The following is a 72,089-nucleotide window of genomic DNA, read 5'->3' on the forward strand; positions in this document are numbered from 1 at the left end:
TAGGCCCTATCAGAGATGTCAAAGTTACTAAGGACCAGGCATATAGTTGAGGCCAACACAAAAAGTGGTGAAGACTTACCTCCAGCTGCCATTGATGCTGCGGAGGAGCCAGGCAGTTAGGTGGACACACTGGGGTGATGGGTCTGGCAGCATGCAGGGTAGGGAGGTGTAGGCCCAGGGGTGCCTTAGAAGGTGTCACATGCAAGGGGACCAGCCTCTTTTGATGAACTGCCACCAGAATAGCTTCCTACCTACCCAGTTATGTTGGCTAATGTTGTTTATGCTTAAATGGCCACTGTCAAATGTTTTTGAATTGCATTTCATCACAGCTGGTAGTTAGACATGGGATGGAACCTGCTTGGAGGGAATTTGGTCTGCAGATCATACTTCCCAGGCTGACCTGGCTGGGGAGGCATGGATCTTGCAGTGCCAGGTAGCCTGGGCTGAGACCAAGAGAGCTGGATGTCTCTCCTTGGCACTCTAGGGTTTACAGTGTTGGTTGGTCTGGGGTGGGTCCAAGGGAAGTCTGTGCTTCCTCTTGGCACCCTGAATGGGACACTTCCCTACAGTGGGAATTTAGTGGCAAGGGGACCCATGTTTCCAGTGGGGGAACTGGGTGGGCCCCAGGGTGCCACTGGACACTTCCTTTGGGTGGCAAGGGGATATGTGTCACTGGCTGGAAACCCAGGTGGGCCCCAGGGTGCCACCGGGGTCTGCGTTCTTGTGGGCAGTCGACTGCAAGTCAAGCTCTCTCTCCCACACTGCACCAACACTCCTGTGGAGTTAATAAAGCTTTGGCCTTGTTTAAGCCAATGGTGGAGGAGACCAAGTTGCCCTCCTGCAAGTCATTGCACACTATAACACCAAAACCTCCCTCCCACCTCTCTACCTCCCCACCTCCACCACTGGAGTCTGGTTATTCAGATCTAAAACTCAATTTGAACATGAAGTTTTAGTATGATCACGAAGCATCTATATTTTATACAGAAATTGGTTTTATCTATTTATTGTTTTAAATTATGGATGGATGGATGTTTACACATTGTCAGCCACCCTGAGACTGTTGTAAGAGTGGGGTGGCCTACAAATCCAATAAATAAATTCATTAATAGTAATTTGTTGCATTCAAAGATGCTATTCTATGAGTGCGAGAGCACTAACATAAATTTGATGGCACTTTCTCTTCTGGAAGAGGTAGACAATTTTTCCCCATTTTCCAATCCTCTGCTGTTATAGTCCTCTGTTTTGCTTCCCATGCTGTTATTGAGGATTCCAAGCCCCCCCCCCCAGCAGGGGGCTTAGCAGGAAGTGGCAACTGATTAAATTCCATTGTTACAGGCTTGTCTCTGATTTGGAAGTCCCCAGTGTTATCAACATATTGCCTCTGGTTGGTTTTTTTCATGTGTTTGTTTTTACCAGTTACAATGATGGTCCCTATTGCATAAGGCTCCTGAGTTATGCTTAAGCATAGCTACTGCAGAGAAGTATTTACCTGTAGTTTGGAACATAGTATTATATGAACCTTCCCTATGGCCCATTGACTTTAGATTACAGCTGGCTGCATCTGACTGATCTGTTTTGCAGCCAGATCTATTTTCATTCCAGTGCCTACAATAATTCAGCATTATAGTTACGTGGATTTATTTCCTGACTAGGGGCCAAGCTCATTGCATTCAGGAAAACAACAGGCGCTAGATTGGGGGTGGGATGGAAGAACTTTGCGGATGGCCTCCCCCACACACACACGTCCCGCCAGACCTGGAAAGGCTGCAGGCAGCTGTTAGGGCACTCACCAGCAGGGGCAGCTCTCACACAGCAGGGATCTACAGGCCCTGAGCCTTGGAGGGAAGTAAAAGGTGGAGGGGGTGGTCAGGGCTGGGGATCGAAGGCGATTGGCTGGCTGCTGGACAGACAGGCAAGCCTGTTGGAGGAGGAGGCACTGGGGGCAGGATAGCCGCCCTGAGTGGGTGTTAAGCGCTGAGTGGCACTTAAGCCATGAGACACGCTCCTCCTCCAAGGCCTTACCAGAAATATTAAGTGAAACAGATTTGAGCCTACCCACAGTTAGTGGCATGGAAATCTCATGAAGCTCAAAGGGACTTATATATACCGACAGTGTGCAGGATTATATGGCATTTATACTTTATCCCTAGCTTTCCAATGAAATGGCTTTCTGGAAGCAAAGCAATGAAAATAGCCAGAAATGAAGATTTCGGATGGATGAACCACCCTTATGATCCACTGTGCTGTCAAACAATGGGATAAGATCAGTCACCATGGCTGCAAACATTAACACCTTTACCTTGGAGTAAGTCCTATTTGACTCAATGAAATTTACTTCTAAGTAAATGGCTAGGATTAAAAGGTGACACTTGCACTTTCCTGGGAGTAAGGCCTTTTCTGTTTCTTTGGGATTTATCTTTGAATACACATGCATAGGATAGCTCCATCAGTATTCTAGCTTGCTGGGCTTGATTGCCTTGCCAAGTACTTTCAGAACCATGCACTGGTGCAGTATTGTTAGTGTTCTGAGTCAGCAGCAAACACAGCAAAAGACCTACTATGGAAAACAAGACAATTTGTGGGCAAGATAACTGCAGGATAATGGGAGAACTGACAGTACAAGCTGCCCCTGTGACTATATCATTGCAAGTCTGCAGGACTTCACTTCTAAATTGGAACAGAATATACAATTGCAAACTTGTGGCTGAGCTTGCATATTTTTGTCTTTCACTCTACCAGACAAAAATTAAGAATCTGCATAAAGAAATGGGTGTGCATTAAAGAAAGGCACTTTCTTGGTCCTCATAGCATAGCTATTTAGAGACTGAAGTTATGGGAAACCAGTCTTTATGAGAAATACATTGAAATCATCTCTTTTCGTCCTTATGGAAGTGACCTCTTGCTCTTCTTTTTGTCTTTGTTGACAACTACATAGAGATAATTTTAACATGTTTTGATGGCCATTTTGTAAAGTATGTAATGAAAGTGCCAAATCTGTAGTCATTTCTCTTTCAGGGGGAGGGGGTTGCTGTTTTAATCTGGCTCACATTTAAGAAGTAGTTTTATAGGAAGATTGTGTTCTATCGTGAAGATCATTCTATTGTATTTTATATTGGGTGTGTGTGCGTGCGTGCTAATGTGTAACACTTCAGGTACTTTTGAAATAGCTGAAATGATCTATAAATAGAATAAGCACACTCATGTGTCGTTTGCAACAACATGCCACAGGACAAAACCCAGGAGAGAGACTCTAGTTTTGAAGGGCAGAAATGTATCTATCAAATGGGTGTGATGAATTTTCCCATCAAGCTGCAAGTTGTTGCTGTTTTGTATTGAGATAATTTATAAAGGGATACTAAATGTTCTGACCAATGTCCCAAATTATTGGTTTGAGAGATTTCTCTATGCATGTTAATGGTTCTGTTTTTCTGGATGCATTAATGCCACTCTACACAAGTTACTGGCATGGAATAAGGCTGCATGAGCATGAACAAAAGCAATGTGAATTTCCTCCTAAGAAGCTGGACCTTTTCAACATTACATATACTGCATGCACTTATTGATGGCTCTTTTCCAGAAGTCCATTAGTTTTCTGGAGAAGAATACCGTGTTAATGCAACTGAACTTTATGATGTGATATTGTAGAGCACGTAAGGATTCAAAGGCTTGGAGAAAACAGGAACCCTCAAGCTATGCTGTTACTGTAATATCCTCCATCCTTTTTTAAATATAATGGAAATGGTTCCATTTCAGAATCAATATGTCCACATAACTTCTAGAAAAATGGGAAGTCTCATTCCCCCTTCTCCTTTAAAAGTATGAAAAAGAAAAAGAAAGAAAAAGAATTGCATTGCACATTTTTATAGTTTATACCTACAAACACCTGTGTCCTTAAAGATCCATATGGGAAACTGCAATTTAAACATTGTGTTAATGTAATGTACCTTTAAAGAAAAACTATGATGAGACCACAAATATATTCTGTGTATTTCCTTTAGAAACCAAGGTCTCATACTCTCATTGAAATGTGCTAAGACTCAGATAGCTTTGTTGATTTGAAGCAGCAGAACAAAATCCAAGTCTAATGGTACCTTTAAGAACAACAAGGTGTATTCATGATATAAGCTTTTGTGTGCATGGACACTTTTTCAGTCACATTGAAATGGAAGTTACCAGTCTCTACATTCAAGGATCAAACTGGAATAACAAGCTTAATTTATATGGTCACCATTTGGGTTTAATTCTATTTTTATTTCATTCCTGGAATAGTAGATTGTAATGTAATGAAGAATAGAATGTAATTTTTAATGGTAGATTGGAATGTAGTTCTCTGGTTTGGGGACAGAGAAGATACATTACACAACCAATCACACCACCTCAAAGAAGAGAACCCTGCACTGTTGCCTCCATACTTGAGAGAAGATGGACAGAAGGTCTTAGTTGACTACTCTCAGCATTCCATGGCTGTGAAGGTTATATCTGCCCATCAATTTCTAGTTCTGGTAATTTATTTCCTTTACTATGCCTCCCCCCCCCCCAGAACTGAACCCAAACAAATGGTATCCATATAAAATAAGTTTGTTATCCAAGATTGGTCCTTGCATCTTTATTATACCTTTATTATATTGTATGCTAATTTGCTGCTCACCCTCTATGTATATGTATGGATCAGTACCTTCCATATCAGTGTATCTAATGAAGTACATGTGTACATGAAAGCTTATACCTTGAATGAAATGTGATAAGTTCATTTTGGATTGCATCATATGTGGCTCAGGAATGCTTTCCATAGCTTCAGTCTGTGATATTGCTGTGAAGTTTAAAGTCATAACCTAGGATGGAATGGCTGATTATGTAGGTCTTTCCAACCCAACTGTCTCATTCTGGCCTAGGCTGTAGTAGGAAAGACTATCCTTATTGTTTATGATATTTATATACCTCCTTTGTGGCTCAGGGCTATGGCTTTGGGGGGGGGGAGAGAATTAGGGTGGTCATCCATCAGGAGGAAGAGCTGTGTGTCACCCCAACCTCTGGACCAGATGAGCAAGGGGCATGCAAAGATGTTAAATATCCATGCAATTAGTGCTGAGCCTTCAAACATTACAGCATGGGATTTGCAGTGGTAATGTATGAAGGAGCACAGTTATGAGCTTACTGGCTACTGTTGTAAAGCATTCTGAAACAATGTGCTAAAAGCTAGTTCTAAAGGTAAAGGTATCCTCTGTACAAGCACTGAGTCATGTCTGACCTTTGAGGTGATGCCCTCTAGCGTTTTCATAGGGTGGTTTGCCAGTGCCTGGCCAGTCATTACCGTTTTACCCCCCAGAAAGCTGGGTACTCATTTTACCAACCTCAGAAGGATGGAAGCTAGTTCTAGATGATAGCAATATAAGCATTTATGTAGAGCTGTGGCTTTCAAACTGTGCTCTGGAGAACAGGGTGTAAACTGCACGGAGCTTTTATTCCAAGCCCGCTACACAGAATGCGATTTCCGTTTTGATTTGGGTTGATTTAAATTTTCTTTCTGCAGCAAGAAGGATTGATCCGGAGTGACCCTACCTTTATTGTGCGATATCTTGGAGTGCTCAATATATTTAAAAATCACATTGTTTTGAATCTGGGCTCTCCTCCGTGGTAGGGAACCCATGATTGGCCACAGGTGGTCATGTGATAAGCCTGCTTTAAAGGAGAAGCCCCTAATATCTCTCAACTTCTGTTGGTCTTGGATTTTTTTTCTGCCTTATCCTTTTACCCCCCCCCCTTCAAGAAAAGAAAGGATTTTTTCCTCCCTCCTCTGACTTCTTGGATCCTCTCCCCCCTTCAAGAAAGCAGAGAGTCTCCATTTCCCTCCCCCCCTCTTCTGAGCCTCCCTAACCATGTGCAGAAGACTTTCCTGTTTCAATAGGGAGGGGGAGGGAGAAGACTCGAGTTCAAAGTGATCTGAATTCAACAGGATTGACAATGGAATAAACAAAGTAAGTGCAGACTCTGCCCTGGTTTCTTCATAATTATGCCATTGAGGAACTAGTCCAGGACCTAGGTAGTATTATGATAAGGGATATTAATATTGGATGTATAGAAACTGTCGATTACTATACTTATTCTAGTGTCTGGTAAGGTTGAATATACTTGGATGACTTGGTGATGAAACCTGTGCTTGCAAAAGCTCACAGAAGGAGTTTTCAGGACGGTTCTTTTTCTCCTCCCTTTGAGTTTGTTGTATATATTAACAGTATTATCAGATGACTTTGTGAGATTGGGTTGTCACAGAGAGACACATATCCAGGGAAGCCAACCTCCAGGTGGGGCCTGAAGATCTTCCAGAAATACTACTGATTTCTAGAGATCAGTTCTCCTGGAGAAAAATGGCTGCTTTGGAAGGTAGACTCTATAGCATTATACTCTTCTCTCCCCAAATCCCACCCTTCCCATGTTTTACCAGCTTGGTGTAGTGGCTACGAGTGCTGACTTGTAATCTGGCAAGGCGGGTTTGTGACCAGCCAACTGGGTGACCTTGGGCTTCCCACAGCACTGATAAATCTGACCAAGAAGTGCTATCTCAGACTCATCTACCTCACAGGGTGTCTGTTGTGGGAAAAGCAAAGGGAAACCACTTTGAAACTCCTTCTGGTAGAGAAAAATGTCATATAAGAACCCACTCTTCTTCCAGATTTATTCTAATGCTAGTATTTATGAGTCAATGTAGTGGATCACAAATTGTGTCTGCATCCATAAGGCCAGTGAATTGGTGTTAAAAGCTGTAAACAATAGAAAGGTAGATGACTTAGTTAGATGTTTCAAAGGGAGGCCAGATTACAACAGAAGTCAGTCAAATGACCCACCAATCCAGGCAGTTTCTGTCTCCACTGAAGTGGAGTACAGAGTTCCCTGAATCAAAATTGTGGCCCAAGTAAATTCATTCTTTGGTCCAGTTTAGTGTTTCCTTATATGAAGCAAGCTGTTCCAAAACAGTCAAAGAAGAGGTTCCCATCGAATTATGTGGATTTTGGATTAGGGAATCAGTATCGTCCCTTCTCTCCTCAACATGGTATGGAAATAATCTTTCTGTTCCCTTCTATTGACTTTGGCAGAAAACAATCACATTATGGCTTCTACTCAAAAAGCAAGCATAAGTCTAGCATAGTCTAAACTGATGAGACATCTCATGGTTTTAATCTTGCTGGATGCTTACTGATTTACAACTATTATTTATAAGGTAATAGCATCTGCCATGTTATTGAATGTAAAAATGGTTTCCAAATCTGCAAGGAGGTTTTCATTTTAACGTTTAGTTTATAGCTCTATTTCTCCAAAGAGGTTGATGATGAATGTAAATTCTTCCATCAGTTGCTTCTTTATAGGAAGATGGAATTCTGGTTCCCTCTGCTCCTTTCCTTCCCCCATCGCCTTCACATTAGTGTGATTGAACGCTTGGCAGAAACAAGGCAACATCCATAAATTTTCACCAATTGCCCAAATCGAAGCTATGCAGATCTGAGGAACATAATGGCAGGCAGTGCATTAGCTGAACTAATATTGGTACAATCTGACAGTCTCGTTGTAGCAATAATTGTCATCAGCATGGCCTGATCTTGGCACAAGACATACAAATGTTTAAAAAGAGTCCTTAATGCATTGTGACTGCCTCACAGGCGCACAGATGCAGCCCTTGTGTTCGCTGGAATGCCGATAGGCCTTTAAGTAATGACAACACTAAATGTGTTTTTTAAAACCAATGCAGAGAGAAAACAGACTTTTCTAAACCAGATTATAGATTGACAATCAGGAACCAGTAAGGACTTCAGGGAGGCATGTCATTTCCCCATCCTTGCTATTTCAACTTCCCTTTCTCTGGAAGCCCTCATAGCCTCTCCTTTTTCTGCTTCTTTCTCTCCTTCCCACCCTACCTTCATCCACCGCCTATCATCAGATTTCTCTGTCTCTCTGCTCCCCCCACCCCCACTAGCCACATATGTCTGCCTTACTGATAGAACCCATCTTGGAATGCTGTGATTACCAAACAGCAGATACTGAGAGAATTGGTTGTTAAAGCTGCAGGTGCTCCTTTTATCATTCCTGGGTTTCTTCTTTATAGGAAGATGGAATTCTGGTTCCCTCTGCTCCTTGTTTTGTAAAACAGATTTCACTGACCTAGAGCTGTTTTCAGGTTTATAGAAAGATGTGTCTTGTCCATTCACCGCTCCAGTCACCCCATTTAAGTATCCTCAGATTTGGCCAACTTCACTGTTTGAATATACAAGGGGGGACTCATAAGAAACTTGCAGAAGTGGCTGTTCCATTCATCCCACTTTTGCTTCCTCCTTCCTCCCCATACTTCTCACAGCCTGTCACTCTCTCCTTCCCTCCACTCTTTCTCTTACACTTGCTCCCTCGGGCCTGTTATACTGTCTCTTTATGCCTTCTCTACCCTATCGCTCTTGATCTCTTTCTGTCCCCCATTGGCTGCTTGGCCCTGGAGCCCCACTTTGCGGCTCCTGATTGGGCCCTCTGAGTTTTTTATCCTGGACAGGGCCCGCCCTAACTCCTCCCCAGGTGGCCTTACCCTTTTATTTAATACTGCAGGAGCGGTTAAAGATATTGTGTAAGGTTTTGAATTGAAAGGTATTCCTTAGGTAGAGGTCTTCAGGCCCTTGCATTAAGCCCTCTCTGCCTGCATCATGTATAGGGGACTTAGTTGACTTAGGTGGGCACCCAGTGCACTCCCTGAAATTCTACTCCTGGAGATCAAGGGACCTTTAGGAGCATGGTGAGGGATAAGTGGGGGTCTGAAGTCAGTGGGAATTGGAAACCAGCAATGATCACCCATGACTATTCTGCCAATGGAACTGCTATTATGCTAGAGGAACTGTATCTCTGGATCCAACCCACTGGTTTTCCCATTTGAACTGCAGAAATGTTTTCCTTTTGTTTTTGGGAGAAAGAAGGTAAGCGGATGAGGGAGAAAATATGTAACGTTCTGGCTAACAACAATCCAGACTCCAAATTTTTTGGTATGTTTAACTTTTTACCGAATTATATTAATTTTGATACATGTCAATTATCATACATTTTTTTAATGCTTATCTGAATTCCGAAGCTTTTCAACATTGTTCCTGTGAACTTTGATTTACTTCACTTCAAATAGTTTATGGGCATTTTATGAAGTAAAGTATAGATTTCTTACCAAAAAGAAAAAAGAAAGAGCAGATGAACAAGAAAGATGAGAAGGAAAGAAGAGGATAGTTTGATAGATGGATAAATAGAGAGAGTTATAGTTATATAGTTATAGTTATATAGTTATATACATATACATATGTTTGCATTAAGAGTACAAGATGGTCCTCAATAACATTTATATTGGGTTTTTTCAATTTCTTTATAACTCTACAATATTTAATGTTTAGATATTTCCTCCTTTGGCATTAATTCTGAAGTGCAGGTACCTGTTTCTGCTTTGGTGTTATCTTTCTAGTATCTTTCCTTGAATTAATAATATAGAGAGTAAAATCAAATAAGTGATGAAATTAATTTCTTGAAAAAAAACAGAAAATCCCGAATAATTTTAGCTAATTCAGAAAAGAAATCTGCTGGTTAACAGAATTACAACTGCTTCCTTCATATTCTTTAGGCTAGCAAGTGGTATGAGAGCACCTTTTAAAACAGTTACAACACTGACAATTCTGTTCTGCTTAATTTGTGCTTCACTTAAGCATTGTTTTCTAAAACTGTAGCAGAATTTTTACCAAGCATAAGTAGTTGTCTGTTCAAGGTGCTGACCTAATACAATTTAGCATAATGACACAGATACCTTTCCACTGCCTGCTTACTACAGCCTTTAGATTTTTTTTTTTTAACTTTAGCAACAAACACTTGCTAAAACCTCGAAAATGAACCCAGTTTGTACAGGGTATCCAAGAAAAACTGTATCAAATGAACCCTGCATGTATAGTTTTCTCTAGCACATTCTTTCATATACTTGTAATATATGTCTGCAGTCATATGCCATGAACCAAGAGGATTACTGTGGCTTTCTCTTTATTTACATTAGAAAGCCACAGGCTCTCTGCTGTTTGTGTAACCAATCAATTAATGTCACAAATGTCAATTTACATCTGAGATTAGACTATCACAGCAGCCTGGATTCACTTAGGCTATTATCAGTCTGTGTTCAGAATTACTTTGCTTCTCAGAATGACACTGACTTATTTTGAATCTGTTCTATCCTTTGCAAAAATACATGTAAAATTCTGAATGCATTAACATAGTTCTCAAGCTACAGTATTATTTCCCATGGTTTTCTGTACTTTAATTTGTTGCCCCATAGTGATATCTTGTGTCACTGTGGTTTACATGTTAAAGCCACAATAATGTTGGTTTGGCATCCCAATGTGATAAAGGGTGCTTATGGGGTGGAAAACAACCATGTAGTCAACATTATTTCTTTAATGAATGACTTTGAATGGCAATCAACCCATTAAGAACCTAATAATAGCTCTGCTGGATCACACCAGTGGTCCATCTAGTATCTTGTCTCAAAAGTGGCCAATCAGTTTCTTTAGAAGGCCAACAACAGGGCATAGAGGCTGAGCCTTTCCCCTGTTGTTGTCTCCAGGCTCTGAGACTCAGTGGTTTAGTGCCTTTGAGTGTGAAGGTTCCCATCAGTCACCATGGCTAGTAGCTATGTTGCTTTATCTAACCCACCTTTAAAGCTGCTTATTCAGGTAGCCATCTGTGATGGTCAGCACTTTGAAAGTCAAGTTCCAAATGATAAAATAGAAGGAGCCAGAGTGACAGGCTGCTCTGAGCACTCTGATTGACCAACAACAACTAAGAGGGAGTTGAGAGCTGTATGCTGGAGGGAATTCATCTTTCAAATTAAGTCAGTATCTGATTCTGACATCCTGCATGTCTGTGCTTAGCTAACCATCTGTTCTGAGGAGAAAGTTTAGTTAGAGAATAGAGTTTTTACTGATGGCTAATCCACATAGTGTCTGGATGAGATTTGGCAGAGAGAATTTGGGCAGTAAGGTTATATTCTCAGTTCAGGCCAAATTGGAAGGGGAATTCTTCTATGGAGAGAAAAAGCATCTCTGCCCAATTAGAAAAGGGGAAATCAGATGAAAAGATTTCCTCAGACTTGCGTATAAGATACTACAGATACTACAGTAGTCACTGGGTTACTGGTACTTCTAGGAAGAGAGAAAGTGCTGGTATCAGCAAAGGGTGCCCACCTTCAAAAATCCAGGGCAGTTCACTGGAATTCACAATGCTTTAAAAAAGGCATGTTTTGGACAAACAAAGTAATGGAACCTCTCAGTTTTAAAATAAAAATCTAAAGCCTATGAGCTGTTTTAAAGTCTGTAACTAAGAACTTCTAACTAAATAATATCTGCCAGTCACAGGGTGGGATAGTGAGCTTCATTTTATAACTAAGAAACCATGCTATAATGGCAGCTCAGTCTGTGAGGCAACATTTTATTTTGGAGGGGAAAAAATTACCTCAGAGTGGGGAAATTATATAGAGGTCTGTTGTACGATTAAGACATCCTCTAGGAGCAAATTTCCAATTTTATTCGCTCTCTGTGTAAAGCTGTATTTCCTTTTGTCCATCTTGAACCTAGTGTCCATCAGCTTTATTGGATCCCCTCAAATTCTAGCATTAGGGGATAGGGAGGGAAAAAATCTTTATCAACTCTTTCCACCTTTACCATGTACCCCCATAGCTTTCTTTTTTTTTAAACTAAAAAAAATCCTAGTATCTTTAGCCTCTCATAGGGAAGGTGCTCCTACCCCCTAATCAACTTGGTTGCTCTTCTCTGTACTTTTTCCAGTTCTTTGATTTCATTTTTTTGAGATATGGTGGCCGGAATTATACACAGTATTCCAAATGATGCCTCACTTTAGATCTATACAAGAGCATTTCAATATTGGCTCTACGCGGGCCTTCCCTTGTCTTTGACTCGGAAGTTACAGCTGGTCCAAAATGCGGCTGCCAGGGTCCTCACTAGAACACCTTTGAGGGCCCACATTCAGCCGGTGCTTCGTCATCTGCACTGGTTACCAGTCTGTTTCCGAATCAGATTCAAGGTATTGGTATTGACCTTTAAGGCTATACGCGGTCTGGGTCCCATCTACCTGCGGGACCGCTTGGTTGCTTATGCCCCCCGCAGGGCACTCCGCTCTGCGGGTATGAATTTACTGGTTGTCCCGGGCCCACGGGATGTGCGCCTGGCCTCGACCCGGGCCAGGGCCTTTTCAGTCCTGGCCCCAACCTGGTGGAACGAGCTCCCAGAAGAGCTAAGGGCCCTGCAGGATCTACCAGCTTTCCGCAGAGCCTGTAAGACGGAGCTCTTCCGCCAGGCATATGGTTGAGGCCAGGGCAGCTCTCCCACTAACCCATCAGAGGATCCCCTCCAATATTGAGATCTCTAACACCGAGATCATGGTTAGATCTATTGTATTGGTGCCACCCTCTTCTGAACATTATTCTCTCCACCAGGCTGAACTAAGATCAGAATTGTGACCACCGCCGCTATATGTTATGTTATATGTAACTTTTAATTGGGGTTTTTATGGGGATTTTATTGTGTTTTAACTATTTATGTTGTAAACTGCCCTGAGACCTATTGGGAGAAGGGCGGTCTAGAAATTAAATAATAATAATAATAATAATAATAATAATAATAATAATAATAATAATAATAATAATGTTTTATTCTCAATCCCTTTCCTAATAATCCCTAACACGGTGTTTGCCTTTTTCATTGCTGTGGCACACTAGGTTGACACTTTCATTGAGCTATCTACTATGACCCCAAGATCTTTTTTCCCCTCTCAATCACAGCAGGTTCAGATCCCATTAGCCTAAACTTGAAGTTGGGATTTTTTGTCCCAAATTGCATCACTTTACATTTATCAACATTGAACTTAATTTGCCACATTGTTGTTCGCTCACCCGGTTTGTGAGGATCCTCCTAGATTTCTTTAGTCAACCTCAGTTTTAAAAATCCTGAATAATTTTGTGTCATGTGCAAACTTGGCCACAACACTACTCACCCCTTGTTCCAGATAATTTATCAATAAATTAAATAGTACTGACCCTAGTACTAATCCTTGTGCGATCCCACTGCTTACTTTCCTCAGTTATCCATTTATTCCTATTATTTGCTTCCTGTCATTTAACCAGTTTTTAATTCATAGGAGAATCCATCTTCTTATTCTCAGGAGTCTTTTGTGAGGTACCTTGTCAAAAGCTTTTTAAAAGTCCAAGTATATAATGTCTACTGGATCTACTGGGTCATCCATATAGGTAATTTAGCAGCCCTGAAGAAACAGCTCCCATGATGAAGCTCAGTACATTTGACCTTTCATATAATCGTTAATACTGTCATTTTTTAATGGAGCAAGGACTCACTGGGCCTCATTTACCAGGATGTATAGGGAAAAGCAATGACATATCATTTGGTACTAATCAGATGGAGACATTTATAAGGTAGTTATGAAATATTTGCTTTCATTTAGAAAAATGGACTAGAATTTCCTTCAAGGCCTATAAAGTTCTTTCTTTCTTTCTTTCTTTCTTTCTTTCTTTCTTTCTTTCTTTCTTTCTTTCTTTCTTTCTTTCTTTCTTTCTTTCTTTCTTTCTTTCTTTCTTTCTTTCTGTCAAAATAAAAACAAGACTGGCTGATAGAAGAGGCTTTGTGGCTTTGGCTCTTGGCATGAGCTAGCAGTCAAAAGTGCATATTTATCACAATGGATAAAAAGCATGTAGTTCCATTTGAAAGATGGTAGAGGAGAAGGTTTCTGCCAAGAAAACATTGATATATGTAGCAGTCCAATGGCACAGATCCCAAGGTCAAGCCACCAGATGTGGGTTATATGATGAAATTAAGAACACCAAGGAAAGATGTCCAACACAATTGCTGCATATCGGGGTGGGGGCAGGCGGATGAGCAAATCATATATTTTATGGAAGTAAGGAGAAAGGATAATTTCAGGAATATAAATTTTACAGCGGAATATTTGCTCTCAGGTGGTCTGAAAGGAATACACTTGAGACAGATTTGTCTATGTCTCTGAAGAATGCTTTACACAGCCCCAGAGCTCTGTGACTATTTGAGTTCTCTGCCTATAGCATCACTTCAGCAGAGTACACTTTGTATCGGTCAACTTAAGAATGATGCCTAAAAGTAAAGGATAAACTCAAACATAGAATACTTTTGTCAACTATACCATTCTTTTTAATCTCAATACTATTATTGAAATATGTCCCTTTCTTATGAATACCAGTAGTTTGTGAGAAAATAAAGATAGATTATGTTAATCTGCCTGTCTCTGTTGCTATAAGATTTCTCTGGAGTTGCATAACATATTTTGGGGAAGGATCACAGATGAAGCATAATGGAACTAAATGTGAACTAATTTCCAGACTAGGAGTGTGCACAATTTTTTTTGTTATTTGAGCTTTCTTGTACAGTCCCTTTAAACTTTAAAGGGACTGGACAAAAAAAACGGAAACAGCTGAGTGGCTGTTTTGGGGGCTTTCTGCAAACTCCATTTAAAGGGACTGTGGTCCCTTTCAACAGGGTTTAATGGTCCACAAACCATGAACTAGTTTTATTCCGCTTTATTCCTAGCCTCGACCAGGGCCAGGGCCTTTTTGGTCCTGGCCCCCACCTGGTGGAATGAGCTCCCGGGAGAGCTGCGGGCCCTGCGAGACCTTTCAATGTTCTGCAGGGCCTGCAAGACGGAGCTCTTCCGCCAGGTCTATGGTTGAGGCTGGGGCTGCTGGGGTACATCGACTGTTCTCCCCCGTGCTTCTTCTTGAACATCGTTGACCTCCTTCTCCTCCACCCCTCCCTTTTTTTAGGAAGGGGGGTAGGAAGGGGATCTTATTATTGTGCCACCATGTTGTGACATTTTAAAGTCTTTTAATGGGAGTTTTAATTGGGTTTTAAGACACTGTAACCCGCCACGAGCCATTTGGGAGTGGCGGGAAATAAATAATAATAATAATAATAATAATAATAATAATAATAATAATAATAATAATAATAATAATAATAATAATAATAATGGTTTAAACCATGAATCAACGCAACTGCATTTTCCCAGTTTGTGCCCATCCCAACTGTGTTCTATTCTCAGCTTTGCCATACCAAAGACTCCTGGAACTGGGATATTACAGTAAATCAATGTCTCCTAACACCACTGCTCTTCTTCCAGTACTACACAATCCCTAGTTATCTGGGGGGGGGGGAGTACCCCAGTGAATTCATTGCCAGAGCTGATCTATAGATGGATCAGTGGTTTTGAGATCTTTCTATTGTAAATCAATTCTGTATAAATGTGACTGTTCTCGGGCTTGAAAGAATATTCTGTGGAAGACTTAGAAGTCTCAAATAGCCTTTGCAGAGCTCACTGCCACTTGATAGCTTCTGAAGCTCTCTAATTAGGTTTATGTATGTGTTCTGGATTCCTGACCTGGATAGCCCAGGATTAGCCTGATCTCATCAGATCTTGGAAGCTAAGTAGGGCTGATCCTGATTTGGATGGGAGGCTACCAAAAATTCCAGAGTCTCTCCACAGAGGCAGGCAATGACAGGGGCAGAAGCAGGCAAATTCGATTTGTCATCGAATCACAGCTAATTTATGGTGACTTATGTGTTTCCAGTTGTGAGAAATTGGGAATTTGCACAGCAGGTCAAAAGATACACAAAGAGGCAATTTAAAGACCTCTGTGAAGAACTAATGAAAATATTAGAACAATTATTAATGATTGAATTATGCAGGTTGACCTATGCAGGGTTTTTAAAAGTTTGCTTAGTACTTGTGGGGTAGATTTTAAACAAACTGTTAATGCCATTTTTTTCTGCACATTTAATGTCACATTGCTGCATATTTTCTAGTGGGAATCCAGTCTAAAAAGGCTTATTTATTGATTTGATATTATCAATGAGCAGAGAGTAGAAGACAATTCCCTGCTGCAAGGAATCTGAATTTTTGTTAACATAATGGAGACAACAAAGGGATAAGGCAGATAAATGGTGGAAATACATTCTAGTTACACCTCCTTGGGGGACGAAAAGGGGTACTGAAAGGTCAACCAAGGGTTTCATTGAAAAGGAGAAGGAATTTTTTAAACATTGGATTTAAAACACTTTTATCTTGCCTTTCTACCCAATTAGGGTTCTCAAGTCAGTGAACATTTAGAAACACACTTTCAAAATGCATGCATACATGTACACATACACACAGAGAGGAAGCCATTAAAACATAAACAGGAAGTGGCAATCAGTAGGGAACACCGAACAAAAGTCTTCTACTGCTGATGGAATGCAATAATAGAGGGGGGCAGACAAATCTTGCTGGGATAAGGATGATGAAGCTGGCAAGGTGAAGATTACAAGTAGAGATCTCTAGGGATACTGCAAAACAGGGGATGAGCCAGGAATATACATGGATTTGAATGTAAGGGTGAGAAGTTTTCCTGAATTGAGGAGTGACCAATTTAGTGATTTAAGGAGTGATATCACTAAAAAATTATCAGAAGTGTCCCCCTCAATTTAGTTTTAACAGATGAGATTTCTTTATAACAGATTTAAGTAGTATCCATCACCCTGTAGAAATTGCTTGTCAAACAGAATGGGCTTCTTGAGCAATAAGGTCTCTGATGAACAGTTTATTCGATCTGGGAAAAAAGCACATCAATCATCCTTTCAGACAGTGAACCAACTGTATAATGTGACTGTCTCCTGTTTTCCACCCAGCAAACTGTTTCTAGCCAGTACTGGAACTACTGTGCTGTGCATATTGAATATGCTTTTCTGGTATTGTGTTATATTGTTTTTGGAAGTGTGAGAGAGAATCCCATGCTTCTTTTTAAATCACATTCATTTTCTTATTCATAAATAAGAAAATAATAGGTTTTCCATTTACAGTTATGGATAATATTCCCCACATTTGCCCTTTCAGAGACAGTTTTCTCCACTACAAATGAAATAAAAATACTACAGATGCATTTTAAATCTTGAAAGTCCCAGCTAACTATGTGTGTTGAAGGCCTTGGCTTGTAGAGTTGCCAGCTAACCAGAAAGAAAGGCCTGATCTGTTTTTCTTTGCTATATCAGTATCTTGAGCTACAAAAAGCAACAAGGAGAAGATTTTGATAGTATGGAGTCAACCATTCACACATGCTAGCAGCTTCAGATCACACCTCTATTTAGGGTTTCTGCCCCTGGACACCTCTAAGAACTGGGGGTAGGGATGCCAGTCCCCATGTGGGACCTGAGGATCTGCCAGTTTTACAGCTCATCCCCAGTCAACAGGGATCAGCTCCCCTGAAGAAAATGGCTGCTTTAGAGGGTGGACTCCAAAGCATTAAACTCCACTGAGCTCCTTCCTCACCCCAAATCCCACCTATTCCCAGCTCCACCCCCAAAATCTCCAGGTATTTCTCAACCCAGAGTTAGTAACCCTAGATGGGGGAGGGATGGCCTTAGAGACCACTTCAGACCTTGGCAGTCCTACAGCCCTGCTCCCTAATCATCAGCATTCTAGCAAAATAACACTGAGGCACAAGGTCTTTGACACACAAACTCTAACTTTCATCTATCTCTTCAGCTTGCTAAAACCATCAGAAGAGAGTCAGGTTTGGATCACAGTTTGCAAAAGCAATTACTAGCTACTATTGCTGCTCTGAAAAGAGGAGATCTTGCTAGTATGGCTAGAAAAAAACTGGATTTATTTAGAAACAAGAAAACTATTCTGAATTTTGAATTCATTAACCTTAATTAAAAGTGCATGAAAGGTATCATGGTATGCTAGAGTGTATAGATGTGCTATGTAAGTATGTGTGGTCTGTGAAGTTGCAAAGACAATTCTGCTGCATATGGCTCAGTTTTCTTGTACTTATGAAATGTGTATAAAGTACAAAAATTACTTGCTTTGGGCATAGCTAATTGCCTCACAGTTGGCTGACCACAGAAGAGCAAGATTTGTTCCCATGCTAGGCCATCCTAATCCTAATCCAATAAATAAAAGGCCAATTTTCATGGCTAAAAAGGTTGTCAGTGTCCTTATTGAGGTGTGACCAATACCCCCCTACAAGGCAATAATATATCTAGGATATATACATCCCTTAGCATGTGTGAACACTTCATGTCATAATATTTTCAACAATCCTGTAAAGCAGTCCAATATTATTATATCTAAGTTATAGACAGTGAGCTGAGAGTGACTCACCTAAGGCCACCTTGTAGGGAATGTGTACGCCTACCCAGGAAGAGAGAGTTTCCATGAAAAGCAAAATTATTGCTAGTGCCATTGACCTCCTCTACCCTGTGGATTGATGGCTGATAGATTTATTGCTAGGTAACTAGAGTTTAACTTCTGTGAAATTCTTTTTCTTCCAACACTTAGTATGAACTTGCTGGCACTTTGGCACACTTTGAGTTCTCATTGATAGCTGCTAAGTCTGTTAAAATTGCCTAAATACGTAAAAGTACATTCATTGCAGAGGTAAACTGTGAACCTCCCAAACTATAGGTCATTCCCTTAGACTCTAGACTGCACTGATTTACCACTACAGTGACAAAATCCTGAACTGCTTCTGTATAGTAGGGAGAATTACATGGCAGAAGACACTACATTAAAGATGTTCCAAGATTGGTGCACTGAACTGTTACCCACGCATGAGCTTAGAGGAAAGAAATTCATGATTAATCACAGCAAACCAGACCCAGTGAATTCGCAATAGCAGCTATAGATATTATGTATGCTATTGTTGCTTGACATGTCATTTTATAGTTCTCCCCGAAGTAGCCAACAATTAAATTTTACTTTTCTTTTTTTACACATATGGTACCCAAGAGACACTGGCTGGCTATTCAAGCTATTACGAGATCTTGTCTTCTTCAAATACTGAACAAGATAAGATACAAACAGTCACATCTCCAAAATGTTCTGTTGAAACTGCAGGAGCAATCCTTCAGCAATGCAGCATCCTTCGGGACTGAAATACAATTGTGTATTCAGAATGTTTTGTCAGTAACATGTACACTCTTTTAACAGACTTTTTAAGTTTACAAACTCCAGTTTTGGAAACTCCTTGAGATTTGGGGTCATTGCCCAGTGAACACAGAGTTGAGGAAGTCAGGGAGCTCAGCAGGAAATTGCCATTTTCTCTAGGGGTATTAATCTCTATGTTATGGAGAGCAGTTGTAATTCAGGGGGGGGGGGAATCCAGGCCCCATCTTGAGGCTGGTAATTTAGGGTTACCAAACTGTCCTGATGTACAGCTGGGAACCAGGTGGGGCAGAGATATAGGGGGCAGCCATCATCAACAATGTAGCATCACTTCCAAGGAAGTCCTGGAATGACATCACACCACTCTAGGGATTCCCATAAACTTCATTTCAAAACCATAGAGTTTTCAGTGATCCCTAAAGAGGACTGATAGGAATTCTGGGTCTTTCCCAGCAGTTATGTTACAACTATCCAGAAATCACTGGAAACTCTGTGGTTTTACCACAGAGTCCTGAATATTTTCTAGAGAGGATTGAAATCAATTTTGGGTGTTTTTTCTCCTGGAAATGATCCCAATGGCAATTTAAAACATGTGCTACTCACTGCTGGAATGGGTAATAGGCACTGGGTGTAGGAGAACTAAGATGGGTGTATGTTAACCATTAGGTACCTACTGATTCCTGCTTATAATTTGAAAATGGTTTGTCAAGCACATGGCAGGTGTTAGTGATGGGGAAGGGTAGAGATCCATGGATTATTTCATTTTTACTAATATGGGTATACTCTAATTGTTAAAGTTTAAGAACCACTGTTCTACAGAATTCAAAATGAGGATCATGAAGTCCAAGCACTGATGTACTAGCTGTATGGTAAGGGTCTTTTATACTTACACTGCAAATTGGCTTTGCTGTGAAAAGGAGGAAGAGAACAAAGACGCCAATAGCCACAAACCATCCCTCTATCCACTTTCCATTGAATGGACAGTGAATCCTTAATTTCCAGTTAATTGTATATTAATTTCACAAGTAAATGCATAGCTGTACATTCCTGTTAACTTTAAATTCATTTAAATATGCCATGGCAATCCTAAAATAACCTTATATTTTAACCAGGTGCTGGGGGCAAAGCACCCCAAACAGCCCCCCCTTTTTTCCTCACTAGATTTACATTTGTATCTTAGAGCTCTCCATAATTTTCACACTATTTTCTGCAATGCTAAGAATGAATTTGCTATGGCTAACACTCTAGGAACTTTACTATAAATCTTGCTAAATGCCTATATTCATATTCATGGTTTATATGCAGTCCCAGCCTAGATGTGGAGACAAAAAATTCCCAAGCTCTCCAGAGCACAAGGTGTGCTCCCCACCAGCTTGCTGTTTCCCACTGATTCAATAATGAGACTCTGGGGCAAATAACTGTTCCCCTTGTTCTCCCTTTGCTACAGCACAGTTCAAACCAGCAGACATATTTACAGAGAACTCACTGTGAGTAAAGGAGGGAAGGAATGTGCACCTGCACAGAATACTACACAATGAGTAATAGATAAATACAGCTTTATTTTAAGAGATTTATTTTAGCTCCCTGTTTCATTCTAAAGTCAAGTTCAAATGTAACCAATTATTCTAAAGTGGTCCTCAATCTCAAATGCCTCATATTTTGTTATCCCTGTTGTATGATTAGGCCCTTACACATTAATCTTTGGATTCCAGCACATCATACTAAATTGTGATACAGCAGATAATCCTGTTCAGATTTTAATTAGGGATGCCAGTCCCACAGATGAGTCCTGGAGATTCCCTGCTTTTACAGCTTATCTCCAGGTGACAAAGACAGTTCCACTGGAGAAAATGGCTGCTTTGGAGGGTAGACTCCATTACATTATATTCCACAGAGGCCCTCCCTACCCAAATCCCATCACTCCCAGCTCCACCTCCAAAGTCTCCAGGTATTTTCCAAACCAGAGCTGACAATACTAGATTTGATAGACATGGTTCCTAGTCACAGATCATCTTGAATCTTTCCAGTCATAGACAGAATTCTCAACATTTGGCCCAATGGCAAAGAGGATAAAAATGCATCTAACAGACTTTGGCCCCTAACAGACTTTGGCCCCAATGCCTACAAAAACAAGGTAAAATAGCAATCCTGCTAAGGGAAAAAAAAAAAAAAGGTTCAGTCTGATCCAAAATATTACTCTTTCACCACTGAAACCCAAAGGTCCTTCATCTGGACCCCTCCTTCCTTCAAAATCCTTTGAATCTAGATCAGACTTTCTGTCCTGCTTTTTTAATCAATAGTAAGAGATGGCCTGTCAGACAAGGTCCAGGAGAAATTCAAAGAAACTGATGATGCTTCTTTAATCAACTTCCCCTTACTTCTGAATTCTACCCTTCTTGCTCACTGAACTTAACTTTTCCCTTCTTATCTTCTATGTGACACTCAGAGAGAAAAACTCCAACCTGTTATATTCTCAGCAGTCACCTTTATGCATTTTCTTTAGAGTTTGATATTTTCCTTCCTGTAGTATTTGTTCTTGGTGAATGTAACAAAACGTACTTGTAATGTAAGGAAGATTCAAGGTTGTAACAAAGAATTGCACGGGCTTACAGGAATGAGAGAAGATCCAATCCAAACCAAAAGTATCTAGAACATTGGAGGTCTTTGGAGAAGAGATTATCCTATTCCAGTTCTTTCCTAGAGCCAGCAGTTTCCTACAAGTGAGACTGAGATGTGCAAGCTGACCCCCATAAGCCTGGCAAAGTGCTACAAGGGCTCTGCCAAAGGGTTCCTGGAATGAACAAAAATAGGCAATGTTACCTGCAAATCACAGAAACAGACTTTTAGCAGTTTCTGGGATGAAAGAAACTTTCAAAGAAAGCAAAATAATGGCAGCATTACCCCACACACATGCCCGAGGATTTGATTTCATGATGGCTGCAGTCCTAAGGGCTAAGCCCAAGCAGACCTGTTTAGGCTTGCCCATTTAGCATAGATAATGCACATTATGCCTTTGACTGCATTTTTGTCTGTGCATAAGCATGGCATTGTGAGAGCAAGCAGAAATTGATGGGAAAAGATACCTGATTTGTAAGCATTATACGGATGTATAAGTACAGTTCAGATAGTATTTATTCATTTGATCCTCTAATTCCCCCGCTCTTCATTGTCCACACTCCTAACCACTACACGAAACTGGTTCCTGGGGGGGGGGGGTTGAGAGCATGCTTTGTGTGCCAACTGGTGGGTGGGAATTTTTTTTGTTCTGCCTCTATGGACCAATATGTATTATTGCTTGCTCCAAAAAGAAAAAGAAAAAGCCCCGTTCCAGGGAGAATGGAAAGGGAGGTGGGCACAAGAGCAGGCACTGGAGAGGTAGATCATGCTACTTCTGGCCACTTTGGTTGCGCACAGCTATTTTGCTAGTGGTTGCTGGTTGCTCTCCTCCTGCTCGTACAATATAGTTAGGGAGATCCACTTTATGTAATTCCCCAACTACCACTTTAAAATGGAGGATGTAGCTTCTGGTTTGCTGCTGGATGCTGACGACATTGTGTAAAATGTCAAAAAAATGTCTGCAAGAGGTAACGGTAATCCCTTCACTACATTTTCTCGGTGCAAAATGGTGCTCAGAAACAGCATCTTTCATGCAAAGAATCTTTTGAGGCAGGCAGGAAAAGCACTGAATTTTATAGGCCATTAAAACTCCCACTTTCAGAGCAAGCAGTGAATGTCTGTCTGTCCAGGAAAGCCAGTGGGTATAAATAGTACACAAGAATAAAACATGTCATTTTGGTATTCCACTTGTTCACACATAAAGTGAAAGGTGCATTGTTTTTAACACAGCAGGGCTTGCAGAGATCAGATCTACAACATACCTTCTGATGCATCTTACCAACTTGTTCTCTGGTGCGTCAAACTTTTTTCTCATAGCCTTGCTAACTTCTAGGGGCTTTTTGCACGGCTTCAAAATAGCACAATGGTTGCTAATTGAAAACGCTACTAATTTGCCTTAACGCACGACGTCGTAGACAATCTGCAACACTCCTGAAACCAATCAGCAAAAAGCGCTTCGTTGTGGCGCTTTTAGGGGAATTCCAAAAAGTGGATTCACCCTCCGGAAAGCGATACACTCCTGCAACCAATCTGCAACAGTAGCGAAAAAGACCTGTGCGTTCCCATTGTTGCGGTTTCTTCAAAGTCCCTCCTCCTGAGCCTGTCCTCCAAACTTCCGGCGAAGCGATCGCCATTTTTTTTTCCCCGAGCGAGTGGAGATCAACGCACCGGCGAGCCTCCGTTTAGCCAGTGAGGCTTCCCAGGCTGCAGTCCCTCCTCAGAGCTGTTTACAGTCACAAGAAGCCCGCAGAAGCCCATTTGCTGATGTATTTTCCCTTTATTTTTCACACTGTTTCGGCTGAAAATCGCGCCCGTGAGGGGGGGGAGGGGGGATTTTTTCCCCCACTCCGAGGCAGCGTGGCCACGATCAAATGACAGCTCAAACAGAGGCTTCCCGGCTTCAGTCCCTCCCCTTCAGTCACTAAGCACACACATTTCACACACACATTTCACACACACATTTCACACACACATTTCACACATTCCATTCAGCCGAAAATCGGGCCCGTGAGAGGGGGGGGGGATTTTTTTTTTTCACTCTGAGGCAGCGTGTTAACGATCAACCGATCAAACGACAGCTCAAACACCCCAGGCAGCTGGATGGGTCTCTCCGTTGCAACGAATCTACCCAGATTCGTTACAATGGGTCTGTTTTTTTTAAAAAAAAAACCTTCCTTAAAGGGAAAGGGGCTGTTTGGGAGCATGCTAACGGCTTGCCCATTGGCTGCTTGACGGCCAGGGGCGGGACGAGCTTGGCAATAGCGCTTCCTTTCTAGCGATTTCTGCCGAGACCGGAAGCCTGTGGGAAACGCTAAAAAACGCAACTGATTCCACTACAAAGGCAGGTATGCATAACGACGAATTCCACTATTTTAAATGGCGATTTTTCATTCCGCAAACAATTTGCAACAAAGATCCCTGTGCAAAAAGGCCCCTAGAATTGGTGCCTGGTCAGAAGAAAACACTTCAAACAGCTAAATAAGGTATGAGTGAGGACAGGACTTATTTTACCTTACCACACACACTAACTAATTGCCCATCCCACTTTATTGATATATGAATGGGAATCTGCAAAGCTTTTTTCCCCCTCCCAAATGGGACTATTAAGTACTCAAGGGGTATTTATATTGAGAAAATGATATGGTTGTATTTACATGAAATTAAAGCTGTTTATAAATATCAGAAAGTTGGTCATCACTAATCTCTCCTATGAAGACAGAAAGAGCTCTCTCCCCTTCATAGATCTCTAGCCTGGCATCTGTTCTGATTTGTCCTGTTTTACTTTTGGAGGAATTTGCTACCGTCTCCCCAGTCTACATCACAGAAATGTGTCCGATTGCTTGCATTCTAGGTTGTAAAACACACTCTCTCTCTCTCTCTCTCTCTCTCTCTCTCTCTCTCTCTCTCTCTCTCTCTCTCTGTGTATCCTCACTAAGTGGAATCTCTCTGTGAAGATATACCCCGGAGGGAGGGATAGTGGCTTTCTGCAAAACTACAGAGCATATGAAACCAAATGTTTGGCTTGCTTCAGGCAGGTGCAGGCTTAGAGCAGAACACCAAATACTAAACAGTGGTAGTGGTAGTACTGTTCACAGAAGCACTTATGAGGACTAGCCTCTTATTCATAAACATCTGCTGAGTTTTTGATTTTAATTATTGTTAGTTAGATTTTCTGGGTTATTATCTCTCCCTCCTGTCATTCTCATATTCTCCAAGCCATTCTCTACTTTCTTCCCCATCTCTCTCCTTCTTTCTGTCCTTTTCTGAGTTATTAATTTCCTTACTTTTACGTGACCATGAAAAGCAGACAGGGAACCACTTTCATTGATCTGTTTTCAATGATTTACAGGCATCATTATTTTCAAGCAATAGGATTCGTTACATTAAAGATATCAAGGAAGGCAGGTGATATTTTATTGGTAAATTTCTGAATGCATGTCGTGTAAACCAAAAGCCTGCATAAATCGCTATTGAGGATTCATCTTGAAGCAAGCAGTCCTCATCTTACTCAAGTCTCTGCATTCTCTTAGACAAGCATAACATAAATTTAACAATGAAGGTTGAATTTGGCAGCAATGACCACGAACATGACATGTCCTTTTCCAGCAATCATGGTCTAGCCATTTTAGTTAGACTAATTCATGACTGCCCAGGCCATATGTAATGTTTGTGCAAAGCAATGCACAAAAGTAGTATCAGGCATAAAATGACTTGGAGTTCATTCTGTCATTGTACAGATAGAGCCAGATGCAACATTTAAATGGATTCTACTGGATAGATCACCTGTTTTTGATGTCAGTGGTCCTATCTGCAAGAACTGATATCAAGGTTATCTAGGTCCATGAGCTACAAAGGATATGAAGACATCTAAGGAGTATAAATGCAAAAATTACAAACAGTTTTTTTAACCTTTTAACAATATGTCTTTTAACAATTGGAAATGGCAATTCCAGATGGCAGGGTGCCATTTGCAAAAAGGCATCTAACTGTACAAGATACAAGCTAAACCAGTGAATTTTTGAACATAATGTAACATGATTTTCTCCTTTAATTTTGGCAGTCAGTCAGTCTCAGAAAACATAGGTCTGAAAGATGTGGCTTCAAAATGTGAAAATAAATGGAAAACAAAATGCAAATGTTCTACAAAATGGCACCATAACAGCAATGCCAGTTTGTAGTTATCAGAGAGGGAAATGTCTTCATTTTTATCATTGAAGGCATTTCTGTGGTTTAGACGATAGGATCTGTTAGAATAAGCCAAGTTGGAGGTTGGGTCAGAGAGAAATGTATATGGGATTGTAATAGTTTGATGAGATGGTAATAAATGCTGCATTGGATTAAAGAAAATAGTTGGGAATGATGGTTAACCATAAATCATCCAAAGTGCATCAGTAGTATTTTTGTCAGCAGGAACTTGGTTGATAAAGTCATATATTTTTCTTTATTGCCAGTACAATGCACAGTCAAATGTTCATAATTGTCTGGTTGAAAATATTTCCTTTACCCTGAGATCTTGCATACTTTTTGAAAGTACTTGTTCAGGGCATTGTGCCTTTATTGTTTAATCACTATAAAAAATAGAAACTTTATTGGAGAACTTTTGTTTTGCTAAATAACCAAGCTTCTCTAATCATTTGTTTATTAATTTGGGCCAGTCAATAATAATTGTAAGCAGAATGAGTACGTTCTTTCTCTGTAGGTATGGGTTTTGAGCTACTCAGCACTTGTAAAGGTAAAGGTAAAGGTATCCCCTGTGCAAGCACCGAGTCATGTCTGACCCTTGGGGTGACACCCTCCAGCGTTTTCATGGCAGACTCAATACGGGATGGTTTGCCAGTGCCTTCCCCAACTACAGGACACTCAGCACTTGTAGGCAGTTATAAAATAGGCATGCATTTGGGTGTATCCAGAAAAAAAAGAATCCGTGGCTTCTTGGAGCTGGCTAGACCGGACACCAGGGTCATTGCAGCTGGAAATCCCCTGAGAGGATCAGGTAACAAGCTATGGGAAGACAGAAGCAAGTGGAAATCTCCTGGTTTCTCTTCCATGTTGGCTGAGGCTTGAGACTGAGTAGGAGGAAGCCAGGAGAAGGTGGTTTACATCAGACCAATGGAGACAGTAGGTGCTAGGGACTTAGGGAGGAAGGAGACAAATGGGAAATTGCAGGGAACAGAAAACAGGAAAGTGAACTCTATAAAAGGGAATTCAGTTCAACAGGCCAGGGAAGAATATGAGCCAACAATCTAGGTTGTGAAGATGAGTTGACTAGCTGAGAGGTGGAGGACTAGGGCATACTAAGCCCCCTCTCCTTTCATTCTGAGAGTAGTCCTAGTCAAAACAGTGGAAGGCAGCATTTTCCCATTGACAACTGTGCAATGTGACAATTCAGTACAAGCAGCAGTAGTTCCAGTGACCTTGCTGTTTTGTTTGATTTGGAGTTGCAGCACCTGGACACAAGGGCAACTGTGGGGGAAAGATGGCAACAAATGCACTGTGAACAAAATGGATACAAGGTCTTGCTGAATGGCAAACCAATATAGAATGCATGGGGAAAGAAGGAAAACATGCTCACACTAGCACCTTACTGTAACATTATTCATCCAGACTACTTTCTTGCTGGGGGAAAGGGTGCTTTACACACCAGTGCACAGTGATATAAGGTGCAGGTGGAAGACAGTATTTAGCCTTTTTATGCTTAAAATAGACACACCCACCCAGCTTTACATTTGAATGTACGGATCCCTATACTATTATGTATCATTTGTGCCATCTGTTTGTTTTTGTTTTTTTGGATTGCCAAGTGTATACCTCTGCAGGTGAGAATTTCAATTGATGTGGATGCTTTCTTCTATTTATTTGAAATTTGGTGAGCAGGAGGACCCCTTAGGTGAAGGTAGTGCACTCCCTTAAACTTTCATCTCAGTTAAATGAAACTAAAAACATTACAGCCAGAAATGTGTTTCTTTTATGGTAATAAATCAGGAATATAATAAAGAAAAATAATGTGTGTAATAACTAGGGATGACTCAATGCTTGTCACTTGTTTGCTTCCTGTTTGTTGATTGTAGATAGAGGGCATTTCTGCACATGGGTAAAAATAGCATCACACCAGCTGAGTGGCGTAATGCTACATATAATCGCACCTCTCGGCCCCTCCTCACCTGTTTTGCTGTCTCACTCTTCTCTGTCGCCATTTTGTACTTCTCCCCCCTCCACAAGTGCTACTGGTAATGGCGAAAGAGAGCAATGTGATTTACACGGGACTCTCTTCCACCTGTCAGTCAAGCCAGGTAGCCAATCCCCTCTTTCCATGCTTTGAAGGGCGTGCAATGCCTGCTATTTTTTTTCTCTTAAATTAGTAGTTCTCCATTGAAATACCTATGCATTTAATCATGGGGAAGATCATAAATGCATAGTGCTTCTTTATTGTCACCACTTATGGAATGACGAGGCTTGCTTCTTTTAAAAATAAATCTCATTCCTGATTTGGAGGGGGAAGCTTAGAGAAGCATGCTTTGTGCTGCAACTTTGGAGTTATTTTTTTTAAAACCTTTGCTTGTACAAAAGAACAAGTATTCGTTACTCCAGGTAGTTCACTTGAAAAAAAAACCCTCCATTCTGCTGCCACTGCCTCTCCCCTTGTGCACGCACTCACACACACACATGCTACTCACTGAGGGCTCACTGCTGCTGCCTCTCCTCCCCTGCCACACACGCTCCATGGAATTCCCTTGCTGCAGGAGGCAGGGGCGCCTGCCTGGGGGCTTTTCTCACTGGCTGGCTTCCTCTTGCCATGGGGTTGCAGCTCATCGACCTGCCTCTCAAAAGAGGGAAGAGAGAGCACCCGGCTCCCCTGTGTGATCTGATGGAGAGGCTTCTTCAAAGGAGATAGATTTAGAAAAAAAATTATTTCTGCCATTGCCTGCACACTTTTCTACCAGAAGAGGGGCACAGGGGCGGAACAAGGCAGGCACCTTGCACATTTGAGCCTCCATACCTTTCTTTGGCTGGTGGGCTGCTGGATGCTCACCATTAGGTAGCACAACATATGTTGGTGAATCCAATGTTTGAAAACACCTGGGCTTCACCTAATTGGCTTGACAATGAGAAAATCTGTGGAAGCAACTTTTGCAACCACTGCTCTGTCCTCCAAATCTCTTGGTAAAACAATATTTTCTGTGCTTTGTTATATAATAATAATAATAACTTTATTTTTAAAGCCTGTCCTTCCTGGTTACTAAAATTGTGTTTATTTGCAGAGAGAAATGTTTCCTGATATCTGCCTCACCTGTGGACCTAGAACTCTGGTTCTCCCAGCTTCTTTGGACAGAATACCTGGCTCTGAGACCTATTGTGGACTGGTTAGCTAATCCTACTTTATTATCATGTTACCTTGTAATTGCCTCTAGGTCTCCTGGAAACTCCTGGGCAGAGTAAAAGAGTGAGGCACTGGTGACAATTTATTATCATTTCCTGTGTGAGTTCTGAAGACTGTGTCAGCAAACACCAGGCATAGTGTTGAACATGACAATTGATTTGATGATTCATTGATCAGTTCATGGAGGTTCAGCGGGTTGTTTTGTGGTATTCCTTACTAACCATGAAGTACAACTCCACTAGCTTTTCACATTCTCATATAGCTCGAATGAGTCCACCACCCACCTCTTCCTTGCTGCATAAGTTCTCTATTCAGCAAGCAATGACTTTAAAAGATCACTAAAAACATCACATGAATCTGTCATAAATAAATGCTGTTTTCAATAAAATCCCATCCTTAGGTATTTGTTTAAGTAGACCTCAGAGACACTAATGGCTGCCAATCAGTTTGAATTGGCTGCATCATTGAGAATGCTTAGTTTTGGGAAAACCTGATTTGGCATTCACTGCTACTCAAGCAGAACCAAACAGATCAGCTGATTGGCTGACATCTGATCGCCACTTTTGAAGGTAAGTTTGACAGTTGAACATGCTTGGAGTGAAATCAGCAGCATCCCTTGTATTAACAGTAAGATTTATCATAATTTCAATATTGTGATTCACAATACAGAGGCTAGATTGTTCTGCCAGGGTAACTAGCTCTCCCCCCCCCCCTAAGATTTTCCTTTAGCTCATGGGAGATAGCCATTCCTTACTTTCTGGGTAGAGTTCCTTTGGCTGGTAGTCTGCTTTTCTACAGCCTCTCTTACCGCAGTGACATAGTTTGGCTTCTCCTTTCTCCTTTTATTTTGAGAAAGCTCATGGATTATTCTCCTCTAGCATTGATATCTTGATAGTCATGACCTAGGCTATTTCCAAAGTCTTGTTCTCTAGATAACCTGGTAGGAGTTCTCTTTCAGGTACCTTCACCTTCAGGTACCTTTTTTATAGCTCTTTCACAATTTGACCTCAGCATTTTTAGGGTATGTTCCTGAATTCATCATTAGGTAAATCTCTGTTGCCCCTTAGCCAGTATGGTTCTGCTTACAACCCAGTGGCACGTGAAGATCCTGGTACTTCCAGGTAAGTCTGGCCATGGCTGAACTGCCAGTTATCCAGAGTCTGAAGTCAGAGGAGTCCAACCTGGGGAGCCATAACATATAACCACATTTATATATACACAGTTCTCTTTCATTATATAGAGGAAAACTGTATCCATTAAAGCATAAGAAAAAACAGTTCTGGTGTTGTTCAACAAGATCTATCTCAAAAGAGAAAATGCTAATCTGCTGCCCCCTCTAAAATAGATGAAAAACAGCATTCTTGGCAACATAAACAATTTCAAAACAATTTCAAAAGCCAGATCCAACCACACATAGATTTTGAATGCAGTATTGTGGGTATTGTTTTCCAGATAGTTCCACTAGCTTATACATCAGAGTTCAGTTTCTTTTTAGCCCATCTTTTGCTGCTGTATACATTGTGCACAATAAGAATATAATATATATGATAAAAGAAATGTAAATGGTAGCAGTACAATAGCACTCTCATGTATGTGTAAGACTGAGATTTATGACTTGCAGTTGTCCAAATACCAGAAAATTCTGTCTCCACTTATGCTTAAACTAGGGCTTCATGGTCCATGGCTATTTATATATATATGTCCACATGTATGGGAATTTATCTCTGAAAGGTTCCCAAAGCATCATTAAAAAGAAGTTGGCTCACATAAGATTTCAGAGCAGTTTTGCTGGGAAAATACTGTATGTCCCCACCTGGAGTAGCAGAAATTACATTTACTTCCTGGACATTCCTGTACTGTTTGTTACCTATAGTTATGCTACTTGCAAAAATTCTTCACATGTAGACTGATTCTGACCATGCATATTATGTTAGAAGCTCCACTGACTGTGATGGGCAAGGTTAGGATTACATCCTTGGTGTCATCTTTTTATAGGTATTCATACACAGTAATATTTATTATTATTACTAGTAAAAAAAGCCCATTTTATCCTTCAATAAAATGGGCGCTAGCGAGCGCTGGGCGGGGAAGCCTTTGGAGGGCGAAGGCTTCCCGGGGCCGGGCTCTGCGCAGGCAAGCGTTGGCGATGTGGGGCATTGTCGTGGCCTCTCTTGGGGGCGGGGAGAAGGCCGCAGGGCAGGCGGGCAGCCACGCGGGATGTCGAGCATCCTCCCGGGGCGTGGAAGAGGCTCGGCGCTGCCGCGGCTCGGGAAGGCTGGTATGGGGGTGGGAGAAGGGCGGCCGGTCATCCTGGCAGATTACCAGAGCTGCAGGCGAGGTGCCCCATGTTGGAGACGCCGCAGCGGGGACGCAGGCCGGCTGGGGCTGGTGGGCGAGGGTCGGAGCGACGGCGAGTGGCAGCAGGCATGCGCGGGAGTCCGCGCATGGGCGTGTCAGTCCATGGTGGAGGTGGCGCAGGGCGCGCTGGGTAGGCGAGGCGCAGCCTAGGCAAGGCGCAGCAAGGCCTAGGCGAGGCGCGTCGCCATGGCAAGGGGAGAAAAGGGCCAGGGAAGCGGAGGACGGCATCACAGTGAGTTGGGTTGCGGGCACGGACCTGGGAAAGGGACGGTGGGGGTGGGGCTGGCGGGCATCGTGGCGGCTGGCGGGCATCGTGATATCGTGGGGGGAGGGGGGTTGCGGGAAGGGGTCGGGCGATCGAGCAGACGGAGGGACAGGGCAGCGCGCGGGAATTTAGGGCACCTTATTCCGGAGGCGTCGCTGTTGTCCGTCTGCATGGCCGTGAGGGCGACGAACTCCAGGCCGTCCTGCACCTCCCCGCCGGCGGCGCCACCGGGCATGGTCGATGGAGAAAGCCGCGAGCGGTCCCCGTGGGTCGCCCCGGCCATGGCGGAACAGAGTCGGCGGCTGGGCGAAGGCGCGCTCACGGCATGGAGCGGGGCCGGCGGCGGAGGCGCTCAGGCCGGCATGTGGGAGGCCCCGCGGCTTTCGAGGCGGACGGTCCGAGGAGCGAGCCTGGCCCTGGCGGAGCGCCTTCAGCCCATGCGGGCGGTCGGAGGGAGGGAGCCTCGGGCCTCTTGCGGCGTCAGGGTGCCAGGCAGGGAGCCCGGAGACTGCCGGGGGCTCTCCCAGACAGCGGCCTGATGCGGCGAGAGGCGCTTCGCGCCTCTCACCACGTCAGGCCGGGAGCAACTGCGAACCGCGCTGCGCGCGGCTCGCAGTTCCTGGGGCTGGGAATCGGAGGGACCAATCGGCAGGCGCTTCGCGCCTGCCGATTGGTCCCTCCGATTGTCTGTCATGAGGAAGGGTCCAATCTGGACCCTTCCTCATCCCGGACTCATCCCGCCCCAGGACCCCTTACTGTTTTATTTAGTCCGTGGCGCCCGCGGCGCCACGGGCGGTTTACAGATAATAATTTAAATGTATATAGCACCCTCCCAATATGGCTCAGGGTGGTGTACCCTTGGCTGGGGTGCAACTTAAGATGGTACACCTTGCCAGGAACTTATTGATCATTCTGGATGTCTCCCTGTCTACAGAGGCCCAGATCGCAGTAGCATGAACGGCATTTTTCCATCTGTGCCAGGAGAAGCCGCTAGCATCCTATCTGTCCTCGGACTGTTTGGCCACAGTCATCCATGCAATGGTCATCTCCAGATTAGATTTCTGTAACACAGTCTGTGTGGGCCTGCCCTTGTCCTTAACACGGAAATTGCAGCTGCTGCAAAATGTGGCTGCTAGGGTCCTCACAGGAACATCTTGGAGGACTCACAACCAGACTGTGTTGAAGCAGATCCATTGGCTACCTGTCACAGCCTGGATCAAGTTCAAGGTCTTGGTATTACCCTTAAAGGTCATCCACAGTCTGGGCCCCTCATATCTGTTGGACTGCCTATCTCCTTATGGCCCCCACAGGGCTTTGCACTCTGTGGGTATGAATCTGTCGGAGGTTCCCAGCCCAAGGGAGGTTCACCAAGCCTCGACCAGGGCCAGGGCCTTTCCAGTCCTTGCCCCCACCCGGTGAAATGAGCTCCCAGGAGAGATGTGGGCCCTGTTGGAACCTTCCGTGCCTGGCCACAACCAAAAATCTGCTGGAAGAGCTCTTATTTTGCAGGCCCTGCAGAACTGTGCCAGCTCCAACAGGGCCTGGATCTCCTCCAGGAGCACATTCCACCAAGTAGTGACCAGTACTGAAAATATCCTGGCTCTGGTTGAGGCCAAACTTATTTCTTTGGAGCCAGGACCACCAGCTGGTTGGAATTTGCATAGCTGAGTGCTCTTCAGGGGTCATTGGCAGAGAGACAGTCCCTCTGGTATGCCAGTCCCAGACCACAGATGGCCTTCAAAGTAAGAACCAATACCTTAAACCTGATCTGAAATTCAATTAGAAGCCAATGCAGCTGCTGAAGTTCAGGCCAAGTGTGGGCCCTCCAAGGGGTTCCTATGAGGACCCAGGCTGCTGCATTCTGGACCAACTGCAATTTCCAGGTCAGGAATAAGGGAAGGCCTGCATAGAGTGAGTTTTTGTGCCTGTTCTAATGGGCACAAAAAGGTCAGTGATATTAGCAGTGTTAGATCCTGAGCCTGCCCAATGCTGGCAGGACTGAATAGGCCCCAGAAGTTGGTTCGGCCAGGTTTTTCCTTCTCATTCCTAGTTCTTATAAAATTAAGCCCCAAGCATTCATGGGTGGCAGCAGTAGTGGGTCCACCAGAAGCCATGAGCCCTTGCAGCTAGCCCACCTAAGATTATTCTGACACCAGCCCAGATGAGCCTAACATCAATTGCATTCACTTATCAGTAGGAAGAAAGAACTGAGTTACCTGTAACAAGTGTGTCCTGCTGAAGGCTAAACCAAAGTGATTTACAGAATACAGTATGATGAGTCAGTTTTTAATCCCTGTAAGGTCATCTGTACATGTCCCATGAACTTTGTTTGGACCATAATGTTACTTTCATGGCAACAATCCAGATGGATCTACTGATGAACAGTATTAACAACTGAACTCTATTGCACAAACACATTTCTGTCTCTGTGAGGTATGAAGTATGGCAGCTGCACAAGCAATAATAAATCCCTTTCTCTGGATGTCAATATTGGCACTCATGTTAGACCTTCACTTAATCCGAGCACTGAATTATAATTTAGAAGAGTGTAGAAGATGACACTTGGCACTGGGTTGCGGCTATTTTCCACAGGTCACTGGAAAAACATATAAAATATCTGTTTGACTTAATATAAAATTACCAAAAACAATAACACACTTGGTTGTCAGGGGCAACATTTTTCATTCATGAGGATGAAAAGCACATGGAACAAAAGATACCCAAATTAGAAATAAGCACTAAAACGGCAAAAGCGGGGTGACCAGCAGTAGTCCATTCAATAAATCAAATGCCTTGCCAGACAGACAAATTTCTCCCTTTCTCAGATTTTGAATGAAACTCAGTTGGTTTTTAAGAGAAAGTCTTTTTATTTCCCATCCAATTGGCAGCAAAGCCAACTGTAAGTGGTATGCAAACAGAAAGCTCAAATGTACCAGTTCCAGCCAGAGGCCACTGCAGCCAATGTTACCATTTTTTTCATTTTACTTGGTGATTGTCTGATATTTCTATGTTTAGAAAGGTACACAACATAACGTTTCTTTTCCATATGTCCAAATATTTGGGAGGCTTTCCCTGGACGTGTCTCTGCCTAACAATTGAGGCATGATCCAACCAAAGCGGAGCGCTTTCTACTTCCATTGACCTTAATAGAAGAGATGTGCTTAAATCATTAAATGTGCTTAACTCATTAAAAGAAATGAGATTCAGACATTCTTAACTTCAGCAGCATCATGTGCTGTGTTTTCAGTGTGCGGCTGCATTATGCAATGTGTTTATTCATGAGGGGGACCATCCTGGGATTTTTGTTTGTTTTCCTGTTCTGCTAAGACTAAGGAAGTGCCTAGGCTTTTCTCCACAGTAGTAAGCCATCTTGTAATGAAATCTCAAACAATCATACTAAAAAAGGAAGCTTTTTTGTGTCTCTCTGCATTGAGTACAAAACAATTCATTTTCCTGCCATGGTACTCCCCCCTTCCAACTTTTCAAGACAAGTTTCATGGCTATTACCATTACTATTCTGAACTGATAAACAACAATAAATTTTATCTGGCTAGTATTCTGGTGCCTGTAAGTAGCAGAAATGGGAAAGGGTATGGGGAGAAACCCAAAAGCTATACAATAAAAATAACTTGGTTCAAACATATTGTGAATTAATGATCTAATTAATTAATTGGTTAACTAACATAACACATCTTAATGATGTATGTAGTTTTGTGTTACATATAAATGGGTTCACCTTTCCAGCAGAGTTACAGAAGTATCTGGTACAAAGCCTGAAAATTAAACCTTTCTCATCTTTCACTGCTTCCAGATAGCCTTATACCTGACCATCCCTTCAGTTTTTAGCCTACAGGCAAAAGTTGTGCCACAAGCAACAAAAGATTCCAAAGGAAGATTTTTGCCCTTGCGTAACTGGGGTAAGACCTGGGTGTATTATGCATGCCAGGAAACCTCTTAAAAAGTCTGCCCATAAAGATGTTGTTGTTTTTATTTCTGTACATAACATTGTTTTTGCTGTGCAAAACGCACCATAGTGTTGACTGCATTTTTTTCAGTGTGATATCTACAACTAGCTTTGCAATGACTTTTCTTTTATGACGGTGCTGAGAATGGCACTTTATTCATGCATAAATGTTAGCATATTTTTGGTCTCCTCCCCTGAGCCCCTGTAACAGCCTTTTTCTGCTCACAGTCCCTTATCCACCAATGGAAGCTTGCGGCACCTTCTCCTCATTATCTGCTTCCTCAGTGTCAGTGATCATGTGAGCATGCTATTTGGGTCTCCCTGGCAACCAAGCCAATTGTATTGACATGTAAAATGAGGATTATTTCTCTGGTATGCATGGCATTTCCTGCTAGAGCCTTCTGCAAAAGCTCCTGAGACTACAAAGCTGTAGCTTCTCTGTAGAACTGCAGCACACAAGTAATTATGTGCAGTGGCAGTCTTTCTCTCATCAGTGACCATGGCAGAGCAGAATTGTTTGGAAGTTTATCAGGCTGGCAAAGTGGAGGGATCTTCCCTATGCCCCCTTGCATGGGCTCCATGGCTGTCTGAAATTTTGGTTCCATCTTGTAGGAGAATGAAGAAGTAGAGCTGCTTTAGGCTATGTGTGAAGGATCCCATTTTAGGCTCACCAATGATTTGAAAAAATCTTCAAAGGCAAGGGGATGGTATGGTGGAGGCTTTAAGTTTGCATGGTAATCTGTGGTCTGCTGTTGTCCATTCTGTCCAATCTCTACAAGGAACAGTATACCTCAGACAGGGAAAGGTGGTAATTTGGGCATTCCAAAGCATGTGTGTCCCCACAGAAATTTGTTGTTGAACTCTCCATGTCAATGAACTACAATTCCCATGAGGCCCTGGCAGCAGCATGTGCTGGAATGGTGGTCACGTGACATTGCAGTACAATGGAGGAAATTTCCCCTTGTTTTAAATGCATAATTGGTGCAAAAAAGAAACCCAACTCAGTATCAGAGCACATGCATAAATGGGAATGTTTAAAAAAATAATTAAGGATGATTTAAAAGGATAGGCAAACTGACTGCAGTGAAAAGTGGTATATGCATAATAACCCCTTGGCTTCTGTGGAGGAGATAAGGGAAAACACAAAAACAGATCACCATTTGCCAAGAGAAACCTGAAATGAACAATTGCCTGCAAGCTGAGTCTGGATTTTACAAAGCACAAACAGTTAAAATAAGTCATGATGTTGTGTTATATTTAAACTGATTCCATGACATCCTAGTTACTTCGTGGGGAGGAGGGTGTTACAGTTCAACATGTGTTTCCCAGGGAATCATGTGGGAATGAATAGCATATACAATAAAAAAGATAAAAATATGAAATAATAAAAAGTAAAATAATAAATTAAGACTAAAACCAAAACAAAATCCCTCCTTCCAAATGGAGTCAAACCCTATTGTGTGCTAAACAAACAGCTGAAAAGTGAAATCTTTTGCAGAGTTATTCTAATCAGAATCCACTAAAGACCCATCATAGTGGGTTGGATCCAGCAGCCCTTTCATTCAGTCTCGGACAATTCTCTTCCTTACTGTACTCCCCCGTCAAGTCATTTTTTGCCGCCGCTTCCCCGCCCCCACAGACACACACACACACCAGCCAACCCCCCCCCGTCTGCCCCATCGTGTTGCCGCCGCTTCCCCGCCCCCACAGACACACACACACCAGCCAACCCCCCTGGCTGTCCCCCCTGCACGATCGCACCACAGCTGCTTCCCCGCCCCCACAGAGACACACATACACACAACCCCCATGGCCGCCCCCCCATCGTGCCTCCGCTGCTTACCTCCTTTCTTCTTCTTCCTTTTTTGCCTACAGTCTGCCTCCTCATTCTCTAGCGTCTACTGTCTTTCTAGTAAATTTCTAGTAAAGAACATAAAGGAAAATACATTTTATAATAGAATTGCGGTTTATCCATTCCACTTTGGCTTTTCTTCCTCCATTTCCCCCTTTAGATCCTGGCTTTGGTTTTATTGTTTTAAAACTTTACATGCTGTTATGGGGTTTTCTGTGATAATATTTTAATGATTTCTTTAATATTTATTGTAAACCACTGCCAGCAGACCTTATAGTTCTCCAGGATAGTTTCAGTTAATGCAGGACAATTCTGGCACAGATCTCATTGTCAGAGCAGCAGGGATTACAATGTTAAGGTTGTGTTCATTTAACTGAAAAAAAAATATGAAGCAGGTGCAGGAACTGTGCTGAGCTCACTAGAAATGTGTTAAGCCAATGTTGCTATTTCCGAGAATAAAGTCTTCAAAGAAGTGGCATCAGCTAAACAGAGTTTGAGGCAACAGTGCTAAGAACGTTTTCCTGGAAGTAAGCCCCATTGGGGAGGGAAGGCAGCATAGTATAGGCCAGACATCCCAGATCTCAGAAGCTAAGAAGGGTCGGGACGTGGATTGGAGACCACCAAAAAGGACGCTGCAAAGGAAAGCAATAGTAATCCCACCTCTGCTTCACATGTGCCTTGAAAGCCCTTGCTGGAGTTGCTATAAATTGGTTGCAACTTGATAGAGTACCAGCAACTCAAGCAACATATGGAGAGGTGATAGCCTTTGATCTCTCTACAAGCAACATTTTGGTTTCTCTTTGTAAAGTACACTGAATTCTACGGGACTGATTGGCTGTTTTGACAAAGGATTATCATTGGCTGTATCTGGTTGTGACACAGATGTAACAGAACTGATTTTTGCTATATATTCCCTGTCATGTAAGAAGTTCATAATCTGACGCCTTGAATAAATCTTTGTTGGTCTTAAAGGTGTTACTGGACTCTGATTTTATTGTGCTACTTCAGACCAACACGGCTACTCATTTGAATCTACATATATTTAAGTCCCTTTGAAGAGAAGAAGAAGAGTTGGTTCTTATATGCCGCTTTTCTCTACCTGAAGGAGTCTCAAAGCGGCTTACGTTCACTTTCCCATTCCTCTACCTACAACAGACTCCCTGTGAAGTAGATGAAGCTGAGGGAGCCCTGATACTAATGCTCAGTCAGAACAGCTTATCAGTGCTATGGTGAGCCCAAGCTGGTTGCAGGTGGGGGAGCGTGGAATCAAACCCAGCTTGCCAGATTAGAAGTCCACACTCCTAACCGCTACACCAAGCTGGAGACTGTCTTCCAAATAGACCTGCTCAGAATTGCTCCTTGAGAATAACTTCTTATAGGGTCACAGTGGTTAGATAGCGAATTAGTTTATCAATTATTATTATCATTTTTGATAACCAGTAGCTTCCATTGTATCCTCTCAATAACTCTCTCTTTAAGGTAGGCTAACCTGAGAAACTGTGACTGGCCCAAGTTCACTCAGCAAGCCTTCAAGCTAGAGTGGGGATTTGAACCTGAGTCTCCCAGATCCTAGTCCAGCCTTTCTCAGCCTTTGTACCATTGAGAAACCCAAGAAACATCCTCCAAGCTTCAAGAAACCCGAGAAGTGATGTCAGCAGGTCACACTTTCCAGAGGTGCCTCCAAGAACTCACATGTCACCAGAAGTGATATCACCCAGACACTCCCCCTGGATGTGACATGATCAGGCAACTCCCACAGTGCAGGAAGTGACAGTACAGAAATATTTTCAGATGATTTATGAATTGAACTATACTGGTACTCTGGCATCACAGCAATAAATAAATATCATTTATTTGATTTTAGATATATTCAGATTTGATTGATAATCTATTAATCTATTAATTTCTTAAATGTTTATGCCAGCGTTTCTCAACTTTTTTACCATTAAGAAACTCCTGGAACATTCTTCAGGCTTCGAGAAGCCCCAGTACTGGTGTGATCATGCAGAATATGGTTGGGATGCATAGCTGTGTACATGCCCAACTGGGGCCCCTTCCCTTTCCACCCCCTCCAGGCCCATCACTGATCATTTGTGGTGTGGGGGTGCACATCAACATCACCATATATGGTCATATCTTCAGACTAATGTTAAACACATTTTCTAAATATATAAAAAATTAATTAACTCTTACCCATTCAGGAAACCATTCCAGGGCCATCAAGAAACCCCAAGGTTTCATGAAATCCTAGTTGAGAACACCTAGTTTATGCACATGCGCACCTAGAAAAGAAACCTAAGAGAGGTGATTGCTTAACAAGAGGAGAAGGTAAAGTAGACAAAAGGTCCTAGAGATGCAGAACCACATTGCTACAGATGTTATCCATGAACGATTCAAATTTCAGCCTCAGGTAACCTTTCTATTTAAGTGGGATTAGAAGAACTGTGTGAAACTACTAGTCTTTCCCCCCCTAAAGAGACCTTTGTTGTATATCCATCTTACCTTGTTGCCATTTGGATGTTGTTTTTATCCTTTCAACTAGAAATTTCTCTTGTGCTTTGTAACAGCAGATTATTTGTAGACACCTAAATTAGATCCTTTGAAGGAAAAGGTAATTGGTAGGTCAGGTGATATAAAAGAGTCCCTAGTATAAACAGTACCTAGAGGTAAATCAACCACCCAGATTTCATTGCTCCCTTACTTCCACCCAGATAAAGGGCAGGACAAATTAAACATTCCTTTGTAAACATGCCCAGAATGCTAGATTAACTGCAAAGGATCTGACCTACAGAGATGGCCAGTGGCTGAGGGCTTCCATTGAACTCAGTGGAACTTAAGCCTACCTCTTTCTCAGTGAGGCACAATCACTGTGCACCTGGCAAGATAACAAGGCACCGTAAAAGAAAAGAAAAAAGCAACATGCCCTTTGGAAGTTATTGATGCTTCATTAACACCCACAAGAAGGCAGTAGTACTTCACGTTTATTAGAGCTTTGCCTTGTCTCATTTCATGCATTCCAGGGACTTGATTGCTTTGTTTACTGCACGCAGTGAAACAAATGCGAGGAGTTAAAACTCGTGACTCAAGCGAAAAAAAGTTGCTGCTGGTTCCAAATCACGGAGTGTTTCTTGGGCTCATTAGCTAATCCCTTGTCTCAAAAGCTGGGAAGTCAAGTTTAAGCCTTTTCATAGCCTCCCTCTGCAAACCCTCCCCCCCCTTCAAAATCCAGTTGCCAGGTTACTGTCTGAACTCAAGGTTTGTATTAGCAGCCTACAATCTCTGCAAGAAACAGAGCCACCTCCACTTCCTTGACTTTTCTGCTTGGCAAATGTATCGCCTGCATTTATGCCAACCCTGAAACTGAAGTATTTAAAACACTCATTTTCAAGTGAGGCCAAGGTGGCTGCTGGAGATCCTGGGGTGGTGGGGAGGCAGCGACTGTGCAACTCACCAGCACATTTGTCTGTGAATCTGGCCAAGGGATCAGAGAAAATCTTGGAGTGAGGAACGAGAGATCTAAGTAATCCCTGGGCAGAGAAAGGCAGCAATGCCTAGCGTAGGAGACGGCTGCTTTCCTTTTCCATATCTACAGTTTCTCAATATCTTTATGCAAAGCAAGGATGATTTTTAATTTCTCACTATGTTGTTTCATCCTAAAAAAAAACAATCTGTTTCAAATTCACATTTCCCTTATAAAAATCAACCCTGGTACTCTTTATTCTTGTACCACTATCTGTTTCCAAGCTCTTTACTATACTAGTACTATATGCTAACATCAAATACTAAGATTATATATCCATATGTCATATCACTAATCATTTCCATATATTGAACGTTTTTGTATTATTTATACCTCACTTTTCTTCACCAAGAGGACCCCAAAGCAGCTTACAACAAAGCAGCTTATCCTCACAACAGTAAACCTAGATCATCCAGTGAGCTTCCATGGCAGATAAGGGATTCAAACCTGCTGGTTCCCCCCAGATCATAGTCTAGGCTGTAGTCTAACCACTCCATCATGCTGGCTTTGAATTTCAGCAAAGGAAGAAGGGGGTGAGGCAAAGGTCAGAAACTGAAGTCTTCTGAGACTTCATTGGGGCTTTTTTGGGGGGGGGTGAATTATGACATCAGCAAGCAGCTTTGATGTCATGTTGAAAGATGTTGTCATTGAAGTGTTGTACACTGAGGACAAATACAGGAAACAATATCTATAAAACAAATCAGCTGATTGGGTCCAGAACTAGATTATGTAACATGAAAGGTATGATAGCACTCTGAAACTCATTACAGTCTTCTGAAAATGCCTTTGCACCCATACCTAAATATCTGTGCCAGCAATATGTCAGCCATGTGCCAGAACAGCATCACTTTAATGATGCTACAATGTCATAGTTCTGAATATGGCCTGATTCACTTGAATGGCTCATCTTCAGTATTTCAATAATGAGGAGCAAGCATGCAAAAAAAAAAGGACTTCTGCAACTGGTCTATAGGCACACATTGACTTATTCTTTACTAAAATTACCTTTCCGCGGTTTCTGTCCTGTTTTATACAAGAAAAACTGATGAAAGGGCATTTCAGATTGATGGCACGAGTGACATGTTAAACTTACTCTAAACTCTAGAGGCATTGTTAAAACAATAAAAAGCAGCACAGGCGGTTAACCTCATCCCAAATACTCTGATTTTTTTCAATGTCAAAAAGCTCAAGAGAAATGCCAGAAACCAAGAATTCATAATCCTGTGCTCAAGAATTGTGAAGTGTAATGGCAAAGCTGGAACATGATTAAGATAAAAATAGAAGTTACATAAACAACACATTGTGACCTCTTTTTAACTTGATTAGAGTTTACTAGGATATTATGCCTCGCTAAACAGTCTGCTGAGCCAAAAAGAAAATGACTGAAGCATAAAATGTGCGGTTCAGAACATGACTACAGAGTGACGTCATTCCGAGCTTTCAGGGCTGCGCACCCCAATACAACCACAGATTCTTGCTAAACATTTTTTTCCCAAAAAAGGTGTTGAATATTTTATGATGTTCAGAGGTGCTGAGAATTTCATGGGCAGGTAGCTATTGAGCAAAAACAACAACAACACATGAACAACAGTTAGCACATATGAAAGAGATCTCTGGATGTCCAAGTTTCTTTGAAATGAACCATATTAGTGCAGGAAGCGTTTCCATTTCATTGTACTCATTGTCTAACCAGAAGGATCAGATCAAATGTTTCTTTATTGGCCCCGGTTTGATCTGCAACACCATCGTAATTCCCTGAAAGCTTTGCTAAAGATTGCCAGGAGGCATCACCTTACCTGTGATCTAGAGAAGCACATTCAACGCCATAAATTTATGGAAGATTCTAAAGGAATATGTATAATTCTCCCCTAACAGTTGCTCATGGGAGCCGAGCAAGGACTCACATAAATATTTGCTTTTCAGTTATTCTTTCAAACATGTGTGTATCAGAGATTTAAAAAAAGAAAAAGAAAAAATGCAGCCATGGAAGTGCTACCACCCTCAAGAGGACAACCCTATGGCATACACTCCTTGCTGCATATATTTTGACATGGTTTGTCTGGTACGGGAAAGGTACCATTGAAGGAGATTTTGGGGGCCTATGGATATTTGTAATTAAAATGAGCATCCTTTGAAAGCTAAAGTTTAAGAACCACTGATGATACGGAATTCAATACCAGCTGTGTTGCAAGTAGGGTTGGGCACTTTGGCGTCCAAAGCTGCTGTTCGCGCCCGAAGCAGCCAGCACCGCAGCATGTGGGGGGAAGGGGAGGTGCGGGCGCTGGCGCATTGGCTGACACACACATGCAGGCACAGAGCTCCAACTACATGGAGGCGCCTGCGTCTCCTCCCCCCATGCCGTGGTGGTGGCTGCTTCGGCTGTGAATGGCCACTTTGGATGCCGAAGCACCCAACCCTAGTTGCAAGGGTCTGCTTATCTCCTTCTTGTGCTACAAATTGGCTTTGCTGTGAAAAGGAAGAAGAGAAAAGAGTTACCAATTACCATGAACCATCTCACCTGCTTCCCATTGACTGAACACTGAATCCTTTACCTTTAGTTGAACAATTGATTGATTCAGTGTTTCTCTTTTTGTTTCTTCCAGGAAGCATATGTCCCACAATATCTTCACATAAATTCTCTGAGGAGGATTGCTGGTCTCCAGCTCTTCTGGAATTGTAACTAACCTATAGGCTGTGGAGATCAGTCTCCCTGGAGGAAAGGGCAGCTTTAGAAGGCACGCTGCATGGTATACAATAGCCAGCACAACCCCGCTGACAACAAGCTCGACTCCCCAAATCTTCAGAAATTTAGAGAGAGAGGAACTGGCTGAAGGCTATTTTATAAGCTGAATGAAGAATATAAATATATATGTAGAAGGGGAAACAGAAGAGATTTGGATGACCTCTGACAAATCTATTAATACATGTGCTTCAGATAAGCCTTTGTGAAATGTTTTTGAATCCATCAAGAGATTAATGCTAAATTTATGCCTTGTACCAATTATTAATAGTGATAAACTCCCTACTCAAACCGGAGGTGTATGTGATAATCGTATAGAAGAGAAGCATAATATAAGCAGATGCTGTCTCTATTTTCTGTGATTAAGAGCTACCAATTCATATTCAGAGCATTCTTAATAATTATATTGATGTAAGAGGAAAAGAAAGGGTTTTTTTAATACTTATTATTACTGGCCACATAAGTACATTCTTAGACCTGGACTTCATTCTTCCATGTATTATTTTGCCTATGCCTGAATTTTCATGACCAGTTTTCCAATTTCAGGCCAATTTCTGCTTGAATTTATGTTGGGTACAGGCATCTCAACCCATCAACTGAAATAGTAAAAATATAAGGATGTGCTTAAATTTTAATGGTGTGAACCATTAAAGCCTTTCACACATGCTGGAGTTACTCCTGATTTTCTTGGGTGTCAATCTCTACAAACAATGGAATTGGGCTAGGTAGGGTTCTTCTACACATCTGCCCTCTCTATGAATTCTTACAATTGTGCAGTTAGTTTCTTCTGCATGTGTCTTAAATAATAAGAATTTTCAAAGGAGCTGAAGGAGGCAGTGGGATGGCCATTACTAAAGAAACCATCCTTGGATCTGTGGGAGCCCTCCAACTACTGCCCTGTATCACAACTGCCGTTTCTAGGGAAATTGGTGGAAAAGGTTACCACAAACCAAATATCAATATTCCTGAATGAAGCTTTGGTCTTGGACCCAGACCAGTCAGGCTTCCAGCCTAGATATGGTGTTGAAATAATTGAAACGTCCATCATCAGCTGGACTGAGTCAGGACAGCGCTGTTTGTGTTGCTCCACGGCATTTGACACAACCATGAGCTACTAGCTCACTGCCTCACCAATGCCAAGATTTGGGAACAGCCCTTCAATGGCTGATCTGTTTTTCTCCGTGGTCGTGGACAGAGGGTAGCAATTGGAGAGAACCAATCATACCACTGTACAGAAACATTCCTGTGTAAATACCATGGCACTATAACTTCAAAGTATGAATCACATCCTGTAGTTGTGGTTGTCTGCTTCCATAATATACAAGATGCTACCGTTCTTTTATAATAGCAACCTAAGAATTATACATTATTCCCCCCCCCAACAACACGAATCAAACATGTGGAATGAAGTAATGAATCTGTTCCCCTTAATCTGGTCCCTCATAGCTCTGCATCAAGTCATATCATATCATATCATAAAGTCATATCAAAAGTGAATTTTGATCAGTTTTCTACAGCAGGAGTATTTGATTCAAAAGTAATGATAATCAATGATCCTTCAGCACCAAGTGAATTAAATACTTGGGAAGTGATCTCAAAGGCAGGGAAGACAGATGTATTGCAACATCTGTTTCTGCTATACAAAACAGCCTCTTTCCAACCTGTACAACATCAGGTCATGAGATGTGTAATTAAATTCTTAATTGTTATAAAAGGTTTTGTGACTTGAATTTCCTGGATGGTTTGAAGTTGCACTCTTAAAGATTTAAAAATGATGAATGGTGACTAGACAGGTTTATTCCTTAAATATTATATTCATAGATGCAAATAATTGCATTTTATGTATGCCTGTATTATCAAGAACCATATTATCAAGTCCATACTATTAAGTACCTGGATGGTAGGTTTCAGAAAGTAGTGATACAGGAATGATTTTCAGACCCTTGGCCTTTGGCCAAGGATCCCACAAAGTGTCATATTTTTTCCTTTGCCATTTAATGTCTACATGAAACCACTGGGTAAAATCATCAGGAGAGGTGGGTGGGTTGTCACCAATACTTGGATGAAACTCAACTCTATCTTGCACTTCCAAATGATCCCAGGGAGGCTGTAGAAACCCTGAAGCAGTGCCTGGTAGCAATTTTATATGCAGGGTAATAAACTAAAGTGTAATTCTCACAATATGGAAATGCAATTGGTGGGTGGAAGATCTGCCCAGGATCGAAGGTATCACTCATTCTGTATGGGGTTGTACTACCTTTGAAGGAACGGGTCCATAGTTTGAGTTGCTTGATCCCAGGTGACAGCTGTGGACAGAGTACATTTTACTAGCTTTAAATGGTTACCCAGTTGCAGCCTTTCCTGTAAAGAAAAGAACTAACCACCATGGTACCTTGGTTATATCTAGATCAGTGTGCTCTAAAAAAGTGTTCAGAGTGGATTGCAAGGACCATATCCAGTCTTGGCCAACCTACACTGGTTTCCATTTTGCTTCCAGGGCCAATTCAACATTCTGCTTTTGACCTTAAAGCCCTATATAGTTCGGGACTAACATATCTGAAGGACCTGGCTGACCATCATGGTCATCTTCAAAGGCTCTGGCATTTAAAACAGTATGAAAAGCCATAAAATAACAACTCTGCTTTGGGGGCTCCTGTCTTTTGAGATTAGTGGATGATAACTTGGGAGAAGGCCTTCTTTGTCACGGCACCAAAGCTCTACAACTCTCTCCGGATTCATCTGTCCTCTTTGGTTGTCTTCTACCAGCAGGTGAAGACTTGGTTTTTATTACTTTGGCATCCTGTCAATGATCCCGCCTTCCTAGTCAATATTTTAATGTTTTGTATGTATTTTGGCTCTTGTTAACTCTTTTAAAAGTTATTTTATATTTGGAAGGGGGTGATTTTAATGATTTTATTATGTAATTTTATTATGTATGTTTTAAATTATTAGCCATATTGGCAGTCCTTGTAAGGGCAGAAAAGCACGATGTAAATTTTGTAAATAAAATATAATAATATGAGAACTAGTAATGCATTATTAACACTGAACAATCTCAAGCTAATAAAACAAGAACTAGAAAAATGGACTTTTGCTAAAATGGAGATATTGTTTATATAAGGTATAGCCTGTTTCCTACAGATTTATTCTGGATAGCCTTTTCAGATAGCTCAAATTCAGCCCCAATCTATATATGGCTGAAGAATAGCTGGAAAATACCAATAAGGATTTTTTTGGAATATTTTTTCATTTCAAATTTAGCTAGATCTCAGAATGCCCCTTCGGTAAAGGTAAAGGTATCCCCTGTGCAAGCACTGGGTCATGTCTGACCCTTGGGGTGACGCTCTCTAGTGTTTTCATGGCAGACTCAATATGGGGTGGTTTGCCAGTGCCTTCCCCAGTCATTACTGTTTACCCCCCAGCAAGCTGGGTACTCATTTTACCGACCTCCGAAAGATGGAAGGCTGCTGGGATTGAACTCCCAGCCTCATGGGCAGAGCTTTCAGACTGTGTGTCTGCTGCTTTTCCACACTGCGCCACAAGAGGCTCTACCCCTTCTGTAGACATTTTTAAATACCCACAAAACTCACCATAAAGCACCAACCTTTGTAGTATTTGAGTCAACTGCTCAAAGGTTTGTCTTATGAATGCTTGGAAAGATTTACTGAAATAACCTTGGAATTCTTGGGAAAAATTAGTGGCATGTTTCTTTGGCTACCCCCCAAACCATAACTGACATACTTAATACCAAAACAATGTATGTGGGCGGGATCATCCTATCAACATATATCTTTTTAAACAATTCAGATATCTTGTTACTTTCCACCTCAGCAGATGCTTTCAATCAGAGAAGTTATCTTCATGAGGAAAAATAGTACAATGCAGTGTTATGTGTATATAAATTCCTGAATTAATATGATGAATACAATTGTGACTTTATAGTTAAATCTTGGATTATTTAATTTATTATATGTATTTATTTTTGTATTTATATACTGACCTCCCCTGAGGCTCAGGGTGGTTTTGAATGAAAGCTTTTTCTTCATATGTACTTTTCATTGTTGTGCTCTTATGCTTTGTGCAAATTTTGAAGTTGTCTCCTCATGACATCTATCGTCACCCCTCCACTAGTATCCTGTTCTTTCCCCTAATTGTTTTTGACAAAATGTTTTGGGTGCTGTCAACATGTAATTGACACACACAGAAATTTTGCAGCTGAAACAGATGTGAAAAATCCATATATCTCTGGCTGAATTTTCCAGCTATGTCTACAAAAGTAAATATTTCAGTATAGATTTCTGCATTTGTTTGGGGGGGGGGAGGAGCAAGGACATTTGCAGATCATGTTATGAGCTGGACAGTTGTAGGTAATGCTTTCTGTTCTATCACAAGCAACCTTCATTACATATCTATTGCACAATTACACAGGCTGCCATACTTGGATAAGGTTCATAGAATTGTATGTTCACTCACAACAGTACAGTAAGGACAAAACTGTGTCCCTTAGTCCTGGTTTAAGGACATAGGCTTAGACCAAATATTGTCTGTGTTCTTCATCAAGTGATGGCCCAGCAATTTGTTTTACTTGTTTGGATCGACAAACTGTTTCAATTAATGAAAAGATAGTTTAAAAGAGATTTAAATGTCAATAGGCAGAAAAATCATATGCAGCATTGGCTTTATGATACTGGAATAAAGTCAGTCAAACTTGACAGATTTTAACATGAAATTGAACAAGTGCTAATATATATATTCCCATACCTTAGGGCAGGGGTAGTCAAACTGCGGCCCTCCAGATGTCCATGAACTACAATTCCCATGAGCCCCCTGCCAGCATTCGCTGGCAGGGGGCTCCTGGGAATTGTAGTCCATGGACATCTGGAGGGCCGCAGTTTGACTACCCCTGCCTTAGGGACTGTTCCCAGCTGGCATGGGTTCATGGGAATTGTAGTCCATGGACATCTGGAAAGCCACAGTTTGGCCACCCCTGCATGACTGATATGTAATGATTCACATCACAGTCTCATTTTAGCAAATGTATCAGACTGGTAGGGGGAAAATCACATTCTTATATATTCCATTTGAGCACATAAAACCATAAGGCGAGGGTTGTTGGGAGGGCCGACAAGCACTGCAAGTAAAGATCTGAAAAGGAATAACAATATGTTCTTTTATAGCAGACAACAGAGTTTTGAAAAGTAGAGAGAAATTCTAAACTATGTCAATGATTGATATTTTGTTCTACAGATTTCAGAAGGAAACTCCTTACTAGCTAGTGGGATGAATTTCTCAGGGACTATACCCTAATCTAAGAGTACCAAATTTTAGTCAGATGGGAGAGGGGAATCCCATTTTATAAAAGAAATTTTCATTTGGAGAGTGACTACAGGAAGGCACAAAAGAGGAGCTATTAATTTTGGCCTCTGTCTCCAGGACCCCTTAGCAGGTGTGAGGATGGTTTCTTTTAAAACAAAAGTGCATGTAAACAAGGAAAGCGAAACACTCTCTCACCTTATGTTATTGGACACAGTTGATATCAACATTTCCCCCAGTCCAGCTGGCTTCTGGAATTTGAACTGGGCTGGAAGAAGAATGCCATAATCAATCAGTTGTGAGGAGAGACACAGGAGAGTGGGTTGGTTCAGCTCTTTTTCATGGCATGCACACAACCATAGCTTCTTTCGTAGAAGAATGTGAAGCGAAATGTAAACAGAAGAAGGTCAATCCAGTTTAGCCTGAAATGCAAAGGTTACCTGACTGCCCCCGCCTATCCCATTCCAAATGTCTCCCTCACAGATGCTTTTAATTAAGTTAAATATGCTGAGAGATCTCAAAATGGTGCTCATCACTAATCTCTTTCTTAAAGAAATATATTCCTTCATTATGAATCTTTTATGTTTCTGTGTTGCCTGTTTTTGTTTGTGTGGCCTTTCATCAGAGAGCAAAGCACTTGCCTCGATCACTGTCCAGTCTGCAACTGTTTTCTTTCCAGAGGGTACGAGCCAAAATATCTGTTTCACTGTCTAGTAAGTACAGCAACAGAGCAGAAAATGAAGGAGCAAACAACCAGGACCCACTGATGTTGTAGAAACAAGAAAGTCTTCCCCAAACCTCTATGACAGTACAATTATTGGCAGAAAATGGAAATCTTGTACACAAACAATGCCTATTATAGGGCATTCTGTTTTTTATTGTCATTAGTTAACATTACATACCCCTAATATGTCACTGAGATCACCATAGTAATTATACACAATACTAGCCATTAATGTTTCTTGGGGAAGGGCAAATGGGACTTACCCCGGGCGCGTTTGCCGTCGCGGGGAAGCCCTCGCCGAAGAGAAAGGCAGGGCAGGGACTACGCGTCCCAGCGAGCCCTGGGGCGGCATCCGGCAGTGCGGCAAAAGGATGGCTGGGGGAGGAGGGGGCCATTTCGGCTCTTCCCAGCCTCCTTTGCCCGCACCATATAGGGAAGCAGCTGAGATGCTTCTGCCTCTTTCCCGCTTCTCTGCTGCCGCGATTGCCCACCCGCCCTCCCTATTTTGCGTGGGGTTAAACAAGTACAAGGGAGTTTTTTCTCTGGCATTGTGCCAGTTGTTTTGATGTTAAGATAAATAGAAAAATGTTAAAAATGTACATATAATTATATGCTTATGTTTGGTATATTGTTAAAAATCTTCATTGTCACAACTGGCGGGTTTGGGGCATGGGGGAGGAACCATTGGCAAGCAATCCCAGCCTGCGTGCTGGCATGCTTTTGTGGGGGGCCTCCGTAAGCGGCTGTGGGTAAGCGGTGCCGGGAGGCCATCACTCATGGAGGATGAGCTGGGACGGCAGATCTGCATTTCCGGGTGGCCCAGAACCCGGCAGGGGTTCACGCCTCAACGGGTTCCCAAGAGGTGGTCACCTCCCCATTCTATCCATCAGGGCATTGGGGGCACGGGGAGCCCGGTGGGGTGTTGGAGGGCCTCGTGCATACCTAATGAAGTAGTGTGTGGCTGCCTTGTGGCCAGGGGACCACAAGAGGGCTGGTTCCGTTCTCCCCCATGCTGGTCAACGCTCTATCGTTAATAAAAGTTATGGCCTGTTTAATGCCATTAAGTGTCTGTTGGTTTCTTTGGCAAAAAGTATTCCCCTGCACGGCAAGAGAAGGATTGACAGACTCAGTCACCTGACAGTTAAGCTTGTGGTCTGTTTGCAGGTAGTTTCCAATATCATTGAATGATTGACAGATTGATTCAGATTCAAATACTTTGGTATGTTCAATTGTAATGAAAATCAATTCCATTTGTTAATGGGTGGAGGGGGAAACATCAGCTATGATGTATGCCCTTTATGTCTGCTTGATTAACTGAAAATAGGCAGGCAGACTGTTCCTATCAAGAATATTCTGTATAGCTGAATGACCTGCTAGTGACCTTGTATCCATATAGTCACAAAGGTGTGTTGCAGTATTTGCATTCAGTGGCAACATGATCCACACAGGTCCAAAAGACAAAATGCACAAAGACTTTAGGTGATTTAAAGGAGGTGTTCCTGGTGGCAGAAATGCAAACAAGACGACATAGTTGCACCATTTAAAGGATGCATTTGAACTTTTCAGGTGTAAACAGGAACCAAAAGGCAAGCGATCTGCAATCAACTGCAAGACAGGAGGGCATTCTGTAGTGCACAAAGAATATAAACACACTGATAATTTTGCATAAACTAATCACAGCTTATTTACATAGACATGAGGTAAGGTACATCAAAGGTGAGGGTGTGGATCCTAAATACACCTCCAGCAGACCACAGCCCCACAGGGAGGGAGACCCATCAGCAAGCCCACTCACTGGGACTGAGTAATCCACTGGTCAAGCTCCCGCTAACCATCAGGTCTGCTGTTTCCTGGGAAGGTAAGCATAGGTAAGCCCCATGGGCATCAACCTCTATTGGAGCTCAACTCACCACCCTGCAATGTGATACAGGCAACTCCCCAGCCAGGAGCTTAAATCACACTTGCAGCTTCTTAAGGAAGCTCCCACTAATGGGCAGCAACCTGTCCCACAGGCCCAGGTTGTGTCCCACTAAGGATCCACCCCCCCCCCACAAACCTCCAACTGTGACATATAACGTCAAGACATAATACACCAGACCAACAAAGTATATGAATTAGAGAGGGAGGGAAGCAGCCAGCAGTCTGAGCAGTGAGCAGCAAAGGAGGCTGTGTACGTATGCTGGCCTCTCTTTAAGCCCACCGCTCAGTGAAACCCCACCCCAATCTCATGGGGCCCTTTATAAGAAGGTCTTTCTGAACAATGAGAGTCTTGCCACAGTACCAAAGCAATGAAGAAAAAGACTGCCTAAAGTTTTATAGAGTGTGACCTTTTCTATTAAAAAGCTCTGGGGGTTAAATGCCTTCACTGTAAATTGACAAGTCTCTGTAGGCCAGCTCCAAGGTTACAAAAGCTACAACATGTTCATTCAGTGACTACCTCTATGAGCATGTTGAGTGCTGCACCGGTTGTGAAAATTTCTGCAAAGCAAACCTAGCAATGATTTAGCAGGGGAAATTCAAAACAAAACAAGGTGAAAGAGAAGAAATAATTTCAAAATAAAATAAAAGCACATTAATAAATTCATAATGTAACAGGGGTAGTCAAACTGCAGCCCTCCAGATGTCCATGGACTGCAATTCCCATGAGCAAATGCTGGCAGGGGCTCATGGGAATTGTAGTCCATGGACATCTGGAGGTCCACGGTTTGACTACCCCTGAGGGCTTGGAGCAAATTCTCCACTATCTTATTATATTTGTCTTTCCTATGCACGCACCTCAGTGTCTGCTTATCCAAAATAAAACTGAGCCCTGTTTTATTTTAATCCTGGTCTTACCCTCCTATAATTTGACAGATGACATCATTTAGACATATGGGGTTTTAATGAACTATTGAAGGCGAATCAATGTGTAAATGTGAACAAAATAACCTGTCAAATTATTCTAAATATAATGCTTTTTACAAGACTTGCTTCGCTGATACAGGCATGCTTTATGAATGACCCATACTTTGGTATGTTAGTTCCCCCCCCCAAAAAACTCCAATTAAACCACATTTGCTGTAATTTAATGGAAATCAATGATACACATATGTCAAAAGCAGTACACAGAACTACGCAAATATGCACTAGGTTGATTAACACATCCTTTTAACAAAAAGGAAAAAGATGGGCTAGAAATCTAATAAATATTAATAGATAAAATAAAACCTTTGATGAAAGGATCATAGTTTCAAGGCAAAGCAGAAAGTTATGTGACACCCACTGCATGGACACAGTGTCACACTGGAAAAAGCTCTTTCCCACCAACTGTGTCCACAGGAATAATTCTATCGGGGGGCAAGATCACCTGATTACTTGCTGTGGTTGTACCTATAAATTTAGGATTGTGAGGCAAGTGCCCCTTCTTGCCCCACATAGACACCCATGCCACCCACTCCACCTCTGAAGCTATGGCAGCACGGAGCAATATAGGCAAGCCTTATACATTAATTTCACAAACCTATGGTGGCTTGGTAGTATTCTACCAGTCTGCTCCTCAACGTCTGCTGAGTTTTCCTCTTTCAAAGAAAGAGCCACCTCCATCAGAAGGACACTCCTTAGGCTGGAGGCTCAGAGGTTCAAAGTTTGCTGAGAGGACTAATGGGATATAAGCTGGCATTTCCATGACTTTTAAAAAGTAATTATTTTAAGCCATGTTGTTAACTTGACATTTATGAATATAATTCATAACCACAAATGTTTCGGAAAACATTTGTGTGCTGAAGTGGCTGCCAACATTAAAGCAGTTAAAATACAATATCAACAGATCATGCAACTAATAGCACGGCCATAAATAAAATCAGCCGTTGCCTGCAGCCCACATAGTTCACATTCCTCTTAGTTCTCTCCAAGCAATCAGGGCAATTATGATTGTTTCAGTCCCCAAACAAGGCTGGATTCCAAACGGATATGTGTCAAAATAATCAGTGTAATATACAAAGTATATTACAAGTGCAGCTTGTTGGTAGACCAGAGGCAGTGATAACCTTATGGGGAATGGTGGGGAAAAGATAGATAGATAGATAGATAGATAGATAGATAGATAGATAGATAGATAGATAGATAGATAGATAGAGAGAGAGAGAGAGAGAGAGAGAGAGAGAGAGAGCGAGAGAGAGAGAGAGAGAGAGAGAGACGGACGGACGGACGGACGGACGGACGGACGGACGGACGGACGGACAGACAGACAGACAGACATTCACTGTAAGGCTTGTGTTCAAAATGACTGTACAAAGAAGTTGTTGTTTTGTTATTGAAGCCTTCTGGCACACACTTCTTTGTGAGAGACCAGATATGTAACATAGTGTCAGAAGTAAAACATGTTAAAAAGAGGGATTAATAGAATGGCATTCAGCACCAGTCAAGAATCTTGAATGGAGTAGGAGGTGTGCATCTGGTTCGGGTAAACTCAGGGGGAAAAAAACGAATCAATGCTAATTTGAGTTTTTTCCTGGGTTTTCACTTGAACTGAGAGTCTCTGGCATGATTCATGTCCCAAATTGCAAACACCAATTTTTATTAGGGATTCCTGAATCAATTTGACTCCATTATAACCTATGGAGACATTAAAGTCTATGGGAAATCTAGCCTGTATAATAAGTGTTCTGGTGGAGATGAGGTTTGAGGTAGAGATACAAATATTTCAGCATAGATTGGACCAAGGGGTCCAATTCTATGGGCACCTAGAGAGGATGCCCCTGTCATCCACTGTTTTCTAGTGTGGGAAGAAATGGCAAGGCATACAAGTAAACCAGAATGTCCCAGAAAATCTCTGCAGTGAAATTTTACAGACGGGCATTTTGTAGGGCCAGCCAGGGAGTATCACCAGTATCGCCAGCGTGATACTGACCAGCAGAACTAGTATGATCATTTTTAAAACACTATTTTTCTTCTTCTTCTGGACCTTGACAGGAAAATGACAGCTCAAAAAATTGCACATGTATGAGACAAAGAGTTTTTATTGGGTGTCTTTATAGAAATTGTTTATAGTGCCACTCACATCAAAGTGACATGCACCTAAGCCCACGGATTGCACAGCACTTGAAGGCTGGAACTCTGCTTAGGACAGCACTGTTCACCAGGAGTTGCTACAATTCATTCATTTGTTTTAAAACAGATAATTTGATTGGATAACACATGGTTAACAGATGGAATTGCATTCTTTTCTGAGTTTTTATTCCCAGCATTGATTTGTGGTTTTGGATTTGTTTGTTTACTTAAGATATAACTGCTTTACCAGGCTGCCTTTTGTGAATTGTCAATGCTCTTCAACTATCCCTTCAAACTTCTCTCATCCTTTCATTTCAGCTTAATTAATTACTTCCTCTTCTCTGCCAGCTGGCTATCTGGGCCTTCATGAATAAATGGTTCATTATCGACTCTTGTTCAGGAGGAGTAAATGACTTCTTTTGCTTCTGTAGAAAGCCAAATTACCAATTTTAAGTATGGCTTTGTAATCATCTTTATTTTGATAATAAAATAACACTATATATGATTATTTGAACTTGCCACAAAATAAAACAATCATAATTAACATGTTCATAAATGATTCAAAGGAACTATGAGTAATAAATTAGGCTAAAATAAAATAATAAAATGCATGGATAGCATAACTATTTCTGAAGATTTATTTGTGAGGAGTAGTACTTAATGGAAAGGTCAACTTCATAATGACCTTTTTATACATATAAAACTGCTTCTAAGTATCACAATACCTTGACATCACCAACTAAAAATAGTGTGCTGACTTCTGATCATTTCACTCATTCACAAAGAATGAAAACTAGAAACCAGGTGTTCACTGATTATAGTCTCATCCAAAATCCCAGAAAATTTATTTGCAGGCAACAAGACTTTTGTCATCTTGAAACTACTGCCACTAGTTGTAACACAATTGTTCCAGGAAGCCAGTAAAGACTTACAAGTGCACCACTACACAGCCTCCAGAACAGATATTAAATCAGCCAGATAATTTCTCTAGAACACTGAGTAACAGAAAAAATATAGAGCCCAACCAAACATTCAAATGTGCGATGGCACCATCCATTGGTAGGAGGTGCTTATATAACCATTACAATAACTCTACTTAGAAATAAAATGGCACTGCGGTATTCTCCATACTGAATATATCTGTTTCTTGACTCATCTTTTCATCTCACCATATCCCAGCTGGATAACAGCATATTTAAAATAAATGTGAAAGATTAACATTAGTATGTGAACTATTGTAATATACAGGCATTTCCTGATCCATTTTCCTAAGTTGTTGGCATTCATTTGCTGTATTTGAATGTGTTCCATTGAGGCAATACTTCTTTTGTGGGTTTATGGCATATTTATATGCTTATAAATTATATTCTTTTTGATAGTGACTTCTCCCCAATAAACCTTATTATTGTTGGTTCAGTGTCAGTATGTCAAAAGGCAGTGGGAGTTTTGCAGTCATTGATCATTTAGATATCTCATATAATTCTTTACTGATATAATGCCAGCCTGAAGTGTTTCCTGGAGATCCTGGAGATCCAACAGGGCCAAATTTTGCTAAATCTTGCTAAATCTCGTAAATTTTGCTAAATCTACTGAGAAAGGAAGATGCGGGTTAGAAGAATAAGTCACTGGGAATACTTGTTAATTCTATTCTACAGAAACCCTGGATCAAGCTATCTTGTTGCCCCTTGTTGACATGCCATGCTGAAATTCTCACTAGACTTGTTTGTTTTTTATTAATTATAATAATTACAACTATGGAATGTTTAATAACAATAGCAGTTGTTAGGAAAATGAAACAAATTTGCCAATAACAGGTCAAAAATTCCATTTAATTGTGTTTGGTTTCTTTTATTATTGCACTCTCTCCTCTCTTGGTTTTACTTCTATAAGGCAGCCAGAATCTTCCTAATAAAAAGCATAGAGATAAAGTACAGAGGTCATTATGGGAAGGGGAGAGAATGGTTAGTGGCTTTGTTAACTGCAACCTGTACAAGTAAGAAAATCCAATCTTGAAGGATATAGGGTACAGTGTGGAACTTTCCTCTCTCCTCCCAATCCCTTACCTGCAGTGATAAATTTCCCTTTGCAACCTGCACTCCCCTAATTGCCTGCTGTTGCCCAAACTTTATCCCCTGTCCAAGCAGATTACTATAGGGTCCTCCTGTTTTTGCCTGCCTGCCTAGGTGCCTTACCCTCCTTGAGTCACCAAATTCCCTTGTCTTAAGTCTGCCTCTTCCTTGTTCTTCAAGGAAGTGGCTGCAATACTGTCTGTGTTATTGTATGGAATCCCCTATCAATTTCCCCATGAACTTTAATGTTAAACATGAGTGTCCTTCATTGCCTCACAGTAGAGGGGCTTCTGACTGCTTGGAATTTGGCAATGTGGATGTCCTCGGGGCCTACTACAGTTTTGCTGGTTTGTTCTATAAAACCCTGAAGGTACAGATGTGAGAAGTTGGATATCTTCCATTGAAACCAATTAGAAATAATAACAAAATAGAAGTATGAGAATGAAATAACAATAATAAAATAAAACAATAATGAAACTAATTCATATGAAACAATCCAATAAGAAATGAAACAAATTATTATACATAAATCTATCACTCGCTAATATGTGTAGTAAAATCTTATAAATAAGCTTTTGTTAATCATTGACATAAATAAATTAGTTATCATGTAGAGGGTTATATTGTTTGACTTGAGTATATGCATTAAATATACTGACCACAAAGATGTGAGCCTGACTCTTAAAGAAGGAGTGGGATCCCAACAAAACAGGCTGGAGTACCTCCTTCCAAATGACCCATATTCCCAGTGGACAGGTGTTACATGCAGTCCTTGTTCTTCCAGTTCATGGTAGTTAACTGTTCAATTAAAACATTAAATATTCAGTCAGTCAGTAGTCAGTCAGTCAGTCAGTAACCTTTTATTGGCATAAAATGTATAAGACATATAAAAATAGGGTTTAAAATTTCAACAAAATAATAAAATGAGGTTACATAACCAAACAGATCTTAAAATGATTAAATAAACTATAAAGATAAAATACAAGGTAGGGCAGCATATTATAAAAGCATCTTAGTTAAAACTCTGGCAACTAAAATGGTTACCTCTGGGTCTTTGTCAGAGAGCAGAAATTGCAAGGTTTACTTACAGAAGGCTTGTTTCCCAGAAAAGCAACAAAGCTGTCATCCCGACACTGCTCATATAAGGGGCAATCTAACAAAATGTGTGAGACAGAGTCAGGGCAACCAGAACCACACGGACAGAGTCTTGCATGGTATGGGATATGGTGGAATCTTCCCTCTAAGACCCTTGAGGGGAAAGCATTCATTCGTGCTATTAGCATACATTTTGTTGGAGGGAAGGCCTCTTGAAGGTATCCAGGATGTTTCTTCACCTCACCAAATGTTTTTATTATTGTTGTTATCATTCACAAAAGTAAAATACATTTGGCTGGCAGAAGTAAATAAATAACCCCAATGGCAGTAGGGAAAATGCTAGTGAAACCGTAGATGTAGCAGGTTACAGACAAAGAGATTATTCACATTTCTTGGCCCTGTAGGAACAAGACCAAAGTTTTCAAAAGCATCAGATATTGTGACAAAGCACTGCCCATAAGCATTTGCAAAAGACTGCATTAATCACATTATTTCATGCTGCCAAGTCTAAATGCTGCTGGATTTTCAGCTCTCCCTACTACAGTTGTATTTCAACAAGTACTTATTAACATAGTGGCCATAACTAATGCGCTGGAAGGCAAGATCTTTGCACTTGTGAACAGCTAGCTAATCTGACAGTTCAACAGTGTGATATTATTAATGCTTCACTGACATCATGGGAGTAGTCTTGAGAACATGAAGGATGCTGATGCATTTGGCAACCCTTTCTGGGAAAGTGCCTGATAAGCCTTTCATTAGATCACAATTTGAGAATTTAATTTTGAATTACAATGGCTGTGAAACATGGTTGAGATCCGTAGCTTGTTCCATGGAAGTGCAACCATACTGTGAATGTGCAACCAATTTATCTTGGAACTTATTTCTCAATACCTCTACAAGAGTAAAACAGCCCAATTTAGTCTACTCTCCATTTTGCCTTTGTATTCAGATGTTGTTCTTTTGAGCAACCCTGTAAAACTATCCAAATGTCTTGCTCCTGAAAACAGGGGCAATTAATACTATACTCAATTATATTGCCTTTCTCAGAATTTATAATATACAAATATGTATATACACACACCTAAAATCAATACAACTGATATTCCAGCACAGTTTTATTTGCAAAAGTCACCACTGCAGTGGCATAATTCATGGTTTTGGTACTTCATTGAAATTATTGTTTTATGTGATTCTAGTGCTAACAAGTCTAAATTCTTAGGATCAGTCTGATATGACAATGGTATATTGACACCAACTTAGAGTTATCATTTATGCTTTTAATACTGGTGTTGTAAAGCAGAGTAAATGAAAGAAAGAGGAAGATCTATTTTTTGAAGACTCAGCTCCAATCCTCTTTGTTAGATTGGACTTGACAATTCCTCATTAGCACCAGAGACATAGATAGATGAGAAAACCATGAAGGAGAGTGGCATATTGATTGGGACCCCATGGTTGTCCCTAGGTCCCCCAGGGGTCCAAGAGCAGAGCCTCAAGAGCAGAAAAGCAAAAGGACAGTTCAGACTGTGGAGCTCACACCTAACTACTCTCTTTACTGATCATGAGGTATCTGGAGACCTAGATCCTCCATAAGGATTTGTATGATGTCGGACAGCCCCAGCTGGGAACCTGAAAGCTTTAGGCTACTCCTGCTTCAGGCACAGACTTTAAAAAATAGCCTCGGTTCAAGTCTGGTTTTTGTGAGATCAGCAGCTTGGATAGTGCTTGATAAACCTGCCATGATTTGACTCCTGCCTGCTCTGAGTATAAGCAGAATGTCCTATTCGTTTTCATTGCATTTTTTCATTTTTCCCCGTCATGTGCCACTTTGGGTGTTCATTTGGAGAAAAAAAAGTATAAATGAGTAAATCAAATACAATCAAAATACTTTCTAGACGCACTGGCTGACTCATTCAAAGACATGAGGCTGAGAGCTCTTCAATTCACACTTCTGGCTATGGCTAAGCTTTAGGTAGTTCAAACAGGAAAGGAATGACCAATCATCAGCAAAGATATTAAGCAGCTTGTAAAGATAGATTCAAGTGGGTAGCTGTGTTGGTCTGAAGTAGCAAAACAAAAATTGAGTCCAGAGGCACCTTTAAGACCAACAAAGATTTATTCAAGGAATAAGCGTTCGTGTGCAGGCACACTTCCTCAGACAAAATGAAACAAGAATCAAAAGAGTACATATATATATAAAAGGTAAATCATTGGCAAATGAATATCCAAATTATGCCATATTATGCCATGTGATAATTCTTTGCTAAAACAGCTAATCAGGCCTTTTGAGTTCAGTTGCAGTTCACAAAAACATTGGAGAAATAAAACTGTCCATGTTAGTAATTAATAGCAGACACTTTCCCAGTTGTGAAAAGAAATAATTGCCTTGCAGGGTGGGAGGTCCGGGCTCCAATAAATACGCTCACACGTATTGGCATGAAAGGCCACAACTTTATTCAAATCCACCCAGCGAGGGTTGGCATGGCAGAGGATTAGGAACCGGAGCAGTCAGCCGACTGCCTCATTTTCCTGGGCAATGGCTTCCCCTTCCCACCTGTTCCCGTCCGGGAATACAGGTTCCCTAAGCCATTGCCCCTCGCTATCAGGGAAGTGTGCCACCCTGGACACCAGAGGAGGCGCAAACCTCTTCAGCATCCTTCCAGGGCCACTTGGCTCTGTGAAGATCCGTACCAAGCCCAGCCGGGCTTGGCACCCGCTCACATCCCGCCACCTCTTTAAGGAGGCCCCTTTCCAGGGGAGTGGGCCACACAGGGCGTACTCCCCCCAAAACCGGCTCCGTCCTCTGCCAACCCAAAGTTGTGACAAAGGTGCTTTAGCACAGTGCAACCACCGGTGACCAAACCAATACAACAATTTTCCCAGCTGTATTTCTCAACTGCGAGAACAGCCAAACCTAACCGAGTAACCAGGGGAGGGTGGGTGGGGAATCCGTCGCTTCCCCGAGCTGAAGAGGGCCAGAGCAGCACGAGGCGCTCCTTTGCGCCTGCGCTGGCCCTCTCCAGCCAATCCGGGCGCACCACGCCGCCTCTCCAGGCGCGTGCGCGCTCTCCTTCCCCCCCCCCGCGCATTTTTCCCGCCCGCCCCACCCGCCGCGGCAATGGCGGCCGCGGCTCAAGCCGGGCCGCGAATTAAAGGGGCCTACTCGCTTGTCCCATCCGTCTCCACCCAAGCATGGAAGCATCCCTGTAAGTGACAAGCTGTGCTGGCAACTATCTTGTCCTGAGACCAGAGAGTTAGATTCAAAACTACATTACATTACTAACATCACATTACAGACATATTGTCACAAATAAAATAAAATAAAAAGAAGAGGGGATTGTAAGGAATGTGAATATAAGAGTTGAATGAGGTTAGCATGCATAGTGAGATAAAAAAGATATATCCTTGTTGAGTCCAGGGTATGCCATTGTTTTAAATGTTGTAATAACATGCATTTTTGCAATCTCCCTTTCTAGTCTGTTCTTGAAGTTCCTTTGCAATAAAACAGCTATTCTGAGGTCCTTTATTGAATGTCCTGGAAGGGTTAAGTGTTCCCCTACAGGTTTTTCAGTCTTGTTATTTTTGATGTCAGACTTATATCCATTAATTATTTGGTGGAGAGTTTGACCTATTTGCCCTACGTAAAGAACAGAAAACTCAACAATGGCCACAGGATTGGAAAAGGTCAGTTTACATTCCAGTCCCAAAGAAGGGCAATTCCAAAGAATGTTCAAACTACCACACCATTGCACTCATTTCTCATGCTAGCAAAGTTATGCTCAAAATCCTACGAGCTAGGCTCCAGCAATATGTGGTCTGAGAACTTCCAGAAGTACAGGCAGGATTTCAAAGAGGCTGAGGAACTAGAGATCAAATTGCCAACATATGCTGGATCATGGAGAAAGCTAGGGAGTTCCAGAAGAACATCTACTTCTGCTTCATTGACTATGCTAAAACCTTTGATTGTGTGGAGCATAACAAATTGTGGCAAGTTCTTAAAGAGATGGGAATACCAGAGCATCTTATTTGTCTATTGAGAAACTTATATGCAGGTCAAGAAGCAACAGTGAGAACTGAACATGGAATCACTGATTGGTTCAAAATTGAGAAAGGAGTTCGGCAAGGCTGTATACTGTCGCCTTGCCTATTTAACTTGTATGCGGAGCACATCATGAGAAAGACGGGATTAGAGGAGTCACAAATTGGGATCAAGATTGCAGGGAGGGATATCAACAACCTCAGATATGCAGACGATACCACTCTCATGGCAGAAAGTGAAGAGGAACTAAAGAGCCTGTTGATGCAGGTGAAGGAAGACAGTGCAAAAGTTGGCTTGAAACTCAACATCAAGAAAACAAACATGGCATCCGGCCGTCTCAATTCCTGGCAAATAGATGGGGAAGAAATGGAGATAGTGACAGATTTTACTTTCCTGGGCTCCAAGATCACTGTGGATGGGGACTGCAGCAAAGAAATTAAAAGACGCTTGCTCCTGGGAAGGAAAGCTATGGCAAATCTAGACAGCATCCTAAAAAGCAGAGACATCACCCTGCCAACAAAAATGTGTTTAGTCAAGGCTATTGTCTTCCCAGTTGCAATGTATGGCTGCGAAAGTTGGACCATAAGGAAGGCCGAGCATCAAAGAATTGGACTGCAAGGTGAACAAACTGGTCAGTCCTAGAGGAGATCAGCCCTGACCTCCTTAGAAGGCTATATCTTGAAGATGAAACTCAAATACTTTGGCCACCTCATGAGAAGGAAGGACTCCCTGGAGAAGAGCCTAATGCTGGGAGTGATCGAGGGCAAAAGAAGAAGGGGGCGACAGAGAATCAGGTGGCTGGATGGAGTCACTGAAGCAGTAGGTGTAAACTTAAATGGACTCCGGGGAATAGTAGAGGACAGGAAGGTCTGGAGAATCATTGTCCATGGGGTCATGATGGGTCGGACACGACTTCGCACCTAACAACAAGAGAACAGAGGAGCATGGTTGGAATTTAATGACATATACATTGTTAGAAATTGAGCATTTGAATAAGCCTTTGATGATGTAGATGATGTTGTTAGGTCCAGTGATTGTGTTATTGAAATACATGTGGCAGCAAAGTTGGCACCTGGGTTTGTTGCAAGCTCTAGTACCAGTTTCCATGTTCAAATTAGATGTTTCATTGTTGTGAGGGAGTTGTTTGAGACGGGGGGGGGAGGTTGTCTGTGCACAAGAAAAGGTTTGCATGCTTCCCGCCAGTACTTGGGGAAGAGAACTGTCATAATCTAGTAGAGGTTGTAAGGCACTGATGATGCGCTGAACTGTTTTGAGTTGAGAGCTATATGTAACCACTAGTTGGGTCTGTCTTCCAACAGGCTTTCTCTTGGTATCTTCTGGCTTTGTTAATCTGGTCTTGGCCACATTGGGTGGGTACTTTAGTTCCAAGAAAGTATTTTGTTGATCCTTCTGGTGGGAATCTCTGTCTGTAGGATTGCAGCAGATGCAGTTGTAATGTAAAGTCTGGCTGCTCAAAATGGATTGTATATAGACGATACAAACAAGGAGTCAGGCATACAAGCTTGGCCTCCCACCCAGATGGATCTGCCCCATAGCCAATACCCACCACAGAATGTGGGGTGGTACCTTGCTGCTCCCACCATCGCTCACACCTGCAGCCAGGATGATAATACATGATGTAGCCCGTGCAACCAAGTATCCATCCCCCAGTCAGACAAATGAATGCTATTCTTGCGGAAGAGGGCCCACAGCTGTTGGGAATTGCCCATATGCTGTATCCCGCTTCCATCCCTGCCATGCAGAAACCTGGCAACCACCTTATTGGTCCGTTCCCTGGACAGATCCACTGGATCTGGAGAACCCGCACCGCACCAGGAGTGTCACAAACTCAAAGTGTAAAATGGGGCTACAACTTGAAATTAAAATGAGGTAAGACCATTTTCATAAATGGTTTTATCAGAAGCAACAATGCACTGCATTTTGGGGAGAAGATTCATAACCCTTTTTTCTCTACTATTCTAAAGTGATATTTCTTCGATATTCACCAAGTATGAAGTATGTTTTGTTCAGATAAGCCTTGATATGGTTGGGATATACAAGATCTCTACTGTGCATGATTGAAAAGGATAAGAAGAATATCCTACAAGGTACATTAGAGGAGATGTGTAGTTAACATGGCTAGAATAGGAACTTCCTGATTTTTCCAAATAATTTCCTCCAGTGTCCTGATTGGGTCATTTGGAGACTTCCTGCTCCTCCCTGCTTGCCTCTCAAACAGACACAACAGAGTGAATGAACACAGCAGAAGAGTTAAACAGAACTCTTTCTCATCTCTTTCATTACAAAGTTTGTTTTTCTTAACAATAAAACTATTCTGTTCTTTTAAGCATCCTGGTGCTTTGCTTTTGCAAATTTCAACTCTGCCAACAGAAATAATATTCCTTTCCCTCATGCCCTGCCCTGCCATGCCTCATCCTCAAGCATGTTTTCTTGTTTCTTTTTACCTGCAAAACATTTACTATCTTGGTATATGGCATATTTGAAAACTGAATGCCAAAATGTTCTTGTATCGCTTGAAGGTTAATAGCATTAGTCTGCCCCTTGACTGTTGGAAGCTGTCAATCTAACTTGAGCTGGCAGATGTGCTTTTACAGCTGGAGCTCTATTGAGAATCTTTATGCTTTGCCCTACTGGGATCAAAATAATGCCTCAAACACTACAGTATTTCACTGAATATGTTTCAGCACTGAATACAGAAGCCTGAGAAGTGGACTTTATGCAAAAGACCCAGGAGTTCTCAGAAGTTCCTCCCAAAAACATCACGAACTTCCACAAAGGAAGAATGAACAATAACTTGAGAGAGAATCATCTCATGAATATGAAAAACTGAATGAGGCAAAGTCCATAATTTGGACATTTTTGCATAGAAAATTTATACATAGTAAATTATTTCCTTGGGCTTTCTGTGAGGAAGCAAATAATTACTGCACTTTGGCTGGCCATGATTCCCAGTGGCAGCCAAAAGCAATTGTTTGCCTCCTCTTCTAAGATTTAATCTCCTTGAGGTTGAAATACAACCAGTGTAATCTTAAGCAAAGTTACAGCCTTCTAAACCCATTTACTTCAGTGGGCACCACATTGTTTAGAGCTGTACCGCATAACTGTAATTTCCTCCACCGAGAAGCCTATGACACAACACACACAGATCTGCTGGTTTGGAATAGGAATGCACAGCTGGGGTTATTTTTGTTGTCACCATGGTCTGTTTGTTGTGTTTTATTTTGCTGCCATCATGGCAGGATCATAGCTATGGGGAGGGGCAGAAAGTGGCAGGGTCGACGCTGAAATTTCCCCTACTCATCTCCCATAGGAGTCCAGAAGCCTGAGGCCATTGGCCTCTCAGTGCCGAGGCTGATAGGGGACAAAACAAACTGGCAGCCTGTCCTGACTGTCTTCAATTCCTGATTGGATGTGAGAGCTGTGGGGCGGGAATTCTCAGACTTGTTGTTGCTGTGCATGGGAGATTCCAGAGGTGCCAGCCCCTGATGCACATCCTTTGCCTGCCTTCCCAGCCCCTACCTGCTTGAAGACTGCACAGTGCACACACACATATTTCTGAATTGTGCTATCCTGGGGATCAGTAACAGGAGTCCCAAGTTGGCCATCTCCAAGCCAGATGCCTTCTGTTCCTCACTGATGCCTTCCTCATTTCCACACTGTTCTAGCTTGGGAAGCAAGCAGTCCAGAAGCCTCCTTGTGATCTTCCTTTGGGTGCTGTTGTCTCATCTCACTTCCCTCATAGTGCTCTGCTCTCTAATCCAGCAGAAAGTACTAATGGCTATATTGCATCTAGGGACTGAACAACAGCGGTATGCTCAAGTGCTAGAAACTGGGGGCAAGAAAAATGCACTACCCAAAGCATTTGTTTGGATGATCACTGTTTGTGTTGAGGAATAAAGTACACTTTTTGTCTGTGTTTCCCTCTGTATCAGCAAAACAAAGCATAGTAAAATGGATAGCAAAGAGTTAATTGAAACCTGATTGGAACCTGATTAGAAGTAGATGAAAACTCTACCCTCTGAATTTGTTTTCTTCCTTGGCCTTCTGACCCTATGCTCCTAGAAGTTGGATTGTAGTTCCTGTGCATACATAGATTTATTGTCTTCCTTTCTCCATGAAATTACAAAAGAAAGAATGGAAGGATTTCACTTCATTCAAAAGCATCTCCCTTGTGTTGAAAAGTGAACCATTCTCTCCATATCTGAAGAAGTGTGCATGCACACAAAAGCTTCTACTCTGAATAAAATATTTTCAGACTAAAAGGGGCTCCTGGACTCAACCTTTGTCCATTTTATGTTTCTTTGACCCAGCTTGTTCTGCCACATGGCTCTGTATTGAAGGATGCAGTCTTTGGTATGATCCTAAGCATGCCTGCTGGTCAGTTCAGTGGTGCTTACTGCCAAGTTAGTGAGAGGACGGTCGTTGGTCTTAAAGTCTTCTCTGCTGCTTCAGACCAACATGGCTGCAGAACAGATGATGCTCCTACAAGCATGCAGATTTGAAATGCTGCTGGTGGCAGGTTGTACTTAGTGTTTTGCAGAACAAGGGGCAAAAAAAGGGGGGGGTTCTTTTTAGTCAGGAAACACAGAAATCACTTGGTGCATAATGGCTTGCTGGTCCATTTATCAAATACTTTTCTTTAGCTATATAAATATAGTTGGAAAATGTTTAGGTGTCTATGTGGGGGTGGGTAATTTCCACCATTTCTCCCTTTCTTCTATATTCAACCTGTGAAACATTTTTTTTTAAATGTGTAACTCTGGCTTGCATGTTGGTTTATTTGGCAACAGTTACATAACTTCTATATTTTCGTCTCAGAAAATGGTCAGGTTCGTAACTAGAGGTGGTCACCAACAACCATTGGATATCTAGTGCGGGACAGCAGGAGAATAGAAGTAGAAGCATGGCGGTTCTGTACAGACAAATGACAGGCTGCTGGCCACTTTGCTGTACTGTCCCCTCACCCCCAAAATTTGCCCCTTTAACAAAAAAAACGTCTAGCTAGGCCCCTGCATCACTGCTCGTTCTTTGTTCCCTGCATGCCATTTTACATGCCATGTTGATGCCACGTACATGCATCTTACACAAAAACAATGCATTATTTGTTCAAAAAAATGCTGTGAAGACAGACCTGTTCAAAATGTGAAGACTCAAGAGAAGAAATTGAAATGGGAGATATTAAAACCTAACCAGTTGGGTTTCTGTTATTCTTGGATATGGAAGAGCAGACTTTAGAGGAATATATGGATTCAAAGTTCATCTTCACTGAACACAGCAGTACTTGCCTTTTAAAACAATGTACTATCAAGTGGATTGTTTGAAATAATAAGATAGCAATTCATGCTTCGGCGCACACAAGAATGCCTAGAGCTCTTTTCAGCATTTTATTTTAACCTAGGGTTGCCAGCTCCAGATCAGAAAACACTTGGAGATTTTGGGGGGTGGAGCCTGAGGGTGGAGATGGGGGAAGGGAAGGATTTCCAGGGGGCATAATGCGGAAGAGTCCACCTTCCAAAGCAGCCAGAATTTTTGGCATTCCAGATTACGATATTATTAGGAGTCTTGCCGTGTTCCAGTGTTTTATTTCTGAATTTTGCATAAAGTGCCATCTGCACAAACTGTGCTTTTCATGTTTTTGATGTTTTACAATACCGATGTACATGTGCATTGATCAATGGAAATAGAAGAGTTGGGCCCTGCAATAGTGGAAGGCCTGCCTGAACAGCTGGCAAAAGAAGCAGTCCCAGCAAGAGAAGCATCAGGAAGCACGAATGCTTTCCAGCCCCAGCCAGGCTGCTCCTTCGGCCACGAGAAAGAAGAAATGACACAGAGTGTCAGTCACCACCAGTTTCTCCTGAACCAGCAGAGTGCAGAAGAAGAAGAGCTGTTTTTTCGACCCTGCTTTTTACTACCCCAAGGAGTCCTAAAGCAGCTTACATGTGCCTATCCTTTCTCTCCCCACAACAGACATCCTGTGAGGTAGGTGAGGCTTAGAGAGCTCTGAGAGAACTGTAACTGGCCAAAGGTTACCCAGCTGACTGCAAATGGAGGAGTGGAGAATCAAGCCTGGTTCTCCAGAATAGAGGCCATTGCTTTTAATCACTACTCTAGAGGGACGAAGGGGTGCCCATCTGATTGCCCAGCAGCAGCCAGTGTTAATTCCTGGAGTCTTTGCAGTACCAGAAATGAGAAACTTTAAGGAAGGCACAAGAAACTGCACATGGAAGATGTTGAAGTCAGCAGTAAGAAGCAACACCTCAGCTTTGGGGAATGAGTCAGCTAATAAGACAGATAAAAGGAACACACTGAGCAATTTAGTATATCACATGTTTCTGTGAGCTGACCTGCCACCTTTGCTAATGTTCACAGCTAGAGATCTAGGCCTTACACTCTGCACTGGCTTCAAGTCTCTTTTCCTGACCCCTGACTGAGCCTTTATCTCCATGGCTTTGGAATGGTTTGTAGACCTTGGTCTTCCCCCATTGACTTGTTGAGTCATATTTCTGTATTCTGTGTAGAGGAACAGTGCCAGGTATTGCCTTAAATGTTACAAAAAGGATATTGATGTAATAAAGTATGAGATCCTGTGAAGGTTATCTTTGCAGTGTTTGATCAATATACATTAAGTGCATTGATCACCCAGAGTGGGATAAGATGCAAATGGCATGAAGGAACAGAATGCAGCCGTGACCTGTGCACAATTCAATCCAATAACGGAGAGAAATCTCAGAATATAAAAGAAGGGGAGATCTTTCCAGAAGCAAACCAATGATTCATACATTTCTTTCAGCTCAGGCATGGCCTTGGCTGGATTTTTCCCCTTTTACATCTTGAGTGTTCTTTCCCATTTGCTAGATTTGCTGCGGCCAAAACCTTGGTGACTGTTTTCACTGCAGAAATCTGATCAAAGAGCTCTCTGCCCATTTCTTGGCTTGCATGAAATAGGATACCAGCTGTTTATGGTGATGTCACCCCAGTTTGAAATCACCAGATTCAGATTACAAACTTTAATGGTTTTAAGTAATCTGAGGTGAGTATTTCAATGTGCTGTAATCTGTGTCTTGGGTTGTATTCCAACACTAATGCAAGGACCTTTACAGGTGGGATGGAATTCTTTGCCCACCTTTTACCTGCTGACTGGCTTCCTCAAGAAATCCCTTCTCACTTTCCTATGTTTCCCTACGATCTGATATGGGGAGACGGCCTGACTAAAGGACTGTAGAGGTCAATAAATTGATGAGAGAAAAATGAAACACTCTCTTCCACTTGTCTTTTTTCTCCTGAAAATACCATTTAGATTTCAGCATTAAGGAAAAAGATATGTTTTGTTGCATGGTTAACATCTGCCCTAATTTCCAATAGAATAGAGCATGAGATTTCTTTTAGAAAATATACAACATTTTCTTTAGTGTGGAACACAACTGACTTGTAATGTGACCTTTCACAGATTTATTTTTGCTGTCTTCTGGGATGCTTCAATAGCTCATCCTGTCACAGAGAGACATTTGAAACGATTTGAATGGTCAAATCCTTGTGCAGACATCTTAAGCAATGAAAGCGCTGAGTTGCCAAGCCCCTTCGCCAAACCACTCTGTAAGAAAACAGGAGCAGTATTAAACGGTTAGTTAGAAGGGTCACCTCCCTGTGAAAGTTGTTGCTTATCGAATGAAGAAAATGGGGCAGAAAGTGCTACTGTTGATCTTTGAAGGTTAGTGCAAAAGTCTTTGGAGACAACACACAGATAACATCTGAACAATTGTTTGGAGTAGAAACAAACTAAGGTCACTCTTCGAGACAACAAACTGTCTGCTGCATTCTCTGACCCTGAAAGGTTAAAGTTGAGGAATTTCCTGATGTGATTCTGTTTGGTCTAGCGTTTCTTACAAAACTATCAAGGGAATAGTTAGGGAAAATGCAGGGTTTTATTCGGCAGCTGTTAAACTGTTATCTTACCAAAATACTTTCAGGAATGGTGATTCACCAGGACAATGCAAATTGAATGGTATTTTGGGGGGGTTGTTGTTTGCTTGAAGCATAGGAATATTAATTTCATAAGTGTTTGGTTAAAATGTTATTAAATATATATTCTCAGCTTCCAAGCCTACATATATTTACCACCATGAGTGTTAACAAAATGGGAGCCTTAATGCAGTTAACACTCCAACCACAAATCCTAGAGTTGCTGAGTGATTCTTTTAATAGTCCCCGATGCACTTCTCTTTTAAAAGGATGCTGGGAGAGGAAACAGACGTGGCTTTGTGGCTTTATACGTGAATGACAGCAAAATGTTCCTTAGCATGATTTTTTTCATGTCAACACATATCAGACTTTTTGGTGCTGCTTGTGTACTTTTTTGGAGGACAATCATAAGCAATCGTTTCCAACTATGGTGAAAACAACCAGAAATTATAATTCTGTATGCACATTTTTCCCCACTTGTACTGTTTGGCACATTATTAAACCCTTCCTAATGCAGCAGTAAAAGAAGGGTGATCAGCTCAGATGCTACACTCTGGTGGCCTCCAAATAACAAGCATTGCTAGTAATGTGGAATTTATTTACTAATTTATTGTGTGGCAGAGTTTGCACAGGAAGTATATAATAATATAAAATATGTAACCCAGGGGATATAAATAGTTATGCAGGCAGATTGGGCAATCTCTCTAAATACTAATATCTAAGTTTTCAATCCACTCAATTGTACAAGGTGCTCCATCACATCTCCCTGGAAAGCATGATGCTCATGTTCCTGTGATAGATGGCAAATAGTTTGAAAGGCTGCACCACAATCACATTCAGGACCTACCTTGCTGGGGCAAGGATTCAGTGGCTATGCTCTCAGTGGCTATGCTCCTTTCTCCAAAACCGGACCCAGAGGGTGGCAGTGGGGGATGAGTTGTCATGCCCTTGCTCTCCCCCATTTTGTTCAACATCTTTATGCACCCTCTGGCACAGCTGGTACAGAGTTTTGGGCTGGGTTGTCATCAATGTGCAGATGACACCCAGCTCAATCTCCTCATGGAAGGACGGACAGAATCTCTCCCAGATTCATTTGCCAGATGTTTGGAAGCTGTAGCTGGATGGTTAGAGCTGAGTCACCTGAAACTCAACCCTTCCAAGATGGAGGTCCTCTGGGTGGGTAGGAAGAAGGCAGACCAGGAAGTGCATTTACCCATCCTGGCCAGGATGCAACTGACCACTGCACCCAGGCCAGGAAACTGGGGGTGAGTTTGGAGGCACATGTCACTGAAGTAGCCCACCAAGCATTTTTCCACCTTCACAAGGCAAGGCTATTAGCACCCTACCTGTTTCCCAAGCACCTGACCACAGTGATCCATGTGATGGTCACCTCCAGAATTGACTTCTCGAACTCACTCTACATGGGCCTGCCCTTGTCCCTGACCTGGAAATTACAACTGGTGCAGAATGCGGCTGCACAAGTTTCTCACTGAAACATCTTGGAGGGCCCATATTCAGCCCGTGCTGAGACAGCTGCATGGGCTGCCAGTTGTAGCCTGGATCTAGTTCAAAGTTTTGGTTTTAACATTTAAGGCCCTTCACAATCTGGGATCCACATATTTGAGGGACCACCTATTGCCCTATGCCTCCCGCAGGGCCTTGTGCTCTGTGGGCAGTAACTTGTGGGTGATTCTGGGCCCCAGGTTGGCCTCGACCAGGGCCAGGGCTTTTTCAGTCCTGGCCCCAATTTGATGGAATTAGCTCCCAGATGAGCTGAGGGCCCGGCAGGAGCTTTCGGCATTCCGCAGGGCCTGTAAGACAGAGCTCTTCTGCCAAGTCTATGGCTGAGACCAGCCCAGGAAGATCTGATGCCCCCCTAGATGATAGAGCAATGAAGAGTAAGACTGGATACCCCCATTGCTGTGGCCAAGGGGTCAGCGCTCAGGGCTCCCCCTGTGAACAGTTTTAGTTACTGCCATGGGATTGTTTTGTTGCCGCTATAGGAATTCTTAATTGTTGTTTTAATGGGTTAATATTGTATTTTATTGGGGTTTTCGTGTGACCCACTGTGAGCCAGTTTTTGAGAATGGTGGGATATAAATTGTAACATAAATAAATAAAT

At 42.0% G+C, this 72,089-nt stretch overlaps 1 long non-coding RNA gene across 5 annotated transcripts; it reads right to left on the reverse strand.

Moving 5' to 3' along the window:
• Positions 1-7,144: 7,144 nt before the first annotated feature.
• LOC143820018 (uncharacterized) lies at positions 7,145-57,649 on the reverse strand. 5 transcript variants are annotated; one of them, XR_013225206.1, is made up of 6 exons: positions 57,516-57,649; positions 49,234-49,303; positions 39,656-40,059; positions 37,454-37,530; positions 8,155-8,247; positions 7,145-7,497 (listed from the first exon to the last, which is right to left on the reverse strand). It is a non-coding gene; the product is annotated as an uncharacterized LOC143820018 (long non-coding RNA). The 5 variants fall into 5 exon arrangements; XR_013225207.1 differs by lacking the exons at positions 7,145-7,497; positions 8,155-8,247 and adding an exon at positions 33,424-34,788 and having other exon boundaries at positions 39,656-39,744; positions 39,965-40,059; XR_013225208.1 differs by lacking the exons at positions 7,145-7,497; positions 8,155-8,247 and adding an exon at positions 33,424-34,788 and having other exon boundaries at positions 39,656-39,757; positions 39,965-40,059.
• Positions 57,650-72,089: the final 14,440 nt, after the last annotated feature.

Source organism: Paroedura picta, chromosome 10 (assembly GCF_049243985.1).
Source record: "Paroedura picta isolate Pp20150507F chromosome 10, Ppicta_v3.0, whole genome shotgun sequence".
NCBI lineage: Eukaryota > Metazoa > Chordata > Lepidosauria > Squamata > Gekkonidae > Paroedura > Paroedura picta.